Here is a 72,089-nt window from a genome sequence, read left to right as displayed (position 1 = left end):
TGAAGGCATGGACTTGATAAGAAAGTGATTGTTAATTTCAACAATCCAGTGGTTGAAATCACTGGTTGAAATTACCTCAACAAACTGGGGGCTGAGGGATTAAAAATGAAATGAGACAATTCAGGGTTCTCTGTGAAACTTCAAAGCCCTTTGATCCCAACAAAGGAGGGTTGTAGTTTGGATTTTGATTTGGGTTTTTTTCTTCTCCAGCAGACTGTAAAAATGTCAGGTCCAGTAATATGTAAAAAAGGGGAAGGACTTAGATTATGTTAATCTGGGATGACTGTTAAAGGTTGTGACTTGTGTTTGGGACTAAGGCAAGTGGCACCAAGTAGTATTTAGAGCCATACGTACCCTATCAGCCCTCTGATTCTGTTACAGACTGGACCACATCTCTGTACCCTATCAGCCCTCTGATTCTGTTACAGACTGGACCACATCTCTGTACCCTATCAGCCACTCTGATTCTGTTACAGACTGGACCACATCTCTGGACCCTATCAGCCCTCTGATTCTGTTACAGACTGGACCACATCTCTGGACCCTATCAGCCCTCTGATTCTGTTACAGACTGGACCACATCTCTGGACCCTATCAGCCCTCTGAGTCTGTTACAGACTGGACCACATCTCTGGACCCTATCAGCCCTCTGATTCTGTTACAGACTGGACCACATCTCTGTACCCTATCAGCCCTCTGAGTCTGTTACAGACTGGACCACATCTCTGTACCCTATGAGTCCTCTGAGTCTGTTACAGACTGGACCACATCTCTGGACCCTATCAGCCCTCTGATTCTGTTACAGACTGGACCACATCTCTGTACCCTATCAGCCCTCTGATTCTGTTACAGACTGGACCACATCTCTGGACCCTATCAGCCCTCTGAGTCTCTTACGGTCCAGAGATGTGGTCCAGTATGTAACAGAATCAGAGGGCTGATAGGGTCAATGATGGTCAATGATAGGTACAATGATTCTGTACACTATACTTGCTTGTTTAGACACATAAACTAAAATTAGGCAAACTATTAGAATTATTTTTGTAAAATTAAGTTAACTATTTTAGTTTAGAAAATGAAGTCAAATGGCATGGGGAAATGATTGGAATTCCGGAGCTAATACTTGGTTGGAAGGCTTTGGTCAAGATAACTGCAGACAAACGCTTCCTGTAAGCCATCGGCTTATGGATTTATTATGTTTTTAAGTACAATGGTGCAATACGACTTTATATTTATGGAAACATAACCACAAATTTGCAAGCTTTCCAAAAAAATTGACATAAAGGTGAATATTTCTACAACAGACTTTTTTTCAATAGCTGTTTTTCAGATGATTTGAGTAAACACAACATGTCCCTCTTCAAACAAAATGACAATGAAAACATTTAGCTATAGATGCCAATCTAACATCGGACTATTAATCAAGAACATAAACTCAACATGAACTTCCACTTTTTGACCCTACTGTGCTGGTGCCATTTTAACCCAGCCATTAACGTGAAATAACAGACAGGTTCTATGGTGTATTCCCCCTACAATAGGATTCCTCTATGAGCAAGTGATCAGGAGAATAGCAGACCAACCTCTATAGAGGTTCACTCAGGCACTAAATACCTGGTGAAAGGCCCAGTGTCGCTCAGGAACAAGGCATGCGGTGCAGAGCTGAGATACAACACAACAACCCTGAGGCCATTGACTACTGCTTCATCTAACCAAGCAGAAAAAACCCCACCTAGAGTCAAGTTTAGCATATTATAGATATCTGAGGTATAGCTAGCTTCACCCTTAAAGTACTGGACTGGAGTGTGTTGCATTACCTACCAATAAAATCACTGAATGCACTGAGTATACAAAACATTAAGAACACCTGCTCTTTCCATGCAACTAAATATTAGGGAAGGTGTACCTAATATTTGTTATACTCAGCGTATGTAAACAATGGGAAATATCATTATACTTTCGGGTAAAGTATTTATTTATAGGGCAATATCAGAAGAAATGTTACAAATGGGGAGGTTTGGGACCCTCGTATGACATCACAGTAAAATAGAGGGAGGTATTGCAAAATAAAATAGCCAAATGGCATTATACTGGGAATGATGGGTTAATCTGGGAATGATGGGTTAATCTGGGAATGATAATCTGGGAATGATGGGTTAATCTAGGAATGATGGGTTAATCTGGGAATGATGGGTTAATCTGGGAATGATGGGTTAATCTGTGAATGATGGGTTAATCTGGGAATGATGGGTTAATCTGTGAATGATGGGTTAATCTGGGAATGATGGGTTAATCTGGGAATGATGGGTTAATGGGTTAATCTGGGAATGATGGGTTAATCTGGGAATGATGGGTTAATCTGTGAATGATGGGTTAATCTGGGAATGATGGGTTAATCTGGGAATGATGGGTTAATCTGGGAATGATGGGTTAATCTGTGAATGATGGGTTAATCTGGGAATGATGGGTTAATCTGTGAATGATGGGTTAATCTGTGAATGATGGGTTAATCTGGGAATGATGGGTTAATCTGGGAATGATGGGTTAATCTGGGAATGATGGGTTAATCTGGGAATGATGGGTTAATCTGGGAATGGTGGGTTAATCTGGGAATGATGGGTTAATCTGGGAATGGTGGGTTAATCTGGGAATGATGGGTTAATCTGTGAATGATGGATTAATCTGGGAATGATGGGTTAATCTGGGAATGATGGGTTAATCTGTGAATGATGGGTTAATCTGGGAATGATGGGTTAATCTGGGAATGATGGGTTAATCTGGAAATATTGTTGTCCATTAGTTTACTCCAATAAGGGTAGGGATGGTAGGGTAGATGGAAAAAGTACGTAGAAAAATACATGAATAAATAAATAAGGGGGATTGGAAATTAAGCAAACAATGACTTTGTTAGAACCTACAATCTATCTGCAATATCAAAGCAGATCTCCTACCCCGCCCCTGCCATGCGAAATGCCAACACCTGGAGGTCTAGATGAAATGGGAGCCTGTTTCTGTCTGTGACAGAGGTGTCCTAGTCACAGGAGGTTGGTGGTACCTTCATGGGGGAGGACGGGCTGGTGAAATCAGTTGAATGGTATCCAATACATATAAAACATGGTTTCCATGTGTTTGATGCCATTTGCACCTTTCTGGGCATTATTATGAGCCGTTCTCCCCTCAGCTGCCTCCACTGGTCCTAGTATACACCCCGTTAGCACTGAGGAACACGCCTCCAACAGACATAATTATGTGTTTCTTCCTGATCTGAGGTTCATGCAGTTTGTGGCTGTACATGTCTAGACAGCTAGACTGCCTCTCTCTCTCTCTCTCTCTCCTCTCTCCCCTCTCCCCTCTCAGACCTATGCAGGTATCAAGCCCAGGGGTGATATTAAATAGCAGAAGAGACATTGGAAGTCTGTTCCTTGAAACGACTCCAAATGCGTAGGGGGAACAACAAGATATTCAACTCCACTGATTCTGACAGGTCTTTATACACTCTATCAGACATCTTTGATGAGGCTAGATATTCAACCCCACTGATTCTGACAGGTCTTTTATACACTCTATCAGACATCTTTGATGAGGCTAGATATTCAACCCCACTGATTCTGACAGGTCTTTATACACTCTATCAGACATCTTTGATGAGGCTAGATATTCAACCCCACTGATTCTGACAGGTCTTTATATACTCTATCAGACATCCTTGATATCATGGATATATCCCAAATGCCACCTCATTCCCAATACAGTGTACATATAGAGTTAAGGTCAACAGCAGTGCACTATGTAGGGAGTAGGATCCCATTTGGGATGCACCCTCTATTGTGTTGAGTAAAGTGGAGAATCATAGGGACTTTATGTCCACCCCGATAGCATTTAGACTGGGGGAGGTGTGTGGAAACGGAAAGACATATCTCCTGGTATATTTATCCACGGCAGAGAGCTATGCTGGGAATGTGGGCTAGGTAGGGTGACCTTTATGGATGTCCTTATAAGGGAGAAGAACAGGGTGAGGGAGCTAAGAGAGTAGAACAAGGTGAGGGGACTAAGAGAGAAGAACAGGGTGAGGGGACTAAGAGAGAAGAACAAGGTGAGGGGGCTAAGAGAGTAGAACAGGGTGAGGGGGCTAAGAGAGTAGAACAGGGTGAGGGGGCTATAAGAGTAGAACAAGGTGAGGGGACTAAGAGAGAAGAACAGGGTGAGGGTACTAAGAGAGGAGAACAAGGTGAGGGGGCTAAGGATGACTGTTTTTTCAGGTCACCACAGTCAGTAATAACCACAATTACCATCTCATATCCTAAAATACTAGTCTGCTTTACAGTATCATGTCGATGAGCCACAAAGATATTACCCCAAAATAATAATATGATCATTTATTGTGCCTATTACTAGGGGACTAAGAGAGAAGAACAGGGTGAGGGGACTAAGAGAGAAGAACAGGGTGAGGGGGCTAAGAGAGAAGAACAGGGTGAGGGAGCTAAGAGAGAAGAACAGGGTGAGGGGACTAAGAAAGAAGAACAGGGTGAGGGGACTAAGAGAGAAGAACAGGGTGAGGGGGCTAAGAGAGAAGAACAGGGTGAGGGGGCTAAGAGAGTACAACAGGGTGAGGGGGCTAAGAGAGAAGAACAGGGTGAGGGGGCTAAGAGAGTAGAACAGGGTGAGGGGACTAAGAGAGAAGAACAGGGTGAGGGGACTAAGAGAGAAGAACAGGGTGAGGGGACTAAGAGAGAAGAACAGGGTGAGGGGGCTAAGAGAGTAGAACAGGGTGAGGGCACTAAGAGAGAAGAACAGGGTGAGGGGGCTAAGAGAGAAGAACAGGGTGAGGGGACTAAGAGAGAAGAACAGGGTGAGGGGACTAAGAGGGTAGAACAGGGTGAGGGGGCTAAGAGAGTATAACAGGGTGAGGGGACTAAGAGAGAAGAACAGGGTGAGGGGACTAAGAGAGAAGAACAGGGTGAGGGGACTAAGAGAGTAGAACAGGGTGAGGAGGCTAAGAGAGAAGAACAGGGTGAGGGGACTAAGAGAGAAGAACAGGGTGAGGGGACTAAGAGAGAAGAACAGAGTGATGGGACTAAGAGAGAAGAACAGGGTGGGGGGACTAAGAGAGAAGAACAGGGTGAGGGGACTAAGAGAGAAGAACAGAGTGAGGGGGCTAAGAGAGTAGAACCGGGTGAGGGGGCTAAGAGAGTAGAACAGGGTGAGGGGACTAAGAGAGAAGAACAGGGTGAGGGGACTAAGAGAGAAGAACAGAGTGAGGGGGCTAAGAGAGTAGAACCGGGTGAGGGGGCTAAGAGAGTAGAACAGGGTGAGGGGACTAAGAGAGAAGAACAGAGTGAGGGGCTAAGAGAGTAGAACCGGGTGAGGGGGCTAAGAGAGAAGAACAGGGTGAGGGGACTAAGAGAGAAGAACAGGGTGAGGGGACTAAGAGAGAAGAACAGGGTGAGGGGCTAAGAGAGAAGAACAGGGTGAGGGAGCTAAGAGAGAAGAACAGGGTGAGGGGACTAAGAAAGAAGAACAGGGTGAGGGGACTAAGAGAGAAGAACAGGGTGAGGGGGCTAAGAGAGAAGAACAGGGTGAGGGGGCTAAGAGAGTACAACAGGGTGAGGGGGCTAAGAGAGAAGAACAGGGTGAGGGGGCTAAGAGAGTAGAACAGGGTGAGGGGACTAAGAGAGAAGAACAGGGTGAGGGGACTAAGAGAGAAGAACAGGGTGAGGGGACTAAGAGAGAAGAACAGGGTGAGGGGGCTAAGAGAGTAGAACAGGGTGAGGGGACTAAGAGAGAAGAACAGGGTGAGGGTACTAAGAGAGGAGAACAAGGTGAGGGGGCTAAGGATGACTGTTTTTTCAGGTCACCACAGTCAGTAATAACCACAATTACCATCTCATATCCTAAAATACTAGTCTGCTTTACAGTATCATGTCGATGAGCCACAAAGATATTACCCCAAAATAATAATATGATCATTTATTGTGCCTATTACTATGTGTGTGTGTGTGTGTGTGTGTGTGTGTGTGTGTGTGTGTGTGTGTGTGTGTGTGTGTGTGTGTGTGTGTGTGTGTGTGTGTGTGTGTGTGTGTGTGTGTGTGTGTGTGTGTGTGTGTGTAAATAAGGGATGCTTTTCAAAATCTCATGCTCATTGGACATTGAATCATGGTTGCACAGCACCACACAGTTATAGCCTATTTTGGCGAATACAGATATGTAAGTCAATGATGTCAAACCAGCTGAAAAGACAAGTACACACGTTAACATACACACACACACGTACATTAACATACACACACACATTTTTATCTCCCTTTTAATGCCGCCTGCAGACTGCCTTCATATCCCAGAAGGTTAAGACTGATATATGACATCTCATTAGCCCATTGTTTTCACGCAGCGTGGAAAATAGCTGTCTAACGAGTGGTGTGATGTAACAATGTTGTCCTTTTTTATTTTTATTTTACCTTTATTTTACTAGGCAAGTCAGTTAAGAACAAATTCTTATTTTCAATGACAGCCTAGGAACAGTGGGTTAACTGCCTGTTCAGGGGCAGAACGACAGATTTGTACCTTGTCAGCTCGGGGGTTTGAACTTACAACCTTGCGGTTACTAGTCCAACGCTCTAACCACTAGGCTACAGTGTTGTTGAGAACATTTTACCTGGGCAATTATTTCCGGTTATTTAACATGAGATATATGATTTCCCTTTGACAGCAGAGAGCAGATGCTTTTTGAGTTATAGCCAACAACATCTTTTATGTACATTTTCAGGTACTATTTCAGTCTTTTCCTGTTAGCTATTATAGCATGGCATTCCAAAATAATCTATTTCAGGTCTTGGGTAGAGAATAAAATGAGTCAAATGCTTGCTATGCTATTCCTAGGAATCAAGAGATTCCATGCCATTCATTTGCCAAATTTGGAGAAAACAATTCCCGAATAATTTCACCATCAGAACAGAAGTTACGTGAAATCCACAGCTCTGCCTCTGAGCTGTAAAATGACCAGATGATTCAAATTCAAACACACCCAGCGTTCTTTTGTTTTCCATTCCGCTGGCGGGTTCTGGAATGCAAATTACATTGTCTACGGAATGGCGGAATACTATTAAAAAGAAGCATGGCACAGCATGACCTTTTAATAGTCAGACTATTGGAACCAAGTCAAAAAAGCATTCTTCAACACTAGTAGATAGTTAGACAACACCATGCAGTGTGGCTTGTGGCAACACATCTCTGGTTCTCAGAGCAGACTGACTCCAGCCCAAGGAATTGTCCAGGACACAGTCACGCCTTGGGTGAACACACTGATGGCTTTTTCTATTAGGTATTACAGGAAGTAGGGAACGAGGGAAGAGGAGGAGCAGGGAGGGGTTAATAACTGAAAGACCTCTCCAGGTGGTCAACGACAGGTCTGAACCTCTCGTCAGACATACTTCAGGACAGTGAAGTGATGCTGAAGCACCAATTCGGTGATAGCGTGACCAACTGTGTTAGCCCGCTGGGCAACAATCTAGGCATTAGCTTCGGGAGCTAACGTAAATCTTCAGGTCCCAGATCATTTGATCTGCATGTCCAAGACAGGGGTGCACCCCAGTTGCCTGCTGCGGCTGGATACTGTACTGTACTAGTGGCATTGTCAGGATATTTTTAACACCACTTTACACGTGAACATACTAGAGGCCTACACACATGCCTGGGCTCTCTTTTCAGGCGGTGTAATGTACTGTGTTTCTCCCCCTCTCCTCTCTATGGCTGGTTTTCTATTGTAATGGTGATTAGTTCAGGTTAATAGGAGCTGTTGGGGTTAGGATCTCCAGTCAGACGGCACTTTGCCCTGGATGTCCTCAGGCAAAGTATCACCTTTTGGGGGGAAGGGGGTCATATTAAGTCTCACCTTTTGGGGGTTCTATATTAACTCTCACCCTTTGGGGGGGTTCTATATGAACTCTCACCCTTTGGAGGGGGTGAGGGTGGGTTCTATATCAACTCTTACCCTTTGGAGGGGGTTCTAAATGAACTCTCACCTTTTGGGGGAGGGAGGGGGCGTTCTATACTGACTATCAAACTTTGGAGGGGGAGGGGGATTCTACATTAACTCACCCTATGGGGGAGGTTCTATATTAACTCTCACCCTTTAGAGGAGGGGGTTCTACATTAACTCCCACCCTTTGGAGGGGGGTTATATATTATCTCTCACCCTTTAGAGGGGGGTTCTAAATTAACTCTCACCCTTTAGAGGAAGGGGGTTCTAAATTAACTCCCACCCTTTGGAGGGGGGTCTATATTATCTCTCACCCTTTAGAGAGGGGGTTCTATATTATCTCTCACCCTTTAGAGGAGGGGGTTCTAAATTATCTCTCACCCTTTAGAGGGGGGGTTCTATATTATCTCTCACCCTTTAGAGGGGGGGTCGATATTATCTCTAACCCTTTGGAGGGGGTTCTATATTAACTCTCACTCTTTGGAGGAGGGGGTTCCATTTTAACTCTCACCCTTTTGAAAGGGGGTGCTATATTAACTCTCACATTTTGGAGGGGAGTTACATATTAACTCTCACCCATTGGGGGTGGGTTCTATTTTTACTCTTACCCTTTTGAGGGGGGGGTTATATATCATTCTCAACTATAGGGGGTGTTCTATATTAACTCTCACCCTTTGGAGGGGGGGGGGGGTTCTCACCTAGAGCTGGCCACCCGACCAAACTGAGCAATAGGGCGAGAAGGGCCTTGTTCAGAGAGGTAACCACGAACCCAATGGTCACTCTGACAGAGCTCCAGAGAATCTTCCAAAAGGACAGCCATCTCTGCAGCCCTCCACCAATCAGGCCTTTATGGTAGTGGCCAGATGAAACCCACTCTTCAGTAAAAGGCCATGACAGCCCTAAGTCCTAAAACACTGATCAAACCTCTCTCCTGTAGTACTAAAACACTGATCAAACCTCTCTCCTCCAGTCCTAAAACACTGATCAAACCTCTCTCCTCTCCGGTAGTACTAAAACACTGATCAAACCTCTCTCCTCCAGTCCTAAAACACTGATCAAACCTCTCTCCTCTCCTCTAGTACTAAAACACTGATCAAATCTCTCTCCTCTAGTCCTAAAACACTGATCAAACCTCTCTCCTCTCCTCCAGTCCTAAAACACTGATCAAACCTCTCTCCTCTCCTCTAGTCCTGAAACACTGATAAAACCTCTCTCCTCCAGTACTAAAACACTGATAAAACCTCTCTCCTCCAGTACTAAAACACTGATCAAACCTCTCTCTTCTCCTCTAGTCCTGAAACACTGATTAAACCTCTCGCCTCTTCACTTTTAGTCATAAAACACTGATCCACAGTGTTTCTTCACATCAATGGTGAGTATTTTTGCTGGGGCAATGGAATCAATGGCACAGTCCCAAAAGTACAAGCCATGCCCATCTGGCACTCCAGGTCAGGCGCAATGAAACACTGAAAGTGTGTAAAAGAAAACAAATATGATTTTAATCCAGGTCTGGAGCGTAACAGGAGCATAAAGGACTATGGCCTTGCTGTATGATCCATTACCCTCAGATAGGAGTTGGATCTCTCTCTGCTTGCACAGGGTCAGGTCAGGGCCTGCTGGTAGGTATGTATGATCCATTACCCTCCAGAGAGAAGTGGGTTCTCTCTCTGCCAGCACAGGTGTCAGGTCAGGGCCTGCTGGTAGGTATGTATGATCCATTACCCTCCAGAGAGAAGTGGGTTCTCTCTCTCTCTGCCAGCACATGGTCAGGTCAGGGCCTGCTGGTAGGTATGTATGATCCATTACCCTCCAGAGAGAAGTGGGTTCTCTCTCTCTCTGCTAGCACAGGTGTCAGGTCAGGGCCTGCTGATAGGGTGAATCCGTACATCAGAGGAGAGGAGACAAAAGGCACGGCAGAGTTGGTAACCTGTCATAAAGAGTTACTCACTGATTTCCTGGATGCCTTTCATTAGTTAGGTACAGCCTGTACAGCATGTACCTGTTACTGGCTGAGGTTCACATGCAGGGCATCGAAACACCAAGCCTGGCTGTGAGGGTTACAAGGAATTATCAACGTGCAGAGCGGCAAGGAAGTGAGTGAGAGAGAGAGAGAGTGTTTCTGTTCTGAATTGTATTAGTTAAGCCTTCCTTTTGCAAGTTTAAGTAGGTTTAAGTAGTAGCAGCAGCAGTAGCAGTAGTAGTAGTAGCAGTAGCAGTAGTAGTAGTAGTAGTAGTAGTAGTAGCAGTAGCAGTAGTAGTAGTAGTAGTAGCAGTAGCAGTAGCAGCAGCAGCAGCAGTCAAAGCTGCTGCTCAGCTGCAGCCGCTGCTTGCTGTTGCTTGCTTGCAGCAGCAGCAGCCGCCGCTTGTTGTTGCCGCTTGCCGCTTGCCGCTGCCGCTGCTGCTGCTGCTGCCGTTGCTGTGCCGCTGCCGCTGCTGCTGCTGCTGCCGCCGCCGCTGCTGCTGCTGTTACGTCGCTGCCGCTGCTGCTGTTGCTGCTGCTGCTGCTGTTGCCGGCTCGCTGTTGCTGCTGCTGCTGTTGCCGCTGTTGCTGCCGCTCGTCCGCTGTTGTTTGCCGCTGTCGTTGCTGCCGCCGTCAGCTGCCGCCGCTGCGCCAGCTGCTGCTGTCGCCGCTCGCCGCCAAGGTTGCTGCCGCTGCTGCTGCTGCTGCTGCCGCCGCCGCTGTTGTTGCCGCTGTTGCTGCTGTTGCTGCCGCAGCGCCGCTGTCTGCCGCTGCTGCTGCTGCTGCTGCTGGCCGCTGCCGCCGCCGCTGCTGTTGCCGCCGCTGTTGCCGCCGCCGTCGCTGCTGCTGCCGCTGCTGCTGCCGTTGCTGCTGCTGCCGCTGCCGCCGCCGCTGTTGCTGTCGTGCTGCTGTTGCTGTTGCTGTCAGCCGCCGTCAGTTGCTGCTGCTGCTGTTGCTGCCGCCGCCGCTGTTGCTGCCGCCGCTGCTGCCGTTGCCGCTGCCGCTGTTATTGCCGCTCGCCAGCCACGTTGCTGCTGCTGCTGCCGCTGCCGCTCGCCGCTGCCGCTGCTGCCGCTGCCGCTGTTGCTGCTGCCGCCGCTGCCGCCGCCGTCTGCTGCCGCTGCCGCTGCCGCTGCCGCTGTCGCTGCTGTTGCTGCTGCTTGCTGCCGTTGCCGCCGCTGCTTGCTGGCCGCCGCTGCTGTTGTTGCTCGCTGTTGCTGCTGTTGCCGTTGCCGCTGCTTGCCGCTGCCGGCTGCTGTCGCTGCCGCTGCTCGCTGCCGGCCGCCGCTGCTGCTGCTCGCTGTCGCTGCCGCTGCTGCCGCTGCTGCTGCTGTTGCTGCTGCCGCCGTCTGCTCGCTGCCGTTGCCGTTGCCGTTGCTGTCGCTGTTGCTTGCCGCTGCCGCGTCGCTGTCGCTGCTGCTGCTGCTGCCGCCGCTGCTCGCTGCTCGCTACTGTCGCTACCGCTGTTGTTGTTGCTGCTGCCGCTGCTCGGCCGCCGCTGCCGCTGGCTGCTGCCGCCGTCGCCGCCGCTGCTGCTGCCGTCTGCTGTTCGCTGGCCGCTGGCTGCCGTCGCTGCCGCTGCTCGCTGCCGTTGTCGCTGTTGCTGCTGTCGCCGTTGCTGCTGCCGTCGCTGTTGCTGCTGCCGCCGCTGTTGCTGCTCGCCGCTGCCGCTGTCTGCCGCTGTTGTTTCGCCGCGCTGCCAGTTGCTGCCGCTGCCGCCGCTGCCGCTGTCGCCAAGTTGCTGCTACCGCTGTTGCCGCTGCTGCTGCTGCCGCTGCCGCTGCCGCCGCTGCTGTTGCTGTTGCTGCTCGCCGCCGCCGCTACCGGGCCGCTGCTGCTGCCGTTGCCGCCGCCGCCGCAGCAGCGCTGCTCGCTGCTGCAGCAGCAGCTGCTCGCAGCAGCACGGCTGCCGTTGCTGCCGCCGCCGCTGCCGCTGCTGTTGGGCTGCCGCCAGTTGTTGCTGTTGCCGTCAGCCGTTGTTGCTGCTCGCCGCCGCTGGCCGCTGCTGCCGCTGCTGCCTGCCGCTTGCTTGCTGGCTCGCCGCTGCCGCTGTTGCTGCCGCCGTCAGTTGCCAAGCAGCAGCGTTGCCGTTGCTGTTGCCGCTGCTGCTGCTGCCGCCGCTGCCGCTGCCGCTGCTGCCGCTTGCTGCCGCCGCCAGGCAAGCCGCTGCTGCTGCTGTTGCCGCCGCTGCCGCTGCTCGCTGCTGCCGTTGCTGTCGCCGTTGCTTCGCTCGCTGCCAAATTGCCGCCGCTGCCGTTGTTGCTGTTATCCGCTGCCGCTGCCGCTGGTTGCTCGCTGTCGCTGCCGCTGCCGCTGTCTAATTGCTGCTGCCGCTGCCGTTGCTGCCGCTGTTGCTGCCGCTGCCGCCGCCGCTGTTGCTAAGCGTTGCTGCTGATGCCGCCGCTGCCGTATGCTGCTGCCGCTGCTGCCGCCGTTGCCGCCGCTGCGCTGTTGCTGCCGCTGCTGCTGCTGCCGCTGGTGCCGCTGTTGCCGCCGCTGCGTATCTCTGCTGCCGCTGTTATCGCGCTGCTGTGTGTTGCTGCTGCCGCTGCTTGCCGCTGCTGCCGCCGCTGCCGCTGCGCTGTTGTGTGCTATCGCTGCTGCCGTTGCCGCTATCAGCTGCTATCCGCTGCCGCTGTTGGTGCTGCTATCGCCGCCGTTGCTGCCGTTGCCGCTGGTGGTGGTTGCTGCTGCTGCTGCTAACTGTTTGCCGCTGGTGCTGTTAATGTTACTGCTCGTTGCCGCTGTTGCTGTTGCTATCTGCCGCCGTTGCCGCTGGTGCTGCTATCCAGGTAATGCTGCTATTTGCCGATACTTGCTGCTAGTATGCCGCTGCCGCTTTGCTGCTGCCGCCATTGACGCTGTGCCGCCGTTGCTTGTTTGCTGTCCGCTTCGCTGCCGTTGCTGCTTCAGTTGCTGTATCGCCGCTGCCGCTGCCGCTGCTATCGGTTGCTGCCGTTGCCGTTGCTGCTGCTGTTGTCGTCATCTGATGTTGCTGCCGTTGCCGCTGTCTGGTTGCTGCTGTGTTGCTGTCGCTGCCGTTGCTGCTGTATTGCTGCCGCTGCCGCTCGCTGCTGGCGTGTCAGCTGCTGCTGCTGTTGCTGCCGCCGTTGCTGCTGGTGCCGCTGTCGCTGCCGCCGCTGCCGCTGCTGTACTGCCGCTGCCGCTGCTGCTGCTGCCGTTGCCGCTGCCGTGTTATAGATTTGCTGCTAGTATTGCTGCTGCGCCGTTGCCGCTGTGGTATTGCCATCGCTGCCGTGCTGCTTACCGCTGCTGCTGCCGCTGTGGTGCTTATAATCTACCGCTCTCTGCCGCCGTTGCTGCTCGTGCCGTTGCTGCTGTTGCTATCGCTGCCGCCATGCCGCTGCTATCGCGCCGTTGCTAATCAAAACTGCCTGTTGCCACTAGTGGTGTTTGTGCTGCTGCTGTCTCGCCGCCGCCGTTGCTGCTGCTATTTGTTGCCGCTGTTGCGTTGCCATGCCACTAATGGTGCTGCTGCTGCTGCTATTGCTCGCTGCGTATCCGCTGGTTGTGTTGTTATCTGCCGTAATGCTCGCTTGCTGCTGCTGTTGCCGCCGCTGGTGCTCTGCTGCCGCCGTTGCCGCTGCCGCGTTTGCTGCTAGTAATGATTGCTGGCTGTTGCCACTGGTGGTCAGTTGCTGCGCTGCCGCCTGCTGCCGCCGTTGCTATCACTGGAAATTTGCCGCTAATCTGCTGCCGCTGCCGCCGCTGCTGCTGCTGCCGCAAGGTGCTGCTAATCCGCGCTGTCTGCTGCCGTTGCCGCCGCTGTTGCTGCCGCTGCTGCTGTGTATTGCCGCTGCTGCCGTTGCTGCTGCCACTGCTGGCTGCCGCTGCCGCTGGTAATGCCATTGCTGCTGGCTGTTGCCGCGCTGCCGTTTATATATTGCGTAATCGCTGCCGCTGTGCTGCCGCTGCCGTTGCTGTCGCCGCTGTCACTGCCGTTGCTGCCGCTGGTGTGCTGCCATTGCTGCTGATGTTGCTGTCTGCCGCCGATTGCTGCTGGTGGTGCTTGCCTGCCGTCTGGCCGCTGCTGCCGGTGTTTTGCTGTCATCCGCCGCTGCTGTTGCCATCACTGCTGTTGCCGCCTCTGCTGTTGCTGCCAGCGTAATCGCTGGTGCTGCCGCTGCTGGTATCTGCTGCCGCCGCTGATATTGCTGCCGCTTGCTGCTGTTATCACCGCTGTGTTGCTGCTGCCGCCATATCGCTGCCTGTTGCTGTTGTTGCCGCCGGTGGTTTTCTGTATCTATGCTATTGCCGCCGTTGCTATCTGGTGTTTTGCCGCTGCTCTGCATTTACTGGTGGTGTTGCTACTTCAAATGTTATACCGTGCCGCTGGTGGTGTTTGTATTGCTATGCCGCTGCCATTGCTACAATTGCTGTCATGCCGCCGCCGCTATTAATCTGCCGCTTTGCTGCTAGTATGCTATGCTGCCATTGCTGCTTCTGCCGCTATCACTGGTGGTGTTGCTGCTATCATGCTAATGTCTCTGCCATTGCTATCACTGCTGTCAGTGCTTGCTGCTAATGTCGCTATCGCATTGCCATGGTGCTGTTGTTGCCGTAATTGCTGGCTGTTGCCGCTGTTAGTTTATTGCTATCATGCCTGCTACCGCCATTGCTATCGCTGCTGTTTCAGCCGCTGACCATTGCTGCTAATGTTGCTAGTTGCCGCCATTGCTGCTGGTGGTGTAACCCAGTTGCTGTCTGCTGCCGTTGCCACTGCTGCTGTCGTTGCCGCCAGCTGCTGCGATGCTGTTGCTGCTATGCGTAATCTGCTGCCACCATGCCACTGCTGCTGTTTGCTGCCGTGGTGGCCGTTGCTGCTGCTGTTGTTTGCTGCCGTCTAATCTCTGCTGCGCTGCTGGTATGCGCTGCCTCGCGCTGTTGCCGTGCCACTGGCGGCTATCGCTGCCGCTGCCGCTGTGCTGCTGCTGCTGCTGCTGCTGTTTACCGTTGCTGTTAGCCTGTGCCGGTAATCGTTGCTGCTGGTAGCCGCTGTCGCTGCCGTTGCTGCTGCCGCTGCCGCTGCTGTTGCCGCCGTCGTGCTGCTGATAATGCTGTCGCCGCTGCTGCTGCTGCTTGCTGCCGTTGCTGTGTTGCCGCTGCTCCGTTGCCGCTGCTGCTGCCATGCGTAGTAATCTGCCGTGCCGTTGCCCGCTGTTGCGCTGCCGCTGCCGCTGCTGCTATCTGCTGCCGCTGCTGCTGCTGCCGCCGTTGCTGTAATCGTTGCTACTCCGCTGCCGTTGCCGCTGGTGTTGCCGTGCCGCTGCTGCTGTTGCTGCTGCCGCTGGTGCTGTTCCGCTGTATGCGGCCGTTGCTGTCACCGTGTTGCCGCTGTTGCCGTTACTATGTCGTAATCCGCTGCCGTTGCCGCTGTTAGCACGTTGTTTGCTGCCGCTCGATTGCTGTGCTGTTGCTGTCTCTGCCGCCATGCTGCTGTGTTTGCCGCTGCCGTTGCCGCTGCTTGTTGCTATCGCCGCGCTGCTATACAGCCACTGCCGCCCGCTACGTATGCCAATGTTGCTGCTGTCGCTGTTGCGTTGCTGCTGCTGCCATTGCCGCTGCCGTTGTTGCCTGCCGCTGCCGTTGCTGGTGCCGCCGTACGTATCCGCTGTTGCTGCTGCCGCTGTCGTATGCCGCCGCTGCTTTGCTGCTGTAATTTGCTATCATTGGTGTTGCTGTGCCATATTGCCGCCATGCCATTGCCATGATACTGCGCCAAGCAGCAAAACGCCGTATCTTCCGCTGGTTGCTGCTGTTGCCGCTGCCGTGGTGTTTCAGCTATTTGCTATCTGCCGCCATTGCCGCTGTGCCGCTGTTGTGCTAAATCGCTGCTTGCGCCGCTGTTTGCTGCTGTTGCTATCATCTGGTACGCTAATGCGCTGCTGGTGCCGCTGTTGCCGCTGCCGCTAATCTTATCGTTGCCACTGGTGCGCTGTTATGCTAGTATTGCTGCCGCTGCCAATCTGCCGCCGTTGCCGCTGCTGCCGCTGCCGCTGCTGCTGCCGCCGCTGCTAGCCGCCGCCGTTGCCCTGGCTGCTGCTTTGTCAGCCGTACGTGCCGTTGCTGCTGCTGCCGCCGTTTGCTGCTGAGTAATTGCTGCCTGCCGCTGGTGGTGTTGCTGTCGCTTGCTGCTGCTTGCCGCCGTGCCATTGTACTAGTAATGCTATCCTGCTTGCCGCTGTTGCTATGCCGCTGCGTGCCGCTGGTGCTGTTGCTATCGCTGTTGCCGCCGCCGTTGCTGCTGTTGCCATGCTGCTGTTGCTGCTGCTGCCATTGCGCCGCCGCTAATCCGCCGCTGCTGCTGCTGCTTGCTGCCGCTGCTGTTGCTGCCGCTGCTGCCTGCTTGCCGCTGTGCTGCTGCTGCCGCCTGCTGCCGCTGCCGCTGTTGGTGTTTGCTGCTGCTGCTTGCTGCTGCGCTGCCGCTGCTGGCTGCCGCTGCTGCCGCTGCTCATTGCTGCCGCCGCTGCCACTGCCGCTGTTGCTGCCGCTGCTGCTGCTGCCGCTGTTGCCGCCGCCGTTGCTGCTGGTGTTGCTGCCGCTGCTGCCGCTGCCGCCGCCGCCAGTTGTTGCCGCTGCTGCCGTTGCTGCTGTTGCCGCTGTGCCAACTAATCGTTGCTGCCGCTGCTGTATCCGCTGCCGTTGCTGCGCTTTAACGATCCGCCGCCGCTGCCGCCGCCGCTGCCGCTGCCGCCGCTGCTGCTGATTGCCGCTGCCGCCGCTGCCGTTTGCCGCTGCTGCCGCTATCGCTGCTGCCGTTGCCGCTGCCGTTGCCGCTGCTGCCGCTGCCGCTGCTGTCGCTGCCGCTGCCGCCGCTGCTGCCGCTGCCGCTGCTGCCGTTGTCTTTGCTGTCGCCGCTGCCGCCGCTGTTGCCGCTGCCAGCTGCTGCCGCTGCCGCCGCCAGTCGCTGTTGCCGCTGCCGTCAGCTGCTGCTACGCCGGCCGCTGCTGCTGCCGCCGCGTCTGCTGCTGCCGCTGCCGCTGCTGCCGCTGTTGCCGCTGTTGCCGCCGCGCTGTTGCCGCCGCTGCTGGCCGCCGCTGCCGCCGCTGCCGCCGCTGCCGCTGTTGCCGCTGCCGCTGCTGCCGCCGCTGCCGCTGCTGCTACCGCTGCCGAACAGCCGCCGCTGCCGCCGTCGCCGCTGCTGTCCGTGCTGCCGCTGCTGCCGCTGCCGCCGCTGCGCCGCGTCGCTGCTGCCGTTGCTGCCGCTGCTGTTGCCGCTGTCGCCAGCTGTCGCTGTCGCCAAATCAGCGTCGTTGCCCGCTGCTCGCTGTTGCTCGTTACGCCGTTGCTGTCACGCCGTCTGTTGTTGCCGGTCGCTGCCGCCGCCGCCGCTGTTGCCGCAGCATGCTGCCGCTGTCAGCTGCTGTCTGCTGTTGCTGCCAGCTGCGCGCCAGTTGCCGCTGCCGCTGACGCTGCCGCTGCTGCTGCCGTTGCCGCTGCTGCTGCCGCTAGCTGTTAGCCGCTGCTGCTGCTGCTGCTGCCGCTGCTGCTGCTGCTGCGCTGCCGCTGCTGCCGTTGCTGTTGCCGCTGGCTGCCGCTGCTGTTGCCGCTGTTGCTGCCGCTGCCGCTGCCGCTGCCGCTGCCGCCGTTGCTGCCGTTGCCGCTGCCGCTGTTGCTGCCGCTGTTGCTGCTGCCGCTGCCGCTAAGTGTTGCCGCTGCTGTTGCCGCTGCCGCTGCCGCTGCTGCTGTTGCTGCCGCTGCTGCTGTTGCTGCTGCTGAAGCAGAGCTACAAACGCTGTTGCTGGCTGTTAATTGCAGCAGCTGCGAAAACCGAACGATCTGAATGCTTAGACTACCAATTCCTCTCTGTGTGTTGTTCCAAACACACTCCACTTCACAGTATCTGAACCTGCGTACTTTGTCAACACTAAACACTGAATCACGAGCATGCTTTTACACGTTTCTGGTCAAAGAAACGTAAAAATAAACCTGCGTCACCAATCCAATATATTGCTGCACACCCCGCTCTGCCTCCGTCCCAAATGGCTCCCTTTTCCCTACATAATGCACTACTTTTGCCCAGAGGCTTGTGGGCCCTGGTCAAAAGTAGTGCACTACATAGGGAATAGGGTGCCACTTGGGAGTTAGCCTAGCTCTTAGCAACAGAGTGGTTACGCTATGTGTCTGTGAGTGTCTGGCAAGGCTATAGTAGGCCACAGCAGGACATATTAGAATTCATAACGATGGGAGAGAATGTCTGGAGGATGTAGCAGGTAAACACAGACGATTGATGACGGTCGGCTGGTGATGCACTCACTGTAGAATACTGGTGAGGCACTCACTGTAGAATACTGGTGATGCACTCACTGTAGAATACTGGTGAGGCACTCACTGTAGAATACTGGATGAGGCACTCACTGTAGAATACTGGTGATGCACTCACTGTAGAATACTGGTGAGGCACTCACTGTAGAATACTGGTGATGCACTCACTGTAGAATACTGGTGAGGCACTCACTGTAGAATACTGGTGATGCACTCACTGTAGAATACTGGTGATGCACTCACTGTAGAATACTGGTGATGCACTCACTGTAGAATACTGGTGAGGCACTCACTGTAGAATACTGGTGAGGCACTCACTGTAGAATACTGGTGATGCACTCACTGTAGAATACTGGTGAGGCACTCACTGTAGAATACTGGTGAAGCACTCACTGTAGAATACTGGTGATGCACTCACTGTAGAATACTGGTGAGGCACTCACTGTAGAATACTGGTGAGGCACTCACTGTAGAATACTGGTGATGCACTCACTGTAGAATACTGGTGAGGCACTCACTGTAGATTCTCTCATTAACAGAGGTGTGAGTGTTGATGAGGACAAGGCTGGAGATCACTCTGTCATGCTGATTGAGTTCGAATAACAGACTGGAAGCTTCAAAAGGTGGGTGGTGCTTGGAATCATTGTTCTTCCTCTGTCAATCATGGTTACCTGCAAGGAAACAAGTGCTGTCATCATTGCTTGGCACAAAAAGGGCTTCCCAGGCAAGGATATTGCTGCCAGTAAGATTGCACCTAAATCAACCATTTATCTGATCAGCAAGAACTTCAAGGAGAGCGGTTCAATTGTTGTGAAGAAGGCTTCAGGATGCCCAAGAATGTCCAGCAAGGGCCAGGACCGTCTCCTAAAGTTGATTCAGTTGCGGGATCGGGGCACCACCAGTACAGCGCTTGCTCAGGAATGGCAGCAGGCAGGTGTGAGTGCATCTGCACGCACAGTGAGGTGAATACTTTTGGAGGATGGCCTGGTGTCAAGAAGGGCAGCAAAGAAGCCACTTCTCTCCAGGAAAAACATCAGGGACAGACTGGTATTCTAAAGAAGGTACATGGATTGGACTGCTGAGGACTGGGGTTAAGTCATTTTCTCTGATGAATCCCCTTTCCGATTGTCTGGGGAATCCGGAAAAAAGCTTTTCCGGAGAAGACAAGGTGAGCGCTACCATCAGTCCTGTGTCATGCCAACAGTAAAGCATCCTGAGACCATTCATGTGTGGGGTTGCTTCTCAGCCAAGGGAGGGGGCTCACTCACAATTTTGCTTAAGAACACAGCCATGAATAAAGAATTGTACCAACACATACTCAGAGAGCAACTTCTCCCAACCATCCAGGAACAGTTTGGTGACGAACGATGCCTTTTCCAGAATAATGGAGCACCTTGCCATAAGGCAAAAGTGATAACTAAATGGCTCGGGGAACAAAACATCGATATTTTGGGTCCATGGCAAGCAAACTCCCCAGACCTTTATCCCATTGAGAACTTGTGGTCAATCCTCAAGAGACGGGTGGACAAACAAAACCACACAAATTCTGACAAACTCCAAGCATTGATTATGCAAGAATGGGCTGCCATCAGTCAGAATGTGGCCCAGAAGTTAATTGACAGCATGCCAGGGCGGATTGCAGAGGTCTTGAAAAAGAAGGGTCAACACTGCAAATATTGATATATTGCAAATATCAACTTCATGTAATTGTCAATAAAAGCCTTTGACACATATGATATGCTAGTAATTATACTTCAGTATCCATAGTAACATCTGACAAAAATATCTAAAGACACTGAAGCAGCAAACTTTGTGAAAATTCTCAAACCTTTTGGCCACGACTGTAGACTTGGAGTCACTGGCCACTTTAATGATGGAACACTAGTCACTTTAATCATGTTTACATACTGCTTTACTCATCTCATATGTATATACTGTATTCTATTCTACTGTACTTAGTCAATGCCACTCTGACATTGCTCGTCCTAATATTTATATATTTCTTAGTTCCATTATTTTACTTTTAGATTTGTGTGTATTGTTGTGTATCGTTAGATATTACTGCACTGTTGGAGCTAGGAACACAAGCATTTCGCTACACCCGTAATAACATCTGATAAATATGTGTATGTGACCAATAAAATTTGATTTGATTTCATCTAGGAGTATAGGGCCAACGGTAAATGGACTTCATCCCAATTTGGATCACTGTCTTGCACGCCAAGGGGGAATGGGAGTGTGTGCGCATGTCCTCACATTCACTAACACCTCCTCTAGCAGGTCCCGCTCAGAAAAATCTTAATTGATGACTCACACATTTGAATGGAAACTTGACTCCCCGTGACAATGTGACTGGACAATGTTGTTGTCGTGACTCCCTGTGACAATGTGACAGGACAATGTTGTTGTCGTGACTCCCTGTGACAATGTGACAGGACAATGTTGTTGTCGTGACTCCCTGTGACAATGTGACAGGACAATGTTGTTGTCGTGACTCCCTGTGACAATGTGACAGGACAATGTTGTTGTCGTGACTCCCTGTGACAATGTTGTTGTCGTGACTCCCTGTGGCAATGTGACAGGACAATGTTGTTGTCGTGACTCCCTGTGACAATGTTGTTGTCGTGACTCCCTGTGACAATGTGACAGGACAATGTTGTTGTCGTGACTCCCTGTGGCAATGTGACAGGACAATGTTGTTGTCGTGACTCCCTGTGACAATGTGACAGGACAATGTTGTTGTCGTGACTCCCTGTGACAATGTGACAGGACAATGTTGTTGTCGTGACTCCCTGTGACAATGTGACAGGACAATGTTGTTGTCGTGACTCCCTGTGACAATGTGACAGGACAATGTTGTTGTTGTGACTCCCTGTGACAAAGTGACAGGACAATGTTGTTGTCGTGACTCCCTGTGACAAAGTGACAGGACAATGTTGTTGTCGTGACTCCCTGTGACAAAGTGACAGGACAATGTTGTTGTCGTGACTCCCTGTGACAAAGTGACAGGACAATGTTGTTGTCGTGACTCCCTGTGACAATGTGACAGGACAATGTTGTTGTCATCAAAGTTGTAGCACACTGCCACACTACACATAAAATACTGGAGCATTTACATTATCCAAACTACTGTCCAGTACTGCCTCAGGTCGTAAACAGGGCAACTGGACTCTGGACTCTCTGACCAGAGACGGAAAGAAGACAAATTGTTGTCGCGCGAATTGTGCAAATAATTCAATCATTTGTCAAGATTATGATCCACATTTTCCACCCTGTCCTGATGGTATCACCATGACGTATGTTTGTGTTGTAGGCCTAGACAGAGGACAGGATCAGGTCAGTTTTATTGACAGGTGGGAGTGAGTCGAATAGATAGATACGCTGTGTATCCAAAAGCTATTTTCATGACACAGACCAGTGGTCACCAAACTTGTCTATGTCGAGATCACTTTCTGAGTCAAAATGCCAGAGATCTACCACTCTGATTTTTTATTTACATAACTTAAAAAATGTAAACCTACGCAACATTAACCAATTAAAAACAGTACTGTAGTAATGAGGTTTGTGCAGTAAACTATAGGCCCAATAGATTAACACCGCATGCTGGCTTTGCTTGAATTTACATGTCAACGCAGCAGACTGAGGGTCCGTCTCTCAACATCCCTCCTCTCCCTTTCCTCCACTGACACTGACCAAAAAGAGACACCGTCTTCCAGCTGATGGCGAAACTCGAGTCGCACCGCATTATTTCTGCCTCATGCACAAATGCATGTTGTTACTCCTATGAACAGAGAAAGTTAAATATTTCTCGATATTAAAAAAGCCCCAAGCCGCTAATAATAACAACAACGCCTATAGATCCACGTTCCTCCTCATTCATTACTGCTAGTCTGCTTGTTGTAGTGCTGAGTGGAAATAGGAAGAACGCACATTTAATGGGTTATAAAAGTGTTGACAGTGCAGAGTAAGAATTTAAACATGAACTCAACTCATAAAAACAGCAGCTCTGTGCTGCATTCGTTGACAGTCTCTCTCTAGTCATAGTTTTAAACGTTTAGAAATCTCACAATGTCAATTTTGCCGTAGATTTCTTCTATGCCTGCTACGTTACTGCAGACTCAGTCATCTGAGCAATCTGATTGGCCAGCGGTGACATAATGCACTTGGTTTCCTCTCCAGGCCCACCGGGAAGGTAGAGTTTGTACCTTCAGACACATGAAATGGCAACAGTTTGCCTACCTGGCGCGCAGGGCAGCTGAATTGACAACAGCCCGAGGAAAAAAATAGGGACACAATGATTTATGGTTGGGTTTTTTACAGAAATGTTTGGCAATCGACTAGAAATGACTTGGAGATCGACAAGTCGATCGTGATCAACAGGCTGGTGACCACTGACAGACTAACCTGGTGAATCCAGGTGAAAGCTATGATCCCTTATTGATGTCACTTGTTAAATCCACTTCAATCCGTGTAGGTGAAGGGTAGGAGAGGTTAAAGAAGGATTTTTAAGCCTTGAGACAATCGAGACACAGTGGCGGTTCTAGACCATTTCAACTGGGGGGGCAAGCTGGGGCCAGTTGTACTGTTAGAGGGGCCAGTTGTACTGTTAGAGGGGCCAGTTGTACTGTTAGAGGGGCCAGTTACATTAATAACGGATGTAAAAAACTAGTTATGTAAAAATGATTTCATACTCCACATTTAGGGGGTCCGCAAGGGGGTCCAAAATAGTTGTCACAGGGGCACTGCCCCCCCCCCCCCCCAAAAAAAAAACGCTAGTGACATGGATGGTGTATGTGTGCCATTCAGAGGGTGAATGGGAAAGACAAAATATTCATTAAGTGCCTGTGAATGCACACCGATTTGAGTGTGTCAAGAACTGAAACACTGCTGAGGTTTTCATGCTCAACAGTTTCCCGTGTGTATCAAGAATGGGGGGGGGGGTGCAACTCAATATTAGGAAGGTGTTGAAAACGCCACATGTTTCAGCTTGTGGTTTTGATAGCTGAGCTGGACGCTGGACGGTGTATGAAAACATGTCTTTAGCCAAGACTCAGGGAGCCGTCTGGTGAAGGAGAGCCAAGAGACCTAGGGGCTAGTGAGGATGCCACACACAGACATCCACGGACATTAACAAACACACACACACACACATGTTGCGAGTGTAACCGATGTGAAATGGCTAGCTAGTTAGCGGTGGGGCGCACTAATAGCGTTTCAATCGGTGATGTCACTCGCTCTGAGACCTTGAAGTAGTTGTTTCCCCTTTTCTCTGCAAGGGCCGCGGCTTTTGTGGAGTGATGGGTAACGATCCTTCGAGGGTGGCTGTTGTCGATGTGTGCAGAGGGTCCCTGGTTTGAGCAGAGGGTCCCTGGTTCGAGCAGAGGGTCCCTGGTTCGAGCAGAGGGTCCCTGGTTCGTGCAGAGGGTCCCTGGTTTGAGCAGAGGGTCCCTGGTTCGTGCAGAGGGTCCCTGGTTTGAGCAGAGGGTCCCTAGTTCGAGCAGAGTGTCCCTGGTTTCGAGCAGAGGGTCCCTGGTTCGAGCAGAGGGTCCCTGGTTTGAGCAGAGGGTTCCTGGTTCGAGCAGAGGGTCCCTGGTTCGAGCCCAGGTTGGGGCGAGGAGAGGGACGGAAGCGATACTGTTACACGAGCAAGCACTCACACTCACACTCACATACACTCCAGCAGTATACCCTTGCTGTGACTGTGAAAACCCCAGGATGAAAATGTCAGCTGATGTCTTTGTTATACTATACTACCTTGCACATCATCATGTCTGACCCAGACCTTCCTACCTACCACATCATATCTGACCCAGACCTTCCTTCCTACCACATCATGACTGACCCAGACCTTCCTACCTACCACTTCATATCTGACCCAGACTTTCCTACCTACCACATCATCATGTCTGAACCAGACCTCCCTACCTACCACATCATGACTGACCCAGACCTTCCTACCTACCACTTCATATCTGACCCAGACCTCCCTACCTACCACATCATGACTGACCCAGACCTCCCTACCTACCACATCATGATTGACCCAGACTTCCCTACCTACCACATCATGATTGACCCAGACCTTCCTACCTACGACCACATCATTTGTCTGACCCAGATGTGTCATAGTCAATGACAGTTCACCTGCACCAATACCCAGACATATTCATCATGTCTGACCCAGATGTGTCATAGTCAATGACAGTTCACCTGCACCAATACCCAGACATATTCATCATGTCTGACCCAGATGTGTCATAGTCAATGACAGTTCACCTGCACCAATACCCAGACATATTCATCATGTCTGACCCAGATGTGTCATAGTCAATGACAGTTCACCTGCACCAATACCCAGACATATTGATCATGTCTGACCCAGATGTGTCATAGTCAATGACAGTTCACCTGCACCAATACCCAGACATATTCATCATGTCTGACCCAGATGTGTCATAGTCAATGACAGTTCACCTGCACCAATACCCAGACATATTCATCATGTCTGACCCAGATGTGTCATAGTCAATGACAGTTCACCTGCACCAATACCCAGACATATTCATCATGTCTGACCCAGATGTGTCATAGTCAATGACAGTTCACCTGCACCAATACCCAGACATATTCATCATGTCCCTTTTTGCATTCTCACTCGTCTTTACTTTCAGAGAATGTTAAGGAGTTGAATGAAATACATTGCATTCATTGGAGAGTACTCACAACGGTCTCCTGCAACTAAACTATAGTTATATTCATTCTCACATATAGTTCGAACTATAGTCAATTTTAGCTATACAAGTACAAAAATAGTGACCCCGAACCACAGATATCCTATAAATGACTATGCCCAGAACATCCACAAATGCATTTAGGTCATAGGTCACATGGAATATAATTGTATTTTTGACCTGATAAAAATAACAACAGGTAATAAGTACATGACATCTGTGTGTGTGGATTTTATGGAAACCCAGGTGTTCTCATCCGTATCATTGCAGAATGGCCCTCGGCGCCTCTCTAGTGCGCTCACAACGACTCCTAGCGGACAAACCCGGAACAGCAGTAGGGAATAAAATCCCTTCCGTTGCCTGATTGAGCATCCTCTACCAAACCTCTGAAGCGCAGTCGGGGAAACAAATAAGGACCCGTTTCTATACGATTTCTAATAGCACCTCTATTTTCATTCAACTTTTCACATAGATGTACAGCAGTCTGGTGATAAAGACACATGTGCATGACTTGCCACTTGGCCAGAAAACTTGATTGATAATGGCAATTCTGGGAAAGAGAATTAAAACAACATTTATCAAACATGCGCAAAAGGTTCAAAGATAGAGAGGTGGATTTTTGTTATAAAACGAGAACATTTCAGACCGGCGTGTGAGACAATAACCGGAAACGATGTTCTATTAAGTGTGGATCCAGTCATGGAATTTGGCCTCTGGAATGTGGCGCTTTTTTTTCTCCCCCTCTCACCAGAAGCTCGTCCCTTTTTCCTTCTACCATCCGATTGGGCGAGACGCGTTCTTAGGAATGTCATGAAACTATTTAAATAGCACTTTGTCCCCTGGTTTACAGTTAAGTTCTAGCGTCCGATACCGGAGAGAATTACCATTAAATTAAAGCAACAAAAGAAACGACATTTCTGCGTATTAAATCAGAACCCATTCCGTTAAAAAAAAAAATCAAGAAACGCTTGAATCTTGTGGATTATTATTGGATTTCAATTTCTATTTGGATTTGACTGTTTCTCTCTGCTCTTTTCATTCAACAGGTGGGTGAGCAATATTTCGATTTTCTTTCAAGGAATCTATCCAAATGTATATATTTTTATTAGTATATTCTATTATAAATAAATAATGTGACATAATAAAGTGTGAAATAATAATGTGTTTTGATGATTGTTTATTTAGATGTTTAAAAAATGTATTTTATGTATAAATATTACTATAATATATCACATTTAGCAGACGCTTTTATCCAAAGCGACTTGCAGTCATGTGTGCGCACACATGAACTTTTGTGAAAAGTGGACCTTTGACGTTTCTATGTTTATTTTTCATAGGTAAAAACCAGTTTCACCATGACGTTGACAGGAATATTTCTGCTATTGATGCTTTGGACCTGCGAGAGCGTACGAGTTGCAGGTGAAATCATTTTCCTGATGAGTTCGTCTACTCTAGAATGAAAGGAGTTTGAGCTTCGATTTGAACATTAAACTATAGAAAAACATCAACGTTTTTAAATGCATTATTAAATCCTCTTAATGTATTGATTTACCCTGACAATGGTTCAACATAGAGATGATTTTAGAGTTTATTCTTCACAACAACAATAATCCATTCCAAAGACAAGTAGACAAAGACTAACTGTTTACGCTCATTCCCCGGTCTCCTGCATACAGAGAGCCGAGACGACAATAGCGTGTACGACCTGTTCGAGCTGGTCCACGTCTCCAAGAAGAACCACGGAGTGACCCTAGTGAAGGGCGACGACCCATACAGTCCCGCCTACAAGATCCTCAACCCGGACCTGATCCCCGAGGTCCCCGAGAGCTCCTTCAGGGACCTCATTGATTCCATCCACGCGGAGAGGGGATTCCTTCTCCTCCTCAACTTCAAGCAGTTCAAGCGGACCAGGGGCTCCCTCCTGACGGTGGAAAAGCGTGACGGATCCGGAGCCGTGTTCGAGATCGTCTCCAACGGGAAAGCGAACACCCTGGATGTGGTTTTCTCTACAGTGAATAAGCAACAGGTGGTGTCGATAGAAGATGTGGACTTGGCGACGGGCTACTGGAAGAATATTACGCTGTTCGTGCAGGAGGACCGGGCGCAGCTGTATGTTGGCTGTGAGGAGGTGAACACGGCGGAACTGGACGCTCCCATCCAGAGCATCCTCACTCAGGAGACTCCCATCACGGCGCGTCTCAGAATCGGGAAAGGAGCGGTGAAGGACCGGTTCATGGTAAGTGAAGCGCACATGCAGAGCTCACGCAACGACGCATGATGGACCCAGATATTATACGTTGTCGAGTTGCTTTAGATGTTTAGTAAGTGTTGAATATAGGATTGTGTAACACGTACACGCGTAAATATTATCGTGCGTAAAACCCATAGACCGATGCGTAAAAGTTACACACGGTATTGAAAACCCATCTAAGTGACCCATAGTGTTGCATAGAGCAGAGTGATAGTAACGGTGAGGTACTAGAGGTAAAAATGTACCATTGATTCTCGCAGGGGGTGCTCCAAAACGTTCGCTTTGTCTTTGGAACCACTCTAGAAGCGATACTGCGCAACAAAGGATGCCAAAACTGTAAGTAACATAATCATTAATAACAGAAAGCATCTTTGTGTGTTTATCCGTACATCACTGGTTGTTATGCTGAAGCCAGCAAGCCATTCCTAAGAATATGCATGACTGTTTAAAAGCCTCATGGGAAAGTTGAGAAGGAGGGGGGGGGTCACGTTTATATTGCCATGGAAAAGCTGGGAAGTTTACTAACACTTCAATGCCTCCCCAGGGCTGGGCACATTAGCTCATTAACTTCATTGGTGATTCAAGATAGTATGATGCTGCAATGTTCTGTATGATGCTGCAATACCCTGACTGTAGTTACATATTCCCAACTGTAGTTATGTCACCAATGAGCCCTGGGGACTGTGTGTCTGTTGTGGTCTGATGTGTATTAGCATTACAGTCTACAGTGTGTCTGTTGTGGTCTAGTGGGTATTACCATTACAGTCTATAGTGTGTCTGTTGTGGTCTAATGTGGTCTGATGTGGTCTGGTGGGTATTGCCATTACAGTCTATAGTGTGTCTGTTGTGGTCTAATGTGGTCTGATGTGGTCTGGTGGGTATTACCATTACAGTCTACAGTGCTCTAACTGTCTCTCTGTGTGTTCTTACTCCCTCCCTCTTTCTCCCAACCTCCTCTATATCCCTTCTTCCCTCCCTCCCACTTACTCCCCTCCCTCCCTCCCTCCCTCCAACCCTCTCCCACTCCATCTCATTTATCTCTCTCTCTCCCTCCCTCTATCTCCCATCTGTATCCCTCCTTCTCCCCCGTTTCTCACTCCCCTCCTCTCTTTCTCTCTCTCTCCCCTCTGTCTTCCCCCTCCCCTCCCTCTGTCTCCCCCTCCCTCTCCCTTTGTCTCCCCCTCCCCCTCCCTCTCCCTCTGTCTCCCCCTCCCTCTCACTCTGTCTCCCCTCTCCCCCTCCCTCTCCCTTTGTCTCCCCCTCCCTCTCCCTCTGTCTCCCCCTCCCTCTCCCTCTGTCTCCCCTCTCCCTCTGTCTCCCCTCTCCCTCTCACTCTGTCTCCCCCCCTCCCTCTCACTCTGTCTCCCCCTCCCTCTCCCTCTGTCTCCCCCTCCCTCTCCCTCTGTCTCCCCCTCCCTCTCCCTCTCTCTCCCCTCTCCCTCTGTCTCCCCCTCCCTCTCCCTCTGTCTCCCCTCTCCATATGTCTCCCCTCTCCCTCTGTCTCCCCCCTCCCTCTCCCCCTATGTCTACCTTCTTCTCCCCTCATGTCCTTCCCTCTCCTCAGCTGTTCTGACTGATAGAATCATCGTTATGGACAACCCCATCAATGGGTCCAGCCCTGCCATTAGGACTGACTACACTGGCCACAAAAGTAAAGGTAAACACAACCAAACTGCCGGTCTCCATATTAAACCCTGTTAAAGGCTCCTCAATAGGAAGAGAACAACACAGAAGATAAAGCATTCTATTCTACTGTCAACAGTTGTCTGTAGCTGTAGGGAGTTGAAAGTAATTCTGGAAGCCTTCATGTACACTGATGGTCACTCTGTGTTTCCCATGGAATGAATGTATCTCTATGGTGTTTTCCTTCCCTCCAGACCTGCAGATGATCTGTGGGTTCTCCTGTGAGGACCTGGCTGGCATGTTCAAGGAACTGAAGGGGCTGGGAGTGGTGGTGAAGGAGCTGTCTAACGAGCTGCGCAAAGTGGTGAGGAAACACACCTGACTCCTGAACCAGATGTCTGTCTGTCTGTCTGTCTGTCTGTCTGTCTGTCTGTCTGTCTGTCTGTCTGTCTGTCTGTCTGTCTGTCTGTCTGTCTGTCTGTCTGTCTGTCTGTCTGTCTGTCTGTCTGTCTGTCTGTCTGTCTGTCTGTCTGTCTGTCTGTCTGTCTGTCTGTCTGTCTGTGTCTGTCTGTCTCTGTCTGTCTGTGTCCGTCTGTCTGTGGCATGAGACTCTGCAACAACCAGTTGTTCTGCCACTGCATGTGTACCTTGCTTAGCATACTGGTCTCCCAGTACCAGCTAATCTGACAAACTGCATTGTAATTCATTCATTACATCAAATTAGGTCCACTTTTCTTAATTAACTCTCACTTGGAAGACTTCTTAATGATAAACCAGTGTGAGGTGGTTACAGGCGTTCTCAAACACATGAGTCTCCTCCAAACCACTCAGGCTATCAATAAATGAAAATTGAAAGTGTGTGGATATGAAACCCTTAACCCTTGAGGGACTGAGCGCTCTTCTCATATCGTATTCATACTGAATGTTTCATATCTGTCTGCTCCTATCAGACGGATGAGAACAAGCTGTTGATGAACAGAGCGGGGATCCACAGTGGAGTCTGTCTGCACAACGGCATCGTCCACAAGAACAAGGCCGAGTGGACCGTCGACGACTGCACTGAGTGCACTTGTCAGGTAAGGACCGAAGTCGAGAGACTGTGTGTGTGTGTGTGTGGGGGGTCAAGTCTGTGTGTTTGCACTTGCACACAGCCACAGCCACTTGCAAACACACACTCATCCCCCAACTCAGCAAGCGCCTGCTCACTACTCCAGAGCTCTGTCATCTGGCCAGTAATTGGGTAGGAGGAGGAGGCTGGAATCAGGCCAACAGTGGGTCTGTAGTGATCTGACCATGGCCCAGGCCTACCAGTGCAGTGAACAGACAGAGCCTGAACAGGAGGGATGTTCCTCTCAGCACACACACACACACACACATACCACACAACATGACATGCACTGAATGTACAAAACATTAAGAACACCTTCCTAAAAATTTAGTTTCACCCCCCCCCCCCCCCCGCTCAAGTTGGCTAGATGTCTTTTGGGTGGTAGACCATTCTTGATACACACAGGAAACTAAAGAGCATGAAAAACCCAGCAGCGTTGCAGTTCTTGACACAAACCGGTGCCCCTGTCACCTACTACCCCGTTCAAAGGCACTTCATCAATTCACCCTCTGAATGGCGCACATACACAATCCGTGTCTCAATATTATCAAGGCTTAAACATCCATCTGTAACCTGTCTCCTCCCCTTCGTCATGGAAAGAGCAGGTGTTCATGTTTTGTACACTCAGTGTGTACAGTGCTGTTTTCATAGTGTGCAGTGCTGTTTTCATAGTGTACAGTGTTGTTTTCATAGTGTGCAGTGCTGTTTTCATAGTGTGCAGTGCTGTTTTCATAGTGTACAGTGCTGTTTTCATAGTGTACAGTGCTGTTTTCATAGTGTACAGTGCTGTTTTTATAGTGTGCAGTGCTGTTTTCATAGTGTACAGTGCTGTTTTCATAGTGTGCAGTGCTGTTTTCATAGTGTACAGTGCTGTTTTCATAGTGTGCAGTGCTGTTTTCATAGTGTACAGTGCTGTTTTCATAGTGTACAGTGCTGTTTTCATAGTGTGCAGTGCTGTTTTCATAGTGTACAGTGCTGTTTTCATAGTGTACAGTGCTGTTTTCATAGTGTACAGTGCTGTTTTCATAGTGTGCAGTGCTGTTTTCATAGTGTACAGTGCTGTTTTCATAGTGTGCAGTGCTGTTTTCATAGTGTACAGTGCTGTTTTCATAGTGTACAGTGCTGTTTTCATAGTGTACAGTGCTGTTTTCATAGTGTACAGTGCTGTTTTCATAGTGTACAGTGCTGTTTTCATAGTGTACAGTGCTGTTTTCATAGTGTACAGTGCTGTTTTCATAGTGTACAGTGCTGTTTTCATAGTGTACAGTGCTGTTTTCATAGTGTGCAGTGCTGTTTTCATAGTGTACAGTGCTGTTTTCATAGTGTACAGTGCTGTTTTCATAGTGTACAGTGCTGTTTTCATAGTGTGGCTGCTAATGTAAAAACGTCTTTAGAAAATACATTTGATAGATTCTTCTTCTTTTTTTTTTTTACCACCTACCTGAGTGACGACACGTTCTTCAAGTTCAAGAAATGACCTAGTCCTTTGTCACTGTCTCCGCCCCTCTGCAGAACTCTGCCACCGTATGCCGCAAGATCTCCTGCCCACTGATCCCCTGTGCCAACGCCACCGTGTCTGATGGAGAGTGTTGCCCGCGCTGTGGAACACGTACGTTTCTCTATTCTCCATCGTTCCAACTCTAGAATTAGAATGAACGGTTCTGATTCTATGGTTCCATTTGTGCCGTTCCAACTTCCAACCAAACTATTCAGCTCTCAGGAAGTAACATAAAACATACAAACAAAGGTTGACAGTATACTACTGTATTATGAACCCAAAGCTTGTTCTGTTTTACTGTAAATCTATGAATGGCCTGAGTTGTCCTAGGGCTTAATGTCTCTAAGACAAACAGGCCATTTCAAACAACACTCCATTTACTGCCAGCTATTTGGACCTCCTTCACCAACTAAAACATGAAACCACAACAACCTTTCTGGATGTAAAGGTTTCTATTCAAGAAAACCAAATTCATTTTAAGGGTGATTTAAGTTCTCTGGCTCGTCAACGTATGAGTGTGTCGGGAACAGTGGCGTGTTATCCACCCCAAAACATCTTTGAATCTTCAACTTTTAATGGCTATAATTTGGCCAAATTGGTTTAAGTGGAATGGAAAATTGTTGGGCTGTTCAGCGCTGCCATCCTAAACTCAAGAACAAGTGACATTTTCCACATACCTAAGACAGCAGTGGCCCCTAAAATCTAAAGACACATGGAGAACCTCTCAAAAGGTCACTCAAAAGTTTTGACATGATCAAGAACCCTGCTATGAGCAAATTCAATTTGCTCTTTAAAGTAACAACGGTCAATGGGAGATCCCAGTCATATTTCTAGAGGGACTTATCCATTTCCACTGGGTTTTCTCCTGCCCCTGAAATTCCTGGAGTGGGCCATCTCTCTGACTCTACACACACACACACACACACACACACACACACACACACACACACACACACACACACACACACACACACATACACACCACACACACACACCCCGGGGTTAAACTCAGTACATTAGACTGGAGCTTTAAGACCTTTAAGAGCTTATAACCCTCATTTTCTGCTTGGGGACTCTGCAGTCCAATAGCTCTCTCATTGTCTCCCTCTCTCTCCTCCTCCTCGCTCCTTCCCTCCCCTCCTCTTCCTCCTCTCCTTCCCTCCCCTCCTCTTCCTCCTCTCCCTCCCTCCCTCTCCTCGCTCCTTCCCTCCCTCCCTCTCCTCGCTCCTTCCCTCCCACCTTCTCCTCGCTCCTTCCCTCTCTCCTTCCTTCCTTCCTTCCTCCTCTCTTCCTCCCTCACCTATTCTACCTCCTCTCCCTCCCCTCCCTCCCTCCTCTTCCATCTATCCTCACTCTTTCTCGCTCCTCCCCTCCCTTCCTCCTCTCCCTCCTTCTCTCGCTGTCTCCATAGTGAGTGACTATGCGGAGGACGGCTGGTCCCTCTGGTCTGAATGGACACACTGTTCCGTGTCTTGTGGGCGGGGCATTCAGCAGAGGGGCCGTTCCTGCGACCGCATCAACAACAACTGCGAGGGAACCTCCGTCCAAACCAGGGACTGCTACCTTCAGGAGTGTGACAAACGCTGTGAGTTCAGTGTTCACATGACAAACGACCAAACAAATCACATTCATCAATCGTCACACAGGGAAACTTCTATCACAGATTTGTATCCATGGTGACAGAAACGATAGACCTGCACCCACATCTAAGTATCCATCCACAGATCAGCCACCTGTGTCTCTACAGAGCAACAAGTCACTGCCATAACACTTGAGCATATTTTACCCTCTTTTGACTGGACAATGACCTATATACCCATAACCAAGTTTCTCATTGACCCCTGACCTTTAACCTCTGACCTCTGCTCTGTGTTGTCCCTCCAGTCAGGCAGGACGGCTCCTGGAGCCACTGGTCCCCCTGGTCTTCCTGCTCGGTCACCTGTGGGGCGGGTGTCATCACCCGTATCCGCCTCTGCAACTCCCCCACACCCCAGCTGGGAGGCAAGGACTGCCAAGGAGAGGGAAGACAGACTGAGAAGTGCACCAAGTCACCCTGCCCAAGTGAGTACCATTAAGTCACAGGCTTTTATGCACAAGAACTGGGTCATCTCCATTTGACATCCGTCAAATGCCTTTTCATGCACACCACACCGTGAGATGTTTCTAGTCAAATGCCTTTTCATGCACACCACACCGTGAGATGTTTCTAGTCAAATGCCTTTTCATGCACACCACACCGTGAGATGTTTCTAGTCAAATGCCTTTTCATGCACACCACACCGTGAGATGTTTCTAGTCAAATGCCTTTTCATGCACACCACACCGTGAGATGTTTCTAGTCAAATGCCTTTTCATGCACACCACACCGTGAGATGTTTCTAGTCAAATGCCTTTTCATGCACACCACACCGTGAGATGTTTCTAGTCAAATGCCTTTTCATGCACACCACACCGTGAGATGTTTCTAGTCAAATGCCTTTTCATGCACACCACACCGTGAGATGTTTCTAGTCAAATGCCTTTTCATGCACACCACACCGTGAGATGTTTCTAGTCAAATGCCTTTTCATGCACACCACACCGTGAGATGTTTCTAGTCAAATGCCTTTTCATGCACACCACACCGTGAGATGTTTCTAGTCAAATGCCTTTTCATGCACACCACACCGTGAGATGTTTCTAGTCAAATGCCTTTTCATGCACACCACACCGTGAGATGTTTCTAGTCAAATGCCTTTTCATGCACACCACACCGTGAGATGTTTCTAGTCAAATGCCTTTTCATGCACACCACACGTGAGATGTTTCCAGCCAAATGCCTTTTCATGCACACCACACTGTGAGATGTTTCTAGTCAAATGCCTTTTCATGCACACCACACTGTGAGATGTTTCTAGTCAAATGCCTTTTCATGCACACCACACCGTGAGATGTTTCCAGCCAAATGCCTTTTCATGCACACCACACTGTGAGATGTTTCTAGTCAAATGCCTTTTCATGCACACCACACTGTGAGATGTTTCTAGTCATATTTACATTTACATTTAAGTCATTTAGCAGACGCTCTTATCCAGAGCGACTTACAAATTGGTGCATTCACCTTATGACATCCAGTGGAACAGCCACTTTACAATAGTGCATCTAAATCTTTTAAGGGGGGGTGAGAAGGATTACTTTATCCTATCCTAGGTATTCCTTAAAGAGGTGGGGTTTCAGGTGTCTCCGGAAGGTGGTGAATGACTCCGCTGTCCTGGCGTCGTGAGGGAGTTTGTTCCACCATTGGGGGGCCAGAGCAGCGAACAGTTTTGACTGGGCTGAGCGGGAACTGTACTTCCTCAGTGGTAGGGAGGCGAGCAGGCCAGAGGTGGATGAACGCAGTGCCCTTGTTTGGGTGTAGGGCCTGATCAGAGCCTGGAGGTACTGAGGTGCCGTTCCCCTCACAGCTCCGTAGGCAAGCACCATGGTCTTGTAGCGGATGCGAGCTTCAACTGGAAGCCAGTGGAGAGCGGAGGAGCGGAGTGGCGTGAGAGAACTTGGGAAGGTTGAACACCAGACGGGCTGCGGCGTTCTGGATGAGTTGTAGGGTTTAATGGCACAGGCAGGGAGCCCAGCCAACAGCGAGTTGCAGTAATCCAGACGGGAGATGACAAGTGCCTGGATTAGGACCTGCGCCGCTTCCTGTGTGAGGCAGGGTCGTACTCTGCGGATGTTGTAGAGCATGAACCTACAGGAACGGGCCACCGCCTTGATGTTATTTGAGAACGACAGGGTGTTGTCCAGGATCACGCCAAGGTTCTTAGCGCTCTGGGAGGAGGACACAATGGAGTTGTCAACCGTGATGGCGAGATCATGGAACGGGCAGTCCTTCCCCGGGAGGAAGAGCAGCTCCGTCTTGCCGAGGTTCAGCTTGAGGTGGTGATCCGTCATCCACACTGATATGTCTGCCAGACATGCAGAGATGCGATTCGCCACCTGGTCATCAGAAGGGGGAAAGGAGAAGATTAATTGTGTGTCGTCTGCATAGCAATGATAGGAGAGACCTTGTGAGGTTATGACAGAGCCAAGTGACTTGGTGTATAGCGAGAATAGGAGAGGGCCTAGAACAGAGCCCTGGGGGACACCAGTGGTGAGAGCACGTGGTGAGGAGACAGATTCTCGCCACGCCACCTGGTAGGAGCGACCTGTCAGGTAGGACGCAATCCAAGCGTGGGCCGCGCCGGAGATGCCCAACTCGGAGAGGGTGGAGAGGAGGATCTGATGGTTCACAGTATCGAAGGCAGCCGATAGGTCTAGAAGGATGAGAGCAGAGGAGAGAGAGTTAGCTTTAGCAGTGCGGAGCGCCTCCGTGATACAGAGAAGAGCAGTCTCAGTTGAATGACTAGTCTTGAAACCTGACTGATTTGGATCAAGAAGGTCATTCTGAGAGAGATAGCGGGAGAGCTGGCCAAAGACGGCACGTTCAAGAGTTTTGGAGAGAAAAGAAAGAAGGGATACTGGTCTGTAGTTGTTGACATCGAAGGGATCGAGTGTAGGTTTTTTCAGAAGGGGTGCAACTCTCGCTCTCTTGAAGACGGAAGGGACGTAGCCAGCGGTCAGGGATGAGTTGATGAGCGAGGTGAGGTCAAATGAGGTCAAATAGGTGAGGTCAAATAGTCAAATGCCTTTTCATGCACACCACACTGTGAGATGTTTCTAGTCAAATGCCTTTTCATGCACACCACACCGTGAGATGTTTCCAGCCAAATGCCTTTTCATGCACACCACACTGTGAGATGTTTCTAGTCAAATGCCTTTTCATGCACACCACACCGTGAGATGTTTCTAGTCAAATGCCTTTTCATGCACACCACACCGTGAGATGTTTCTAGTCAAATGCCTTTTCATGCACACCACACCGTGAGATGTTTCCAGCCAAATGCCTTTTCATGCACACCACACCTTGAGATGTTTCTAGTCAAATGCCTTTTCATGCACACCACACCATGAGATGTTTCTAGTCAAATGCCTTTTCATGCACACCACACCGTGAGATGTTTCTAGTCAAATGCCTTTTCATGCACACCACACTGTGAGATGTTTCCAGCCAAATGCCTTTTCATGCACACCACACCTTGAGATGTTTCTAGTCAAATGCCTTTTCATGCACACCACACCGTGAGATGTTTCCAGCCAAATGCCTTTTCATGCACACCACACCGTGAGATGTTTCTAGTTAAATGCCTTTTCATGCACACCACACGGTGAGATGTTTCTAGTCAAATGCCTTTTCATGCACACCACACTGTGAGATGTTTCTAGTCAAATGCCTTTTCATGCACACCACACGGTGAGATGACTCTAGCCAAATGCCTTTTCATGCACACCACACTATGAGATGTTTCCAGTCAAATACATATGTTATGACATTAGTCAAATGCCTTTTCATGCACACCACACTGTGAGATGTTTCCAGCCAAATGCCTTTTCATGCACACCATACCGTGAGATGTTTCTAGTTAAATGCCTTTTCATGCACACTACACCGTGAGATGTTTCCAGCCAAATGCCTTTTCATGCACACCACACCGTGAGATGTTTCCAGCCAAATGCCTTTTCATGCACACCACACCTTGAGATGTTTCTAGCCAAATGCCTTTTCATGCACACCACACCGTGAGATGTTTCCAGCCAAATGCCTTTTCATGCACACCACACCGTGAGATGTTTCTAGTCAAATGCCTTTTCATGCACACCACACCGTGAGATGTTTCTAGTCAAATGCCTTTTCATGCACACCACACCGTGAGATGTTTCCAGCCAAATGTCTTTTCATGCACACCACACTGTGAGATGTTTCTAGTCAAATGCCTTTTCATGCACACCACACGGTGAGATGATTCTAGCCAAATGCCTTTTCATGCACACCACATGGTGAGATGTTTCCAGCCAAATGCCTTTTCATGCACACCACACCGTGAGATGTTTCCAGCCAAATGCCTTTTCATGCACACCACACCGTGAGATGTTTCTAGTCAAATGCCTTTTCATGCACACCACACCGTGAGATGTTTCCAGCCAAATGCCTTTTCATGCACACCACACCGTGAGATGTTTCCAGCCAAATGCCTTTTCATGCACACCACACACCAGCCAAATGCCGTGAGATGTTTCTAGTCAAATGCCTTTTCATGCACACCACACCGTGAGATGTTTCTAGTCAAATGCCTTTTCATGCACACCACACCGTGAGATGTTTCCAGCCAAATGCCTTTTCATGCACACCACACCGTGAGATGTTTCCAGCCAAATGCCTTTTCATGCACACCACACCGTGAGATGTTTCCAGCCAAATGCCTTTTCATGCACACCACACCGTGAGATGTTTCTAGTCAAATGCCTTTTCATGCACACCACACCGTGAGATGTTTCCACCCAAATGCCTTTTCATGCACACCACACCGTGAGATGTTTCCAGCCAAATGGCTTTTCATGCACACCACACCGTGAGATGTTTCTAGTCAAATGCCTTTTCATGCACACCACACCGTGAGATGTTTCCAGCCAAATGCCTTTTCATGCACACCACACCGTGAGATGTTTCCAGCCAAATGCCTTTTCATGCACACCACACCGTGAGATGTTTCCAGCCAAATGCCTTTTCATGCACACCACACCGTGAGATGTTTCCAGCCAAATGCCTTTTCATGCACACCACACCGTGAGATGTTTCCAGCCAAATGCCTTTTCATGCACACCACACTGTGAGATGTTTCTAGTCAAATGCCTTTTCATGCACACCACACCGTGAGATGTTTCCAGCCAAATGCCTTTTCATGCACACCACACCGTGAGATGTTTCTAGTCAAATGCCTTTTCATGCACACCACACCGTGAGATGTTTCCAGCCAAATGCCTTTTCATGCACACCACACCGTGAGATGTTTCCAGCCAAATGCCTTTTCATGCACACCACACCGTGAGATGTTTCCAGCCAAATGCCTTTTCATGCACACCACACCGTGAGATGTTTCTAGTCAAATGCCTTTTCATGCACACCACACCGTGAGATGTTTCCAGCCAAATGCCTTTTCATGCACACCACACCGTGAGATGTTTCCAGCCAAATGCCTTTTCATGCACACCACACCGTGAGATGTTTCTAGTCAAATGCCTTTTCATGCACACCACACCGTGAGATGTTTCCAGCCAAATGCCTTTTCATGCACACCACACCGTGAGATGTTTCCAGCCAAATGCCTTTTCATGCACACCACACCGTGAGATGTTTCCAGCCAAATGCCTTTTCATGCACACCACACCGTGAGATGTTTCTAGTCAAATGCCTTTTCATGCACACCACACCGTGAGATGTTTCTAGTCAAATGCCTTTTCATGCACACCACACTGTGAGATGTTTCCAGCCAAATGCCTTTTCATGCACACCACACTGTGAGATGTTTCTAGTCAAATGCCTTTTCATGCACACCACACTGTGAGATGTTTCCAGCCAAATGCCTTTTCATGCACACCACACTGTGAGATGTTTCCAGCCAAATGCCTTTTCATGCACACCACACCTTGAGATGTTTCTAGCCAAATGCCTTTTCATGCACACCACACCGTGAGATGTTTCCAGCCAAATGCCTTTTCATGCACACCACACCTTGAGATGTTTCTAGTCAAATACATAATCTCAATCCTCATCTTATCTCTACATAGTCGGTTTCCCTAGCAGGTTGTCACTGTTTGTTTGGCACGTCAACAAACAAGAATTTGTCTAAAGAAACAAAGACTGTCACTCGGGCTACTTGTCATTGTGTCTATTTAATACAACACAGACCCTACTAGGGACACCACGTACACCTGTACTGACCTGTACCTGTCTCTCTTCTTCACTCTCAGTCAACGGTAACTGGGGACCCTGGTCGCTATGGGATACCTGCTCTTCCACCTGTGGGGGAGGAGCCCAGACACGTAAACGTCTCTGCAACGACCCCGCCCCCAAATATGGTGGCAAGGAGTGCCAGGGTGACTCCAAGGCCACTCAGCTGTGCAACAGGAACGCCTGTCCCGTCGGTGAGTAGCAGGCGCTGGATGAGTAGCCCACGTCTCTTATCACTCCTACATGCTGTGAATTAGTTGCTAAAATTGTCGTTTTTAGACAGTTTAGTTAGTACACTAACACTTTCAAAATATGACTTTTAATTCTTTTAGGGCTTATTAAAGACACAAAAGCCTACTTAAACACACACAGCACTTAGTACTTAGAAGCAGTCAGTAATCAGTACTGAAAGCCAATGTCTCTGTCCTCAGATGGTTGTCTATCTAACCCCTGCTTTCCTGGGACCAAGTGCACCAGCGTTCCCGATGGAACATGGAGTTGTGGGAAATGTCCCACTGGTTACTCTGGTGACGGCATCAAGTGCGAGGACATTGACGAGTGCAAAGAGGTTCCTGACGCTTGCTTCGTGTTCAACGGAGTCCACCGCTGTGAGAACACTGACCCTGGTTACAACTGTCTGCCCTGTCCCGCACGCTACTCTGGACCTCAGCCCTTCGGCAGGGGAGTGGAGGAGGCCATCGCCAAGAAACAGGTAGGTACGATCACCTGGTGCTGTGGACTACAGTTGGGATGATAGTCCTGTCATACTGGATCTCTGTCCTCAGTTGATTTAGAAGTTTAGAAATATGGAATTTAGAATTAAGAATTTAGAATTTAGAATTTGGAATTTACAAGATCAAAGATCGCTTTACAAAAGCCTAGCTTTTCTTTGTCCAGATCTGTTACATGGCGGTCAGCAGATTGAGCTCTTTGAAAACAAAGCCAGGTAGCCACAATATTTCCCAGCTTGTCTGACCAACTCTTCACTTCCTCCCCCTCCAGGTGTGTACACCACGTAACCCCTGCTTGGATGGGAGCCACGACTGCAACAAGAACGCACGCTGTAACTACCTGGGACACTTTGCCGACCCCATGTACCGCTGTGAGTGTAAGCCTGGCTATGCCGGAAACGGACACATCTGTGGTGAGGACACGGACCTGGACGGATGGCCCAACCAAGACCTGGTCTGTGTGGAGAACGCCACCTACCACTGCAAGAAGGTATGCACTTCCTGACTCGTATAGATCCCTGAATAGGTCCCTGAATAGATCACTGAATAGATCCCTGAATAGATCCCTGAATAGATCCCTGAATAGATCCCTGAATAGGTCCCTGAATAGATCCCTGAATAGGTCCCTGAATAGATCCCTGAATAGATCCCTGAATAGATCCCTGAATAGGTCCCGCTTGCTGTTTAACTAGTAAAAACCACACATCCCTTTTGAGTGACGTGCCAATGCTGACTGCAATTAGAAAGAACAAATCTTTTTGAAAGAAAAACAAAAAACGGGTACATTTAATGTCTTAAAGGACTATTACAATAGTTAAATATAATATTCATGCTTGTTGACTACATCGTGTAAACGTATGATGGGACTTTTCTTTTGTAGGACAACTGCCCCAACCTTCCCAACTCAGGCCAAGAAGACTACGACAAGGATGGTGTTGGTGACGCGTGTGACAACGATGATGACAACGATGGCATTCCTGACGACAGGGTAAGTGAAGAATTAATCATTGATTCACTCATTGAAGGTCTGACGTCCTACCCCTTACTGAGAGAAATGTATCCAGGTTATGCTACCTCCTTGGGTAGTCAGTGTGTGTATGAGCGAGTGTGTGTGTGTGTGTGTGTGTGTGTGTGTGTGTGTGTGTGTGTGTGTGTGTGTGTGTGTGTGTGTGTGTGTGTGTGTGTGTGTGTGTGTGTGTGTGTGTGTCTGTGTCTGTGTGTCTGTGTGTGTTCAGTTTTGGCAGTGAGACATAAATGTGGTTTTACATTCATCATTCATGCTGTGAAATAAGGGGAAGGAAAACAAAGCTCAAATCCCAACACAGAGGTACCACTCTGAACGAGCCGCGGTATAAACTGCTAGTCCTAACATTATATTTGGGACCGGGCCTAAATAGGCAACATGCTTTCATCCTTCCTCTCTCTATATAGGTTACACAGACCACAGCAAGTTAAAAGCACAGTATCTGAAATGAATATATCATGTCAGATGTTTTCCTAAGCAAGGTAGTGGACACAACTGATTCTTCTGGCGGTTCTGAGGCTGGAGTAATTGAATAGTGCTCTCTCGCTCCCCCTCTATCACTCCCTCTCTCCATTTCTCTCCCTCCCCCTCTATCACTCCCTCTCTCCATCTCTCTTCCTCCCCCTCTATCGCTCCCTCTCTCCATCTCCCTCCCTCCCACCTCTCTCTCTCCCTCCCCTCTCCCGTTTCTCCCTCCCCTCTCCTCTCCTCTCTCTCTCCCTCCCCCTCTCTCTCTTTCCCCCTCTATCACTCCCTCTCTCCATCTCTCTTCATCCCCCTTTCTCCCTCCCCTCTCCCCCTCTCTCCCCTCTCCCCCTCTCTCTCTCTCCCTCTCCTCTCTCTCTTTCCCCCTCTATCTCTCCCTCTCTCCCTCTCTCAATCTCTCTCTCTCTCTCGCTCTCTCCAACCTCTGTCTCTCTGCCTCTCTCCTCTCCTCTCTCTCCCCCCTCTCTCTCCCTTCCCCCTCAATTTCTCTCCTCTGCCTCTCTCTTTCTCCCTCCCTCTCTCGCTCCCCATCTACCCTTCTCTCCCTCTCCCTCCCCCTATCCCCTCCTCCCTCTCTCCCCTCTCTACAGGATAACTGTCCGTTCGTGTACAACCCCAGGCAATATGACTATGACAGAGATGATGTTGGAGATCGTTGTGATAACTGTCCTTACAACAGCAACCCTGACCAGACCGACACAGACAACAACGGGGAAGGGGACGCCTGCTCTGTGGACATTGATGGAGATGGTGAGACTCTAACCTAAGAGACTCTGACCTAAGAGACTCTGACCTAAGAGACTCTGACCTAAGAGACTCTGACCTAAGAGACTCTGACCTAGGAGACTCTAACCTAAGAGACTCTAACCTAAGAGACTCTAATGTAAGAGACTCTGACCTAAGAGACTCTGACCTAAGAGACTCTAACCTAAGAGACTCTGACCTAAGAGACTCTGACCTAAGAGACTCTGACCTAGGAGACTCTGACCTAAGAGACTCTAACCTAAGAGACTCTAACGTAAGAGACTCTGACCTAAGAGACTCTGACCTAAGAGACTCTGACCTAAGAGACTCTGACCTAAGAGACTCTGACCTAAGAGACTCTAACCTAAGAGACTCTGACCTAAGAGACTCTAACCTAAGAGACTCTGACCTAAGAGACTCTGACCTAAGAGACTCTGACCTAAGAGACTCTGACCTAAGAGACTCTGACCTAAGAGACTCTAACCTAAGAGACTCTAACGTAAGAGACTCTGACCTAAGAGACTCTAACTTAAGAGACTCTAATCTAAGAGACTCTGACCTAAGAGACTCTAACCTAAGAGACTCTAACCTAAGAGACTCTGACCTAAGAGACTCTGACCTAAGAGACTCTGACCTAAGATACTCTGACCTAAGAGACTCTAACCTAAGAGACTCTAACCTAAGAGACTCTAACGTTGCTTATCTGTCCCTATTTAAGACCTATACGATATAATGAACATGCTGTAGATTGGTGTTGAATGCAGGCACCCCACCGTTCAATGACAACGCTTTGAAACCAAGTGCAAATTGACAGTATGCACAAGCATGCATTGCATTACTAGCTCAACTACAAGTCATTTTCCTCACCTTCCTCCTCTTCCCCGGAATAACAACTACTGTGATTGGTCCAACAGGTATTCTGAATGAGAAAGACAACTGCCCGTACGTCTACAACGTGGACCAGAGAGACACTGACCTGGATGGTGTGGGAGACATGTGTGACAACTGTCCTCTGGAACACAACCCTGACCAGGTGTGTAATACATTCACTTACAACCTATTCTACACACACACACACACACACACACACACACATACACACACACACACACACACGTGCAGTCAGAGATGCGTAGGGGTACACATGCATGCCACTATCACAAACACTGTCTGTCATTCTAGAAGAACTCTCTCTGTTGAGTGATCGCTGCACTGGGTCGCTGTACTGGGTAGATGTAATGGGTCACTGTACTGGGTCGCTGTACTGGGTAGATGTAATGGGTCACTGTACTGGGTCATTGCACTGGGTCACTGCACTGGGTAGATGTAATGGGTCACTGAACTGGGTCGCTGCACTGGGTAGATGTAATGGGTCACTGTACTGGGTCACTGTACTGGGTCGCTGCACTGGGTAGATGTAATGGGCCACTGTACTGGGTCGCTGTACTGGGTCGCTATACTGGGTAGATGTAATGGGTCACTGTACTGGGTAGATGTAATGGGTCGCTGTACTGGGTAGATGTAATGGGTCGCTGTACTGGGTCGCTGTACTGGGTAGATGTACTGGGTAGATGTAATGGGTCACTGTAATGGGTCGCTGTACTGGGTCACTGTAATGGGTCACTGTACTGGGTCACTGTACTGGGTAGATGTACTGGGTAGATGTAATGGGTCACTGTAATGGGTCGCTGTACTGGGTCACTGTAATGGGTCACTGTACTGGGTCACTGTACTGGGTAGATGTAATGGGTAGATGTAATGGGTCACTGTACTGGGTTGCTGTACTGGGTAGATGTAATGGATCACTGTACTGGGTAGATGTAAGGGGTCACTGTACTGGGTAGATGTAATGGGTCGCTGTACTGGGTCGCTGTACTTGGTAGATGTAATGGGTCGCTGTACTGGGTAGATGTAATGGGTCACTGTACTGGGTCACTGTAATGGGTCACTGTACTGGGTCACTGTAATGGGTCACTGTACTGGGTCACTGTACTGGGTAGATGTAATGGGTCACTGTACTGGGTAGATGTAATGGGTCACTGTACTGGGTCGCTGTACTGGGTCGCTATACTGGGTAGATGTACTGGGTAGATGTACTGGGTCGCTGTACTGGGTAGATGTAATAGGTCACTGTACTGGGTAGATGTACTGGGTAGATGTAATGGGTCGCTGTACTGGGTAGATGTAATGGGTCACTGTACTGGGTCGCTGTACTGGGTCGCTATACTGGGTAGATGTAATGGGTCACTGTACTGGGTAGATGTACTGGGTCGCTGTACTGGGTAGATGTAATAGGTCACTGTACTGGGTAGATGTACTGGGTAGATGTAATGGGTCGCTGTACTGGGTAGATGTAATGGGTCACTGTACTGGGTCGCTGTACTGGGTAGATGTAATGGGTAGATGTACTGGGTAGATGTAATGGGTCACTGTACTGGGTCGCTGTACTGGGTAGATGTAATGGGTAGATGTACTGGGTAGATGTAATAGGTCACTGTACTGGGTAGATGTACTGGGTAGATGTAATGGGTCGCTGTACTGGGTAGATGTAATGGGTCGCTATACTGGGTAGATGTAATGGGTCGCTGTACTGGGTAGATGTACTGGGTAGATGTAATGGGTCGCTGTACTGGGTAGATGTAATGGGTCGCTGTACTGGGTAGATGTAATGGGTCACTGTACTGGGTAGATGTACTGGGTCGCTGTACTGGGTAGATGTAATAGGTCACTGTACTGGGTAGATGTACTGGGTAGATGTAATGGGTCGCTGTACTGGGTAGATGTAATGGGTCGCTGTACTGGGTAGATGTAATGGGTCGCTGTACTGGGTAGATGTAATGGGTCGCTGTACTGGGTAGATGTACTGGGTAGATGTAATGGGTCACTGTACTGGGTAGATGTAATGGGTCGCTGTACTGGGTCGCTGTAAGTCTAGGCTGTATCATGCCATGTTAAGGTGGAGTTATATCCTCTGCAGCTCAGGGGCACATACAGCATGCACGGGGAGCCAGGCTTTTCAATGGGGCATTGACATTGGCTTTGACTGCTCAGAAGGAAAGATGGAGTGATGGAGGGGTAGAGGCCAGGGTGGGGCCCCGGGCTGGTTGTTATTACCCAGGAATGGGCTCGCCCCTGGATGTATGCGTGCCCCGTCGGGCGTCGGCACACACACAAGCCCCGTGTGGATCCCACCTGTGCCATGCTAGACTGACGACCAGGAATGTGTTCGGAACAACAGGACTCAGTTAGGGGGAAATGGGCGGAATTCACACCAATCCAATCCTTCCCTCTCTCCCTCCCTCGCCTCGTGTGAGGCAATGAAATCTATGTGTAGTCTTGCCAAGCAGCAGGCACAGGAGATTCATGTCTGCAGGGATATGGCTAGAATGCTTCTGTCTGTGGAAAGACCTGCCTACTGGTGCTAGTGGAGGAGAGGAGGAGAGAGGGAAGAATGGAGGGAAGGAGGAGGAGAGAAGGAAGGAAGGAGGAAGAGAGAAGGGATGTGTTTATAGGGTACAGGGTTTATAGAATATTTTGATTGTCAGCAGATGAAAAGCTCCACCAGAAGACAAATTGATCTTGGCAGGTTTAGAGAGGGGAGAGTAAACAGAGCCTGGGGATAGTCCATCATGAGAGGAGAGATATTAGGAAATGAGAGGTTAAACAAATGGTACAGCTGGAAATCCAATCAGCATCAGGTGTCATTATCTTCCCCATGTTCTACACTTTACCTGTAGGAAGGAAACACAAAACAGACCCTAGATCAGTGTCAAAGGAGATCTACAGTAGGAGTATAGGAGAGGAGCACAGAATTTACGCCACATCGGTGTCTCAGGGCAACTCACAGTATGTTAACTAATCTCCACCAACTCACAGTATGTTAACTAATCTCCACCAACTCACAGTATGTTAACTAATCTCCACCAACTCACAGTATGTTAACTAATCTCCACCAACTCACAGTATGTTAACTAATCTCCACCAACTCACAGTATGTTAACTAATCTCCACCAACTCACAGTATGTTAATTAAATACCACCAACTCACAGTATGTTAACTAATCTCCACCAACTCACAGTATGTTAATTAAATACCACCAACTCACAGTATGTTAACTAATCTCCACCAACTCACAGTATGTTAACTAATCTCCACCAACTCACAGTATGTTAACTAATCTCCACCAACTCACAGTATGTTAACTAATCTCCACCAACTCACAGTATGTTAACTAATCTCCACCAACTCACAGTATGTTAACTAATCTCCACCAACTCACAGTATGTTAATTAAATACCACCAACTCACAGTATGTTAACTAATCTCCACCAACTCACAGTATGTTAATTAAATACCACCAACTCACAGTATGTTAACTAATCTCCACCAACTCACAATATGTTAACTAATCTTCACCAACAGGTGTATCTACTGTGTTGCAACCGCTAACATTAACTAGCATGCTAATGTAAATCGTCATTTACCTCTACAGGTTGACTCTGATGACGACCGTGTGGGAGACAAGTGTGACAGCAACCAGGACATCGATGAGGACGGCCACCAGAATAACCTGGACAACTGCCCCTACATCCCCAACGCTAACCAGGCCGACCATGACAAAGACGGCAAGGGAGACGCCTGCGACCACGATGACGACAACGACGGGATCCCTGATGAGAAAGACAACTGCAGACTGGCCTTCAACCCTGACCAGCTCGACTCTGATGGTGAGTTAGATGAAGAATAGGAGAGATACGAGATAAAATTGGAGTTCAATTTCTTATTCAACTAATAAGGTTCTCGACATTAGTTAACGGTTAAGTTCATTAGCTGCTTCATCCTAAAACATGTCATTTACTGAACTTTCAATCTTCTTCCAGGTGACGGTCGCGGAGATGTTTGCAAAGATGATTTTGACCAAGACAACGTCCCTGACATCTACGACGTGTGTCCGGAGAACTTTGACATCAGCGAAACGGACTTCAGGAAGTTCCAGATGGTTCCCCTGGACCCCAAGGGAACGTCCCAGATCGACCCCAACTGGGTGGTCAGACATCAAGGCAAAGAGCTGGTCCAGACCGTCAACTGTGACCCTGGCATTGCTGTTGGTGAGTGGATTGGTTGGGTGGTTGGTTGATTAGTGGGTGGCTTGATTGATTGATTCTAGACTTTGGGATATCTCAAAATAACCCAAGCCTAACTAAAAAAAACACCATCCTCTCACTGACATCTTCTCTGTTTCTCCGTTCTCAGGTTTTGATGAGTTCAACTCTGTGGACTTCAGTGGAACTTTCTTCATCAACACAGAGAGAGATGATGACTACGCCGGCTTTGTGTTCGGCTACCAGTCCAGCTCCAGGTTCTACGTGGTGATGTGGAAGCAGATCACACAGACTTACTGGAACAACAAACCCACCAAGGCTCAGGGATACTCAGGACTGTCCATCAAGGTGGTCAACTCTACTACTGGACCTGGAGAGCACCTCAGGAACGCTCTCTGGCACACGGGCAACACCCCAGGACAGGTAAGATGGACAAACACACAAACACACACAGGAAACACCTCAGGACAACACCACCTAACTCTCCCTATATTTCTCCTTCCTTCTCTAGGTGAGGACTCTGTGGCACGACCCTAAGAATGTTGGCTGGAAAGACTTCACAGCCTACAGATGGCACCTGATCCACAGACCAAGAACAGGACACATCAGGTAAGCACTGGAGACTCATTGGCCTGGTGGAGAGTTCTGAGGCTTTCCATAATGCCAGTATTTACTGTATGTCCTCTGATGGTTTGTCTCAAGAGTCGTGTTTGTAATTTCAGAGTGGTCATGTACGAGGGGAAGAGGATCATGAAGGATTCCGGGAGCGTATACGACAAGACGTACGCAGGCGGAAGACTAGGTCTCTTTGTCTTCTCGCAAGAGATGGTATACTTCTCAGACCTCAAGTATGAATGCAGAGGTAAGCAACAAGGACATTTCTACATCTTACTATCTCCAACAACACTTGTTTAGTGGAATCTCTTTCACAATAGACTTATGTGAAATACCAGACCACATAACTTAACCGTTTTGTTCTAAGTTTAATGCTTGACTTTTGTCCTTTGTTTTTTTTTCAGATGCATAATTGCACGGAGCAGGAAGCTCTTGGAACAATGCACCTTTCTGTATAAATATGAACGATATGTATTCCAATACAATGTCCAGGGACTGTTTTTTTCTACTCCTCTTTTCTTCTGCGTGACTCACACTGAAGGGGGCGGGTGGGGGGAATTCTGTTGTGGTCAGCCTCGGAGTAAATTGATGCTGGTTTGGACAGAGAACCATCCGGGTGACTGCCAGTCGAAGATCAGAGAAGCCACTCCTTCCCACCCAGAGCAGGTAGAGACGGGAAAAAACAGCCCGTTTGCTTGGCCTGAGTGAGAGACCGACCGATGTTCCCAACCGTCCGGACGATCTCTCTCTGATCTGAAAGACCTCATTCATCCCTGTGCGGGAAAGTCTCCCGATGGACAACTATGCACTTCCAAACTTTTACATCTCTCTCTCGCTATCCCTCTTTCTATCCATCTCTCTCTCGCTATCCCTCTTTCTATCCATCTCTCTCTCACTATCCCTCTTTCTATCCATCTCTCTCTCGCTATCCATCTCTCTCTCGCTATCCCTCTTTCTATACATCTCTTTTTTGTTCTGGAATGGACGTCCCAAAGAAATACTATGTGATGTTCCGTTTATATAAAAAGAAATCTAGGCGGATGTAGGTTCTGAACGATACAACTCTGATGATGAGGGGTTTTTGGCTCAGTGGTTGAAGAACGCAATAAGACTTTTTTACTTTAAGTTTTGTCAGGAAAGGACTTGTAGCCCTTGGAAGTCAGTTGCGTAACAACAAGATATGGAGGATGGTGTATGTATGATGTATATACGTATGTTTGTGTGTAAATAAGAAGACATTTAACGCTTGCTTTTACCCCTCTATATATGTTCGCTTGGAGACAAAAGAAAACAAACCAAAATTAAAACGAGCCAAAATACTTTTTTGTCAAATACATGATTGCTTGTAGGCTTTGTGGCTGGCATTAAATTGATATAGTTCAGTTGAAATGGAACATAGTGATACTCAGGGTAAGATGGGAGCGGCCATCTTAGCATATCAAACCATTGCAGAAAATGACATGGGAGGGCCAATTAAAAAAGGGCATTGACAGTGCCAGTAAATCAAAGCCATTCTGTCTATTACGACACTTTCCATTTCGAACATTAAATGTTACAAATATTCTGTTAATTTATTTTACAAATGTAAAAAGATCCATTTAGAAACATTGAACATCTTTAGAAGCTTAAAAAAAAAGAAATTTTGTTTGACGGTTGAGTTGAAGCAGCTAAAGTAGCCTAATGTGATTAGCATTAAGTTGTACGTAACAAGAACATTTCCCAGGACATAGACATATCTGATATTGGAAGAAAGCTTAAATTCTTGTTAATCTAACTGCATTGTCCAATTTACAGAAGCTAATACAATGAAATAATACCAGTGCACAGTTGTGAACTTAAAAATGTATTAATAAACCAAATAAGCACATTTGGGCAGTCTTAAAACAAAATTTTGAACAAAAATGCAATGGTTCATTGATTCCGTCTAAAACGTTGCACAAACACTGCTGCCATCTAGTGGCCAAAATCTCAATTGCGCCTGGGCTTTAATAATACATTATGGCCTTCCTCTTGCATTTTAAAAATGATGGTACGAAAAAGTACAAATGAAACGCATGTTTTTTCTTTGTATAATCTTTTCCCAGATTTAATGTGTTATATTCTCCTACATTAACTTCACATTTTCACAAACTTCAAAGTGTTTCCTTTCAAATGTCATCAATAATATGCATATCCTTGCTTCAGGTCCTGAGCTACAGGCAGATAGATTTGGGTATGTCCTTTTAGGCAAAAAATACTTTGAGGAAGTAAAGACTATTCCCCAGTGTTCAAGGTGTAAACTGATCCAGAGTCAGTCAGACTGGTGCCTTTGGTGTCAGAAGTGGGATCTTACTCTAATCCCATTATAGCCATGGTTAGAACTAGGGCATCTGACTCAGAATGGCATGTATGTGACCGGTGTATCCTTTTCTTCTGAGATTAAAAACAAAGGAACCTTTGATGTACACATAATACCTCATTGCTGTTGTATAATTAATTTGATCGAGAATACGCTTACAGAATACAAATGGATCAACATCTTATTGCTACTGTACCATGAATCTGTAAATATTACTACTTTTCTTTTCAAAACAGACCCACCCCCGCCCAACACCCCCCTACAGTAAAAAAAAAAAACAGTCAAATGGGAGAGTTGTTTTTATATACATATTCTATTTTTGCTTTTGTGTCTTTTGTCCAATGCTCTTTTAATGGATAAATGATTCTGTTTTGCTTTGTCTTTGCTGTTCTGTGTGTGAGAGATCGATTCGTGTAGATAAATGCTATTTAAATAATTTATCAGGATTCGCTGCCTGCGGAAGGGGGCGTGTCCGTATGTATAAACGGTTTGCACACTGACATGAGGATGTTCTGTTTATCGTTTATATTTTTATTTTTACCGTTATTTTTGTACAATTTAGTGAGGCTTGTTGTCTGTAAACATTTTTACTTAGTTGTGCAATGTTTTTAAAAAATGATGTTTTTATCCATAGCAATTATTTTGTTATATATACTTCAGAAACAATAAATAGTTGTTGAAATCCATTCTCTGTCTGTATTCACGTCTTTTCACAAACACAATGCATACATTCAATTATTTTCATTTTTTCCTTTATTTAACTTGGCAAGTGAGTTAAGAACAAATTCTTATTTTCAATGACGGCCTAGGAACAGTGGGTTAACTGCCTGTTCAGGGGCAGAACGACAGATTTGTACCTTGTCAGCTCGTTTGAACTTGCAAACTTCCGGTTACTAGTCCAACGCTCTAACCACTAGGCTACCCTATTGAATTTATATTTTTGTCTTAGACAAAACTAATACTAACTGCATAAAGTCTAAATACAGTGCATGGATTTGCAGCTGAGCCGAGTACAATTGCATCCAGTGCAGGCTCAAAGTCCTCGTAGAACAAACAATAGCATCCAGTGCAGGCTCAAAGTCCTCGTAGAACACACAATTGCATCCAGTGCAGGCTCAAAGTCCTCATAGAACACACAATAGCATCCAGTGCAGGCTCAAAGTCCTCGTAGAACACACAAGAGCATCCAGTGCAGGCTCAAAGTCCTCGTAGAACACACAAGAGCATCCAGTGCAGGCTCAAAGTCCTCGTAGAACACACAATAGCATCCAGTGCAGGCTCAAAGTCCTCGTAGAACACACAATAGCATCCAGTGCAGGCTCAAAGTCCTCGTAGAACACACAATAGCATCCAGTGCAGGCTCAAAGTCCTCGTAGAACACACAATAGCATCCAGTGCAGGCTCAAAGTCCTCGTAGAACACACAATAGCATCCAGTGCAGGCTCAAAGTCCTCGTAGAACACACAATAGCATCCAGTGCAGGCTCAAAGTCCTCGTAGAACACACAAGAGCATCCAGTGCAGGCTCAAAGTCCTCGTAGAACACACAATAGCATCCAGTGCAGGCTCAAAGTCCTCGTAGAACACACAATAGCATCCAGTGCAGGCTCAAAGTCCTCGTAGAACACACAAGAGCATCTAGTGCAGGCTCAAAGTCCTCGTAGAACACACAATAGCATCCAGTGCAGGCTCAAAGTCCTCGTAGAACACACAATAGCATCCAGTGCAGGCTCAAAGTCCTCGTAGAACACACAAGAGCATCTAGTGCAGGCTCAAAGTCCTCGTAGAACACACAATAGCATCCAGTGCAGGCTCAAAGTCCTCGTAGAACACATTCAGTCACCATCATTAACATGAGCCCAGCTAGCCGTCTCAAAGTCAGTGTTAGGCCCTTATTCAAAGAGCCTAATGGGGCTGTGTCTATAGACCCTCTTCTTTGTCCCTGTTAAAGACACATGCCTTCCTCAGGGGCACATGAGGAATGTAGCATTGATCTATCTAACCCTCCGAGAACAGGGGTTAAAGAACATTGAAAGGCAATGTAAGATCGGACACCACCATGTCGTCTCTCTTTGTGATGCTGAGAGATCAATTATGTACAAACATATTACTCGATTGGAAGATATCTCCTGTACAGACATTGTTGTAACTTCTGCATGCATAACGTCAATGTTGGGGTGGAAAATAGCTTTCTCGAGACTAATAGGTTGAAGAACAGCCTTAGCCACTCAGCCATCGGCTGTCCCAAATGGCAACCTATTCCCCATATGGCTCTGGTCAAATATAGAGCACTATATAGGGAATAGGGTGCTTTTGGAGTCTAAGCCATGGTCCATGTTCATTCAGACCCCCATTCTACTGGTCCTGCGATAGAAGAAGCACTACCACGTAGCCTACACAGATGATACATCAACCCTCATTGCTAGGAAGAGAAATACACTACATGACCGAAAGTATGTGGGCACCTGCTCGTCGAACATCTCATTCCAAAATCATGGGAATTAATAAGGAGTTGGTCCCGTCCTTTGCTGCTATAACAGCCTCCACTCTTCTGGAAAGGCTTTTCACTAGATATTTGAACAGGGTTCTGTGCATGACCGTCAAGTTCTTCCACACCGATCTTGACAAACAATTTCTGTATGGACCTTGCTTTGTGCACGGGGGCATTGTCATGCTGAAACAGGAAAGGGCACTATGCATTGGGGCAGGTAGCGCTCTCCTGGCATCTGCCAAACCCAGATTCGTCTGTTGGACTGCCAGATGGTGAAGCGTGATTCATCACTCCAGAGAACGTATTTCCACTGCTACAGAGTCCAATGGCGCCAACCTATACACCACTCCAACCAATACCTGGCATTGTGCACGGTGATCTTAGGCTTGTGTGCGACTGCTCGGCCATGGAAACTTATTTCAGGAAGCTCCCAACGAACAGGTATTGTTCCGACATTGCTTCCAGAGACAGTTTGGAACTCAGTATTGTGTGTTGCAACTGAGGACAGACAATATTTTATTTTAGGGTCTCGTTCTGTGAACTTATGAGCCGTTGTTGCTCCTAGACGTTTCCACTTCACAATAACATAACTTACAGTTGACCGGGGGCAGCTCTAGCAGGGCAGAAACTTGACAAACTGACTTTTTGGAAAGGTGGCATCCTATGACAGTGTCACATTGAAAGTCACTGAGCTCTTCAGTAAGGCCATTCTACTGCCAATGTTTGTCTATGGAGATTGCATGGCGGTGTGCTCAATTGTATACACCTGTCAGCAACGGGTGTCGCTGAAATAGCCAAATCCACTAATTTGAAGGGGTGTCCACATACTTTTGGACAATGTATATAGTGTGTATGAATAGTCAGGGTGGGCTGAATCCTGGCTTCTGCATCAGTACATTTTGCAGAATTTCCAACTGACATCATTATAGTAGGGGGTGGCAGGTAGCCTAGTGGTTAGAGTGTTGGGCCAGTAACCAAAAGGTTGCTGGATCAAATCCCTGAGCTGACATGTAAAAAATAGTTTGTTCTGCCCCTGAAAAAGGCAATTAACCCACTGTTCATTGTAAATAAGAATTTGTTCTTAACTGACTTGCCTAGATAAATAAAGGTTACACTTTATAAATAAATAGTAACTTGGCCAGCAGGAAAAGTAGTCTGTGATGTTTGAGATACGGAGGTGGTATAGAGTGAATCCCATCTTGAGATTCAATACTCACCCATAATCATTTTTACACCAAAGTTTTTGCCAAATCTCCCATTGACATCCATGTATAACATACACACAAAGTCATGACTTAACAACTCTGTGGGAGATTTGTTCAGAAAAACATCCCAAGTCATCGTGATTATTACCCTTACAAAAAAAGATTGCAGTTTTTAAACTGCAGGTAAAAGTGCAGTAACTGCAGTCGACTGTGATATTTTGGACCCAGTAATTGCAGAATAACTGCAGTCGACTGTATGACTTTCCCGAAGCGGAACCTGTGTTTTGCCCTCCACCCCTTCATCTACACCAGTGGTCACCAACCGTTCGATTGCGACAGACTGGTCGATCTTCAAGGCATTCCTAGTCGATCACCAAACATTGCTGTAGAAAAGCCAACGATAAAGGCATATAAAGGCTTGCGCCCCTTTGTTTGTGTTGCGCTCTTAACGGTAGGTGCACTTGATACATAAACCCTGCGCACCGGGTGTGCAAACTCCGCCAACCCAGAGGACCGGGAGATCTGTGGCTAAATTGAGGCCGTCTACTGCGCTGGTCAAGCGGATAGCTCAAATCACTGTGCCTAGCTACAACTTCCCCGGCCACAGCTACGTTTGATACTAGCCTACTTAAGATATCATAACTTTTAAAACCATGACCAGAGAGAGGCTGTCAAATAATACAGAAAAGAGCGTCTGTTTGTATGAGTGAGTTCATGTCTAAGTTTTTTTCAACACAGTCAACGCTGGTTTTATTCACGGGCATGCTTTTGCGGCACAGTCGATAGCGCGCCGGACCTCGGCCTCGAAGGTCGAGGGTTCGAGACCTGCTCCCTGCTCTTTCATTACACTATTATACAACTTCCACTCGCGCTGCAGCTGTACTGAATGAGTAGCCAGGTGTATCTATAACCCTGAGTTGTATTATTATTAGCTGCTTGTCTTGTCTAGTTTAATATCGAGGAGTATTTCTCTTTCGCTGGTCATAGAAACAACATTCATTTGTGCCTGAGGCAGATGCTGTGTGACTCGAGATGCACCATCAGGAGGAAGACTGTCTGTCTGCTATCTACGGTCAGTCTCACCGGAGGAATGGAAGGCGAGGGGCGGACCCTTTGCTGCTCTCTCCTTCCCCCCGCTGAGACGAATGCGGTGTTCACGACCATTGGGAACTCGGAAAAAAAATTGAACGGTCATCCATCTCGGGAACTCAGGCATCTATCCAGAGCTCCGAGTTTCAAACCTGAAGTTCGCCGAGGTCATGATTTGACCTCATTTTCCACCCCAGATTTCCCACTTGTCTTGAAAGCAGCACGACCATCAGATGCAGGTACTGTAGCATCGGACCAGTAAAATAAAAAAGCAAATGATTTCAATTCATGCTCAGCTATGCCTCGCAAGTGTTACACCAATTGATCTATTTTGTTATCAAAACTCAAATTCAACTATAATCCGGTCTGAGAATAACAATATTGGCAGAACAGGCATGTTTAAAAAGAATCTGAGCGCTTTTTGACTGAGAAACTGATCTTGACTCAGAAAAGATTGGAGACCACTGATCTACACAGATTGAAGTTGATTTAACAAGTAACATCAATAAGGTATCATAGCTTTCACCTGGATTCACCTGGTCAGTCTACGTCATGGAAAGAGCAGGTGTTCTTAATGTTTTGAGACAGGAGGGGAGGCTATTTTGGATGATTTGTCCGAGGTCCAATTTCCTCCCATGTGGAATCTACAAATTAATAGATGTTTTATTTACAGTACAGTACTCTTTTATATAATAACATATAATATATATATATTTGTAACAGTATAACTTTAGACCGTCCCCTCGCCCCGCGAACCAGGGACCCTCTGCACACATCAACAACAGTCACCCTCGAAGCATCTTTACCCATCGCTCCACAAAAGCCGAAGCGGATCTACTACTTCAAGGTCTCAGAGCAAGTGACGTCACCGATTGAAACGCTATTTAGCGCGCACCGCTAACTAAGCTAGCCGTTTCACATCCGTTACATATATATATATATACACATATAGTACCTGTAGATACAGTACCTTCAGAAAGTATTCAGACCCCTTGAATTTCTACAGTGTTACAGCCTTATTCTAAAATGGATTAAATTGTTAGTTTTTTTCATCATCGATCTACATGCAATACCACATAATGACAAAGCAAACACATGTTAAGACATTTTTGCTAATTTATAACAAAAAAAAAAAAATGAAATATTACATTTACATAAGTATTCAGACCCTTTACTCAGAACTTTTTTTGAAGCACCTTTGGCAGCGATTACAGCCCAGAGTCTTCTTGGGTATGACACTACAAGCTTGGCACACCTGTATTTGGGGAGTTTCTCCCATTCTTCTCTACAGAGCCTCTCAAGCTCTGTCAGGTTGGATGGGGAGCGTCGCTGCACAGCTATTTTCAGGTCTCTCCAGAGATGTTCGATCGGGTTCAAGTCCGGGCTCTGGCTGGGCCACTCAAGGACATTCAGAGACTTGTACCAAAGCCACTCCTGCATTGTCTTGGCTGTGTACTTAGGGTCGTTGTCCTGTTGGAAGGGGAACCTTTGCCCCAGTCTGAGGTCCTGAGTGCTCCGGAGCAGGTTTTCATCAAGGATCTCTCTGTACTTTGCTCTGTTCATCTTTCCCTCGATCCTAACTAGTCTCCCAGTCCCTGCAGCTGAAAAACATCCCCACAGCATGTTGCTGCCACCACCAAATCAAATCAAATTTTATTTGTCACATACACATGGTTAGCAGATGTAGCGAAATGCTTGTGCTTCTAGTTCCGACAATGCAGTAATAACCAACAAGTAATCTAACTAACAATTCCAAAACTACTGTCTTATACACAGTGTAAGGGGATAAAGAATATGTACATAAAGATATATGAATCAGTGATGGTACAGAGCAGCATAGGCAAGATACAGTAGATGGTATCGAGTACAGTATATACATATGATATGAGTATGTAAACAAAGTGGCATAGTTAAAGTGGCTAGTGATACATGCTTCACTGTAGGGATGGTGCTATGTTCCCTCCAGACGTGACACTGGGCATTCAGGCTAAACAGTTCAATCTTGGTTTCATCAGACCGGAGAATCTTGTTTCTCATGATCTGATAGTCTTTTAGGTGCCTTTTGGCAAACTCCAAGCGGGCTGTCATGTGCCTTTTACTGAGGAGTGGCTTCCATCTGGCGACTCTACCATAAAAGCCTGATTGGTGGAGTGCTGCAGAGATGGTTGTCCTTCTGGAAGGTTCTCCTGCTCAGTTTGGCCGGGCTGCCAGCTCTAGGAAGCGTCTTGGTGGTTCCAAACTCCTTCCATTTAAGAATGATGGAGGCCACTGTATTCTTGGGGACCTTCAATGCTGCAGAATTTCCCCAGATCTGTGCCTCGACACAATCATGTCTCGGGAACTCTAAGGACAATTCCTTTGACCTCATGGCTTGGCTTTTGCTTTGACATGTCCAATCACAGGTGGACTCCAATCAACAGGATGCACCGGAGCTCAATTTCGAGTCTCATAACAAAGGTTCTGAATACTTGTGTAAATAAAGTATTTATGTTTGTTTTTTTAAATACATTTGCAAACATTTAAAAAAAATCAGTTTTCACTTTGTCATTATGGGATATTGTGTGTAGATTGTTGAGATTTTTAAAAATGTATTTAATCAATTTTAGAATAAGACTGTAACGTAATACAATGTGGAAAAGTTCAAGGGATCTGAATACTTTCCAAAGGCACTGTATCTACAGTAAATCATATATAAAGTATTGTATCTAAAGTAAATAAAACATCAAGTAAAATTGTAGATTGTAGGTTATATCCTTCCTGCTTGGCCCTGTCCGGTGGGTGTCCTCTGGTGGGGCCACAGTGTCTCCTGACCCCTCCTGTCTCAGCCTCCAGTATTTATGCTGCAGTAGTTTATGTGTCGGGGGTCTAGGGTCAGTTTGTTATATCTGGAGTACTTCTCCTGTCCTATTCGGTGTCCTGTGTGAATCTAAGTGTGCGTTCTCTAATTCTCTCCTTCTCTCTTTCTTTCTCTCTCTCAGAGGACCTGAGCCCTAGGACCATGCCCCAGGACTACCTGACATGATGACTCCTTGCTGTCCCCAATCCACCTGGCCGCGCTGCTGCTCAAGTTTCAACTGTTCTGCCTTATTATTATTCGACCATGCTGGTCATTTATGAACATTTGAACATCTTGGCCATGTTCTGTTATAATCTCCACCCGGCACAGCCAGAAGAGGACTGGCCACCCCACATAGCCTGGTTCCTCTCTAGGTTTCTTCCTAGGTTTTGGCCTTTCTAGTGAGTTTTTCCTAGCCACCGTGCTTCTACACCTGCATTGCTTGCTGTTTGGGGTTTTAGGCTGGGTTTCTGTACAGCACTTTGAGATATCAGCTGATGTACGAAGGGCTATATAAATCAATTTGATTTGATTTGGACCTCGGACAAATCATCTGAAATAGCATCCCCTCCTGTCTCAACACTCATTATACAATGCTATCAGAAAGTATTCACACCCCTTGAAAAGTTGTTGTGTTACAGCCAGAATATTATATATTTATATTAAACAGAAATTATATGTCACTGGCAAAGTGGAATTATGTTTTTTAAATTATTTTTTTACAAATTAATTTTTAAAAATGTAGCTGAAATGTCTTGAGTCAATAAGTATTGAACACCGTTGTTATGGCAAATACGTTCAGGAGTAAAAATGTGCTTAACAAGTCACAAAGTAAGAGGAATCCCTCTGTGTGCAATAATAGTGTTTAACATGATTTTTGAATGACTACCTCATCTCTGTACCCTACACATTACAATTATTTGTAAGGTCCCTCAATTGAGCAGTGCATTTCAGACACAGATTCAACCACAAACACCAGGGAGTTTTTTTTCAGTGTCTCTCAAAGAAGGGCACTTATTGGTAGATGGGTAAACAAAAAAAGCAGACATTAAATGTCCCGTTGAGCCTGGTGAAGTTATTCATTACAGTTTAGACCCAGTCACTACAAAGATAGAGCCGTCCTTCCTAATTCAGTTGCCGGAGAGGAAGGAAACTGCTCTGGGATTTCACCATGAGGCCATTGGTGACTTTATTAAAACAGTTACAGAGTTTAATAGCTGTGATAGGAGAAAACTGAGGATGGATCAACAACATTGTATTTACTCCACAATACTAATCTAAATGAGTGAAAAGAAGGAAGACTGTACACATTTTTTTAAATTCCAAAACATGCATCCTGTTTGCAACAAGGCACTAACGTAAAACTGCAACAAAAAAAATATGACAAAGAAATTAACTTCATGTTCTGAATACAAAGTGTTATGTTTGGGGCAAATTCAGAACATCACTGAGTACCTTGAGTACTTGAGTTGCTTACCAAGATAATATTGAATGTTCATGAGTGGCCTTGTTACCGTTTTCACTTAAATCGGCTTGAAAATCTACGGCAAGACTTTAACATGGGTGTCCAGAAATACTCAACAACCAGAGCATGAAGAACTGCTTCAAAGAATAATGTGCAAATATTGTACAATCCAGGTGTGCAAAGCTCGAAAGACTTACCGCTGTAATTGCAGCCAACGGAGATTCTATGTATTGACTCAGGGGGTTGAATATTTATTTAATCAAGATATGTTATTTTTTAGATATTTTTATATATATGTTTCTTCCACTTTGACAATGACAAAATGACAAATCGATCCATTTTAATCCCACCTTGTAACACAACAATATGTGAAAAAAAGTTCAAGGGTGTGAATACTTTCTGAAGGCACTGTACATTATTACAACACAGTAATAAGCACTATGTTAAGATGGAAGACCCCCCCCCACACACACACACCTTCCCCCATTGGATCCCACTTCCTCCACAGAGTTCTATGCTCTAGGGCTATCATCTGTTTGTGGTTGCTTTACTGTGAGTTTTGGCCAATAAGGAAGCTTTACTGTGAGTTTTGGCCAATAAGGAAGCTTTACTGTGAGTTTTGGCCAATGAGAAAGCTTCACTGTGAGTTTTGGCCAATGAGAAAGCTTCACTGTAGTTGCGTATCAAATGGACCCTACTCTGTTTATATCAAATGCTGTAGTCTACTCCCCTGGTCAAAAGTAGCGCACTGCATATGGAATGGGGGGCCATTTTGGGAATCTCTACTGTTACATTGGCCTCCATCCAGTGTATTAAAACAACATGTTCAAATTCAAGACCGGGAGATGGAGAATTCACATTTTTGGAACCTGCTGCCACTACAGAATGTTTGATCCTATACCTTTGGAAAATTACCGTTGACATTAACATTAGTTTTGTTTTGATTTTGAAAGACTCCTCCCTGGAGAGAAAGGTTCCTAATGATTACATTTCCATGAATCCCCAATGAAACATAATGTACAGGATTATAACACAGTTTATCAATTCATCAGTGTCTTCTAACGTCTCAGGTTGTGCTCGTCTGTGTCAACAACCTCTCGAGTGAACACTTTGTGGCCTGTGGTTTTTTTAGAATCATATTCTAAGAGTTCTATTGAGAAAGACAAAGAAAGGACAGAATATGTCCTACATACAGTATTTCCTCATAGTCTACAGTAGACACAAATCCCACGGGAAAACCTCTTAGGAACTCTAGCGCAAGTTGAAAGTATGAAATGTTCAAGAAGTCAAGGCACCATACCAGTCATAGCCATACCTCTAGATCTAATAAACAACAACCTTTTATTGTGGATGACCGGTAACAACCTTTTATTGTTTATGTGGATGACCGGTAGCCTAGCAGTTAAAAGCGTTTGTCCGGTAAACCGAAAGGTTGCTGGTTTGAATCCCTGAGCCGACTAGGTGAAAACAATCTGTCAATGTGCCTTTGAGCAAGTCACTTAAAACCCTAATTACTTCTGTATGTCGCTCTGGATAAGAGCGTCTGCTAAAGGACAACATTTTTTAAATGAAGCCAAACAGCAGCCTCTTGAACTCTCACAGACCCTTTTTGGCGTGTGGACATTTGTTTTTCCTATCATTACAAGGAGACAACTGAAGCAGGGAAAAGCATTTTTTGAATACCTCACGCCAGTGTTTCTAAAACAACGCTGTTAATGACCACATTGGCAGCTCAGCATGTCTGATGGTTGATGATGATGCTTGTTGTGGAACTAATTTGTAGTTTTCTTTGAGAGGTAAGCCAACTGCCTGCTAGGACTCTACTTTTTCAAAATGATAAACATGTGTATGGACTTCTATTTATACCCTCTAATGCAGGGCCTCCAGAACCTGCAGGGCCTCCAGAACCTGCAGGGCCTCCAGTACCTGCAGGGCCTCCAGAACCTGCAGGGCCTCCAGTACCTGCAGGGCCTCCAGAACCTGCAGGGCCTCCAGAACCTGCAGGGCCTCCAGAACCTGCAGGGCCTCCAGTACCTGCAGGGCCTCCAGAACCTGCAGGGCCTCCAGTACTCAAGGAATGGTTCTTCACAACACAGAAATGCCAACTAGCTGACGTTTCAATGTGTTGCAGTTAAAATCACAAAGTGGTTTTGGGCAAGGTGTGTCTGGTACAACACAGTCACTAAATATAGAGACCACTTCCACCACATTAGTTTGTAGCAGTACAAAATGGGTCCAGATACCCAAACACATGTGGTCTATTTAAATTCATATATATATATATATAAGTAATTAAAAATATAGCAATTAAACACTGGAGTGATAGATGTGCAGAAGATGAATGTGCAAGTAGAGATACTGGGTTGCAAAGGAGCAAAAAATAAAAAATACATTATGGGGATGAGGTAGTTGGATGGGCTATTTACAGATGGGCTATGTACAGGTGCAGTGATCTGTGAGCTGCTCTGACAGCTGGTGCTTAAAGTTAGTGAGGGAGATATAAGTCTCCAGCTTCAGAAATTTTTGCAGTTCGTTCCAGTCATTGGCAGCAGAGAACTGGAAGGAAAGGCGGCCAAAGGAAGTATTGGCTTTGGGGGTGACCAGTGAAATATACCTGCTAGAGCGCGTGCTACGGGTGGGTGCTACTATGGTGACCAGTGAGCTGAGATAAGGCGGGGCTTCACCTAGCAAAGACTTGTAGATGACATTGAGCCAGTTGGTTTGGCAACGAGTATGAAGTGAGGGCCAGCCAATGAGAGTGTACAGGTCGCAGTGGTTGGTAATAGCTGGGGCTTTGGTGACAAAACGGATGACACTGTGATAGACTGCATCCAATTTGTTGAGTAGAGTTTTGGAGGCTATTTAGTAAATGACATCGCCGAGGTCGAGGATCGGTAGGATAGTCGGTTATTAGAGGGTATGTTTGGTAGCATGATTGAAGAATGCTTTGTTGCGAAATTGGAAGCCTATTCTACATTTAATGTTGGATTGGAGATGCTTAATGTGAGTCTGGAAGGATAGTTTACAGTCTAACCAGACACCTAGGTATTTGTGGTTGTCCACAGAAATGTCCAGAGTAGTGATGCTGGACGGGTGGGCAGGTGCGGGTAGCGATCGTTTAAAGAGCATGCATTTAGTTTTACATTTAAGAGCAGTTGGAGGCCACGGAAGGAGTGTTGTATGGCATTGAAGCTCGTCTGGAGGTTTTTAACACTGTCCAAAAAGGGCCAGAAGTATGCAGAATGGTGCCGTCTGCGGAGAGGTAGATCAGAGAAACACCAGCACCAAGAGCGACATCATTGATATATACAGAGAAGAGAGTCGGCCCGAGAATTGAACCCTGTGGCACCCCCATAGAGACTGCCAGAGGTCCGGACAACAGGCCCTCCGATTTTACATACTGAACTCTATCAGAGAAGTAGTTGGTGAACCAGACGAGGCAGTCATTTGAGAAACCAAGGCTGTTGAGTCTGCCGATAAGAATGTGGTGATTGACAGATTCGAAATCCTTTGCCAGGTCGATGAATACGGCTGCACAGTAATGTCTCTTATCGATGGTGGTTATGATATCATTTAGGACATTGAGTGTGGCTGAGGTGCACCCATGACAGGCTCTGAAACCAGATTGCATAGCGGAGAAGGTACGGTGGGATTCGAAATGGTCGGTAATCGGTAATGATTGCTGAGATCTTGGTTGAAGACAGCAGAGGTGTATTTGGAGGGCAAGTTGGTTAGGATGATATCTATTAGGGTGCCCGTGTTTACAGATTTGGGGTTGTACCTGGTAGGTTCATTGATAATTTGTGTGAGATTGAGGGCATCAAGCTTAGATTGTAGGATGGCCGGGGTGTTAAGCATGTTCTCTGAAGATAGATGGGGGGTAATCAATTAACATATGGTGTCCAGGGCACAGCTGGGGGCAGAGGGTGGTCTATAGCAAGCAGCACCGGTGAGAGACTTGTTTCTGGAAAGGTGGGTTATTGGAGGTCGAAGCTCGAATTGTTTGGGTACAGACCTGAATAGTAAGACAGAACTCTGCAGGCTATCTCTGCAGTAGATTGCAACTCCGCCCCCTTTAGCAATTCTATCTTGTCAGAAAATGTTATACTTAGGGATGAAAATGTCAGGGTTTTTGGTGGTCTTCCTATGCCAGGATTTAGACACGGCTAGGACATCCGGGTTCGCAGAGTTTGCTAAAGCAGTGAATAAAACAAACTTGGGGAGGAGGCTTCTAATGTAAATATGCACGTGTAGCACACAGTGCTGTACAGAAACCCAGCCTAAAACCCCAAACCGCAAGCAATGCAGATAGAAGAAGCACGGTGGATTGGAAACACTCTCTAGAAAGGCGGGAACCTAGGAAGAAACCTAGAGAGGAACCAGACTCTGAGGGGTGGCCAGTCCTCTTCTGGCTGTGGCCGGTGGAGAGGAACCAGACTCTGAGGGGTGGCCAGTCCTCTTCTGGCTGTGCCGGGTGGAGATTAGAAACCTAGAGAGGAACCAGACTCTGAGGGGTGGCCAGTCCTCTTCTGGCTGTGCCGGGTGGAGATTAGAAACCTAGAGAGGAACCAGACTCTGAGGGGTGGCCAGTCCTCTTCTGGCTGTGCCGGGTGGAGATTAGAAACCTAGAGAGGAACCAGACTCTGAGGGGTGGCCAGTCCTCTTCTGGCTGTGCCGGGTGGAGATTAGAAACCTAGAGAGGAACCAGACTCTGAGGGGTGGCCAGTCCTCTTCTGGCTGTGCCGGGTGGAGATTATAACAGTACGAAAGCGTTCCACAGGGATGCTGGCAAATGTTGACTCCAATGCTTCTCACAGAGGTGTCAAGTTAGCTGGATGTCCTTTGGTTAGTGGACCATTCTTGATACACACAGGAAACTGTTGATCATGAAAAACCCAGCAGCGTTGCAGTTCTTAACACAAACCGGGGTTTCTGGCACCTGCTACCGTACCCTGTTCTAAGGCACTTAAATCTTGTGTCTTGCCCATTCACCCTCTGAATGGCACACACACACAATCCATGTCTCAATTGTCTCAAGGCTTAAAATTCCTTCTTTAACCTGTATTCTTTCCTTCATCTACACTGATTGATGTGGATTTAACAAGCAACATCAATAAGGGATCATAATTTTCACCTGGATTCACCTGGTCAGTCTGTCATGGAAAGAACTTAATGTTTTGTACACTCAGTGTATATAACGTCAAACTACAGGTTGTCTGCTTTGATAGCCTCGGTACCAAGGTGAGTGCCTTTATACAAACAGAAGGGGAAGAAGGAAGTTGAAGACTAATAGTTTGCTATTCATTACTGGCAGCAGATGAGAGGGTATAGGGAGTCTGAAGGAAGTAGCTCCAGCTTTTAATTTCCTGAAGGGAGTACGCCCAGCTACAGCCCAGATACTCCCCTACAACCTCTGCTTAGAGAATGGCCTGTAAAGCCTGTAATTCTCTCAGCCATGGTCCTATAGCCCTATAGCCTTAACCTGGACGGAGTTAAAGAGGGTTTGGGCCACACCACACCAAGACACCATACCAACACAATGTAGTATGCTTCATACTGAATCGTGAGCATTGGAGATGTTTGGTTATATTTAAAGACATTCAGGATTTAAAGGCTTTGCAAAAATGTAACATATTGGGTTGTAGATGTAGTAATTGAGTATTTGGCTAAGGGAACAAAATCACAGTAAAGCTTGCTAGGAAGGAGACGTGGGCCACACGTGAACTACTGCTAAGTAGATCAAACCGTCTGTCTCTGTGATACTGCCTGAGCTGTTCCAGAGTCAGTAAAATCACTACTAGGTAGATCAAAATGTCTGTCTCTGTGATACTGCCTGAGCTGATCCAGAGTCAGTAACGCCACTGCTAGGTAGATCATACCGTCTGTCTCTGTGATACTGCCTGAGCTGTTCCAGAGTCAGTAAAATCACTACTAGGTAGATCAAAACGTCTGTCTCTGTGATACTGCCTGAGCTAATCCAAAATCAGTAAAATCACTACTAGGTAGATCAAAACGTCTGTCTCTGTGATACTGCCTGAGCTGATCCAGAGTCAGTAACGCCACTACTAGGTAGATCAAACCGTCTGCCTCTGTGATACTGCCTGAGCTGTTCCAGAGTCAGTAAACTCACTACTAGGTAGATCAAACCGTCTGTCTCTGTGATACTGCCTGAGCTGATCCAGAGTCAGTAAACTCACTACTAGGTAGATCGTTATTCATTATCTATTATTACTTCATTATTATACGTTTTACTGTTCTATTATTGCTCAATTATTTTTCTCCTTGCGTTGTTGGAAAGGGCCTGTAAAAGTAAGCATTTCACTTTCAGCATATAAACCTGTTGTTTTACGAAGCATGTGATTAATAAAATGGGATTTTGATCAAACCAACTTTCTCTCTGATACTGCCTGAGCTGTTCCAGAGTCAGTAAACTCACTACTAGGTAGATCAAACCGTCTGTCTCTGTGATACTGCCTGAGCTGATCCAGAGTCAGTAAAAGACTTGAAGTGTCAGTACACACACAAGATGACTGACTGGTTCTGAACACTTGAACACACTCGTGCCCGCAGTGAAGGAAATCGGCATCCGAGCTATGCTGCTCTGTGGTTTGCCACCATATCCACCACCCACAGTCCACAGGTACATGTTAAATATTAGAGACCTCTGTAATGTAGAGATCCCCATGCTAGGCCGGAGTCTCCTATGAGTCTCCTATGAGTTTCAGTTTCCTATGAGTCTCCTGTGAGTCTCCTGAGTCTCCTATGAGTGTCAGCTTCCTATATGTCTCCTGTGAGTCTCCTGAGTCTCCTATGAGTGTCAGCTTCCTATATGTCTCCTGTGAGTCTCCTGAGTCTCCTATGAGTTTCAGTTTCCTATGAGTCTCCTATGAGTTTCAGATTCCTATGAGTCTCCTGTGAGTCTCCTGAGTCTCCTATGAGTTTCAGCTTCCTATATGTCTCCTGTGAGTCTCCTGAGTCTCCTATGAGTCTCCTATCAGTTTCCTATTCCTATGTGCTGTTGCTGACACGGTCACCAGGTGTACGGTGTTTCCTCCAACACATTGGTGCGGCTGACTTCTGGGTTAAGCGAGCAGTGCGTCAAGAAGCAGTACGGCTTGGCGGGGTCTTGTTTCGGAGGACGGACGGGTGCGATGAGACAAGACTGTAACTACTAATTGAGGAGAAAAACAGGTAATTTGTTTTGAAATGTATAAATAAAATAAAATATATATAATTCCTCTGATCTTTCACAAAACCACGCAGAGACTAATGATGACAGGGATTACTGAGAACAGGACATACAGGAAGTGAAGCTAGCAGGAAGTCCAGACAGGGGGCTTGATCCTCCACTTCCTGCATCATGGCTGACCGATGTGGACCAGACCAGGGCCAGACCAGAGCCCGGCAAGGCTCAACCTGCCTTAGCCTTCCAGCCTGGAGGGAGTCCCAGGGCCTGTGCCATTCTAAGCCAGTCTGTCTGTCTGAGCTGAGAGGTGGATTGGCAGAGTTTCCCCTATGCAGAGACTGAGTGTGAGGTGCCAATCTGTCAGTGCCAACCGCAGGAAAAACACACACAGCTGAAATATGCTTTGAAGACATTTCACAACCCACAACAGTACAGTTAGTTGGGTATTGCCAGATTACTGAGATATAAAGTCTCTAAACAGCTCACATTTAAAGGTCTCTTGTTTTTTAAATTCAGAATACCACAGTGTTACAGAAGTCAAGGTGGTGAAACTCAATGCCAACGTCAACCTGGTTATGGGGCCAGAACGGTAGCTTTGTGAATTCCCCTACTGCTGTGAGTAACCCACGTTATCCACTCTCCCAGGCATGGAGCTACTTTAGCAGGAAGTAGACTCCTCACATTACATGGAACAATGGCTTTGTTTTACTGGCCAACACACCTGGGACACAGGCAGAGTGGTTAACAGGAATTCCTTATCAAAGGACATTTGATTTCAATACTGGCCCCAGAGCCATACAAAACATACTTTACGTATTTCTGAGTACCTGAGAATCAGATTACCTGGCCTCCACAATCACCTGACCTCAACCCAATTGAGATGGTTTGGGATGAGTTGGACCACAGAGTGAAGGAAAAGCAGCCAACAATTGCTCAGCCTTTGTTGGCTGCTTGTGGGAACTCCTTCGAGACCGTTGGAAAAGCATTCCAGGTGAAGCTGGTTGAGAGAGTGTGAAAAGCTGTCATCAAGGCAAAGGGTGGCTACTTTGAAGAATATAAAATATAAAATATAACACTTTTTTGGTTACTGCATGATTCCACATTTGTTATTTCATAGTTCTGATGTCTTCACTATTATTCTAGTAGAAAATAGTCAAAAATAAATAAAAACCCTTGAATGAGTAGGTGTGTCCAAACTTTTGACTGGTACTTTATGATACCTACTAATGGTCTAGTTACTGTGTAGATAAACACAAAAGTAAGGAGGTTGGTCGGGGAGGATGGGTGGGTGTAATTTGCTTCAGTTGTGTGTTCGAGTCGCGTTGGGGACAACTGTAGCAATTTAGCTAACCCTTGTTCTAAACTTAACCCAATTCACCAAACCTGCTATGTACATTTATCTAAACTTTGCCGTTAGTTCTCCTATCTGCCAATGTAAATTCTCCCCATAATGCTCCTTTGCTGTTATGATGCAACAAGCAACCTGGTCTCAGAGAAAGATGTATAATACTATAAGTCCTCTAAGATGCCTAAGTTACATCATTCAGTTTGTATGCTATTGTGCGAATGTGGATGACGTACAATACTTTCCTTCTCATAATTTGTCTGATATTGTATGACTGCTATTCCATTCATAATGTAAAACATAACATAATATAGCATACTAAAGGCGGTTTTGAGACTTACGTACAGAATTATATGCATTGCCCAGAGACCATGTTGATACATTTTAACATGTTGTGTGATTTAGAAAATTATTCTATTGAAGAATAAATACAAGTGTCATTCTAATGGGCAATACTAAAGTAAATCCAATACTTCATTGGACAGGAATGGATGGGTATAGCCATAGTAAAAAACAAATCCTACAAAGTTTGAATCACTCTCCACAAAAACATTCTCTCTCTTCTCTGCCCTGTGGGCTAGAAACAGAAACATTGAAAGCAAGGCGCAGGGACCGATGAGAAACGTGAGGGTGTGGTGTTGGGTTCCCTCCAGACCCCATTCTGTGTCCTCACTCGGTGACGCGAGACAAAAGCCCCCACAGAAACCAAAGCCTGAGGTAGCACTGCTCTGCTGCTGAGACTCAGAGAGGAGAAGAATGGGCTCCTTTCTCTGTCCAGCCAGCCAGGCTGGACTAACTGTACAGTACACCTCAGAGAGGCACTCAGAGGAGAGGGGAGATGGGTTACCCAGATAATGGACATGTACAGGGACCTCTTCAGGATCTCATCTGGCAGCCAGAACGAGAGAGAGAGAGAGAGAGAGAGCGAAACTGTCCTGGCCGTTGTCTGACTCTTTTGTCTGTTTGGGTACTTTCCGGGCACCGAGAGGCAGGAGAGAGTGAGAGCCGCAGTGGCATTCCAGTTTCATCTGACACCATGGCTTTTGTTGGAAACTTCAGTCCACCGGAGTGACTGTTATTGGGTTTGGTTTTCAGCGTGGGGGTAGCTAGCTATGAGGTCTGACACAAATACTTTGAGGGGATGTAACTAACCATTGCCAATTCACCCAAAAGTTTCTGTGTCCACACTCTGTCCTCACAGACAATGCCAGTGGAGGAGTATTCAGAGAAAATGGGCACAACCATTGTTCCCACAGCAGAACATCATGAGCCGCAATGTCCTTTATATCAAAGCCTACATATATTACAAAGCTGTCAAAACAAAACGCATAGTCACTCTACATAAGCTACAGTACACAACAAATTCTTCAGTTTTGATTGACAAGAGCCTCAGTCTCAGTTGGAAAAATTACAAAGAAAAAACAACCTAAGGAGACATTAGCTTCGCCCTCTCAGCCAATCCTTTTTTATGTTACCTTTATTTAACTTGGCAAGTCAGTTAAGAACAAATTTTTATTTTCAATGACGGCCTAGAAACAGTGGGTTAACTGCCTGTTCAGGGGCAGAACAGCAGATTTGTACCTTGTCAGCTCAGGGATTCGACCTTGCAACCTTTCGGTTATTAGTCCAACACTCTAACCACTAGGATACCTGCCGCCCCAGAACCAATCCTTAGGACTCATAACACAGTTACATAACAGAGGACTGGAGTGAGAGTTAAAAGGAATGCCTGTTTATCTTCTGTAGTTATCTCCTGTAGTTATCTTCTGTAGTTATCTCCTGTAGTTATCTCCTGTAGATACCTCCTGTAGTTATCTTGGAAGCAAAACAAAGACATTCTAATGTAAATCCTCTAAAGCAGGATCTCCTGGACAGTCTCCAGGCTGGACGGCTAAGGCAGGTTGGGCCTGGCCGGGCTCTGGTCTTGCCCTGGTCTAGTCTGCATCGGTCAGCCATGATGCAGGAAGTGGAGGGCCAAGCCCCCTGTATGTTTTCACTCCAACCCCAGTTGTAACTAACCTGGTTCAGTTTATCAACCAGCTAATTATTAGAAGCAGGTGTGCTAGATTAGGGTTGGAGTGAGAACCTACAGGACGGTAGCTCTCCAGGAACAGGGTTGGAGTTAAAACCTACAGGACGGTAGCTCTGCAGGAACAGGGTTGGAGTTAAAACCTACAGGACGGTAGCTCTGCAGGAACAGGGTTGGAGTTAACCTACAGGACAGTAGCTCTCCAGGAACAGGGTTGGAGTTAAAACCTACAGGACGGTAGCTCTGCAGGAACAGGGTTGGAGTTAACCTACAGGACAGTAGCTCTCCAGGAACAGGGTTGGAGATAAAACCTAAAGGATGGTAGCTCTCCGGGAACAAGGTTGAGGAGAAAACCTACAGGACGGTAGCTCTCCAGGAACAGGGTTGGAGAGAAAACCTACAGGATGATAGCTCTCCAGGAACAGAGTTGGAGAGAAAACCTACAGGATGATAGCTCTCCAGGAACAGGGTTGGAGAGAAAACCTACAGGTTTAGCTCTCCAGGAACGGTAGCTCTCCAGCCCTGATCTAAATTATGACAGGTAGAGGTGCAGAACAGTAAGATTGAACTTCAGACTTTACCGTGATTTCATATTCACAGAAAGTGACGCATGGGACGTTTGGAAGTAACTGCTGTTGTAAATTAGTCACAGATACCAAATCCTGCCAAAATCCTGTCCAGAGAATCTACAATTACAACCCCTGCATGTTTAACCCTTGAATCGTGTTCATGTTTATTCACCCAATGTTCTGATGGACCCACAACAATACAGCCATAGCAGTTTACGTTAAAATACTTAATACCTAGATGTTAACTTATATCAATTACAAGAAATATAGACAGCATACATGGTTAGTTGCCATTTACCCCTGCTAGGTTACATTCATCAATAAAAGCGCTATTTATTTTTTTCTGGTTTTTGATGTTCCCGGCCACAGATTCTCCCATCCCTGTGCAGCGTACTCATTAGTACCACATTTTTGCCTTTCTTTGGCACATAGGACACTAGATACGTGTTGGCTGTGAACACAAACTTAGAGGAATTGATAGGCCTGTTCCGTGTATTCAACAGCTCAGGTGGAAGCTCTGGCTTGTTTTTTTTCGTACTGTTCATACCATCGTCAGCTTCCTCTTGAGGAGCTCCTGTCCCAGCTTGTGCAAAGTAAAAAAGTTATTGCATGTGATGTTGTGGTCACGCAGTCCCTGTGTTAGGTTCAGGACAACCTGCATCCCTTGGTTCTTCTCAGGGGATCCTCCATCTGGCTTACCCATATACACTTGCAAGTTCCACGCATATGATGAAGCAGCATCACAGTCCACCCACATGTCTCACACTGAGCTGATTTCAGCTAGCTTGTCTCTCTGCCCCCCAAGCTGCTCTGGTGTCTCGGTTAATTCTGGAAATAATGTGGAAGACATTGTTGCACGGAAAAGTTATCTGCCAGTTTCTGAATCCCACAGGGATGCCCATTGGATCTGAAAATACCAGCAAGGATAATAACCCCAAAGTATGCATCTAAATTAGTTTGGTCCATCCCCTTCCATTTCTCTCCAAAAACTCACCTTCCCTCCAAATTAGTAAAGTCCAGAATGATTTTCTGGATGATATCTGGGATAAACAGTTCAAAAGAAGACTATATGTCCTGTACATGAGTAACCGCAATCCACGTCGCCCCTGGTTGTATCGTTATCACATTGGCAGCCATGCGGGGTGGCTCATTCCTTCGACAAGACCATTCAATTAAAAAAATGTTTGACATCCATATTTCTCCTCCTGCAGGCTGCTGATGGGCTGGCGGCTGATGGACTGGTCCTGGCTACTGATAGGCTGGTCCTGGGGCTGGCTGCTGATAGGCAGCGGGAGGGAGACAGACAGACAGATAGACAGTCCTGGGGCTGATGGGCTGGCTGCTGATGGGCTGGCTGCTGATGGGCTGGTCCTGCTGCTGATGGGCTGGTCCTGGGGCTGGCTGCTGATGAGCTGGTCCTGGGGCTGGCTGCTGATGGGCTGGTCCTGCTGCTGATGGGCTGATCCTGGGGCTGGGGGCTGGCTGCTGATGAGCTGGTCCTGGGGCTGGCTGCTGATGGGCTGGTCCTGCTGCTGATGGGC

At 47.4% G+C, this 72,089-nt stretch overlaps 1 protein-coding gene across 1 annotated transcript; it reads left to right on the top strand.

Moving 5' to 3' along the window:
- Positions 1 to 25,799: 25,799 nt before the first annotated feature.
- LOC115117345 (thrombospondin-1-like) lies at positions 25,800 to 51,020 on the top strand. The gene is made up of 22 exons (XM_065008601.1): positions 25,800 to 25,998; positions 26,290 to 26,371; positions 26,629 to 27,188; positions 27,464 to 27,539; positions 28,768 to 28,860; positions 29,081 to 29,190; positions 29,777 to 29,902; positions 31,447 to 31,543; positions 32,844 to 33,017; positions 33,317 to 33,493; positions 39,314 to 39,487; positions 39,725 to 40,005; positions 40,296 to 40,514; positions 40,905 to 41,012; positions 42,125 to 42,284; positions 43,193 to 43,311; positions 46,772 to 47,006; positions 47,160 to 47,387; positions 47,533 to 47,804; positions 47,893 to 47,990; positions 48,104 to 48,243; positions 48,401 to 51,020. The coding sequence occupies exons 2-22, from the start codon at positions 26,308 to 26,310 to the stop codon at positions 48,406 to 48,408; spliced, it is 3,519 nt and encodes a 1,172-aa protein (XP_064864673.1). The 5' UTR covers positions 25,800 to 25,998; positions 26,290 to 26,307; the 3' UTR covers positions 48,409 to 51,020.
- Positions 51,021 to 72,089: the final 21,069 nt, after the last annotated feature.

Source organism: Oncorhynchus nerka, linkage group LG24 (genome assembly GCF_034236695.1).
Source record: "Oncorhynchus nerka isolate Pitt River linkage group LG24, Oner_Uvic_2.0, whole genome shotgun sequence".
Taxonomy (NCBI): domain Eukaryota; kingdom Metazoa; phylum Chordata; class Actinopteri; order Salmoniformes; family Salmonidae; genus Oncorhynchus; species Oncorhynchus nerka.
This window is presented reverse-complemented; position numbering and strand designations above follow the sequence as displayed.

Bases quoted from the DNA above. Each gene is read 5' to 3' on its own strand.
- LOC115117345 (XM_065008601.1), top strand. From the start codon at position 26,308: ATGACGTTGACAGGAATATTTCTGCTATTGATGCTTTGGACCTGCGAG. The intron at 28,861-29,080 runs GTAAACACAACC...CCTTCCCTCCAG, and splicing joins CACTGGCCACAAAAGTAAAG to ACCTGCAGATGATCTGTGGG. The intron at 47,007-47,159 runs GTGAGTTAGATG...ATCTTCTTCCAG, and splicing joins TGACCAGCTCGACTCTGATG to GTGACGGTCGCGGAGATGTT.